This window comes from Dendrobates tinctorius, unplaced genomic scaffold (genome assembly GCF_039654945.1).
Source record: "Dendrobates tinctorius isolate UK_male_01 unplaced genomic scaffold, ASM3965494v1 ptg000074l, whole genome shotgun sequence".
NCBI lineage: Eukaryota > Metazoa > Chordata > Amphibia > Anura > Dendrobatidae > Dendrobates > Dendrobates tinctorius.
In genome coordinates, this window is record NW_027361742.1 from 1,042,393 (window position 1) to 1,103,340 (window position 60,948).

General features: G+C 44.4%; 1 protein-coding gene across 1 annotated transcript; it reads left to right on the forward strand.

Moving 5' to 3' along the window:
* The first annotated feature begins 12,862 nt into the window (after nucleotides 1-12,862).
* On the forward strand, nucleotides 12,863-60,741 carry LOC141096364 (fibronectin type III domain-containing protein 7-like). The gene is made up of 7 exons (XM_073582919.1): nucleotides 12,863-13,104; nucleotides 16,045-16,305; nucleotides 26,210-26,470; nucleotides 26,593-26,853; nucleotides 43,480-43,740; nucleotides 60,375-60,632; nucleotides 60,680-60,741. Exons 1-7 carry the CDS (start codon nucleotides 12,912-12,914, stop codon nucleotides 60,739-60,741), a joined length of 1,557 nt encoding a protein of 518 aa, XP_073439020.1. The 5' UTR covers nucleotides 12,863-12,911.
* The last annotated feature ends 207 nt before the right edge of the window (nucleotides 60,742-60,948 follow it).

Here is a 60,948-nt window from a genome sequence, read left to right on the forward strand (position 1 = left end):
CCTCCTCTATAGGTTTAGGATGTTATCTTACCCCAAAATTATCAGATCAAAACGAGGTATCTAAATTATCAGACCCCAGACCAGACATCTTAATTATCATACCACAAGATGTTGTAATGGCTGCACAGATGGTAGCAGTGCTATAAAGAGAGAAACGTTCCTACAGGGTAATAGACCATACTGTGAGAGGAGATGGCAGAGAATGCCTATGTGCTAGGCTTTCAGCTTTTCGTAGATTAGGCAGTGCCATTACTCTGCTTCTAGGGCATATGAGGTACAGTAGAGGAAGAGCATGGCTTTTTTGGCTTTTATGTTGCCTACAATTTTCCTTCTCAACCACTGGTACTGGTGTCAATATTGTGTGCCAGTATTGGCGCATATTGCTCACCCGTAGAGTTGAGCGACTTTGGTCGGATCGGGTTTCATGAAACAAAAATTGAGTTGGATGAAACTGGTCCGACTAGGGCAAAAAAGTCGGAGTTTCGTCCAAAACCCGACCCCAATGCAAGTCAATGGGGAATAAAAGTCGGCATTGAGTGGATTAATGTCATCCGCTCAATGCCGACTTTTATTCCCCATTGACTTGCATTGGGGTCGGGTTTCGGACGAAACTCTGACTTTTTTTGCCCTAGTCGGACCAGTTTCATCCAACTCAATTTTTGTTTCATGAAACCCGATCCGACCAAAGTCGCTCAACTCTACTCCCCCGCACTAGAGACAGCGAGCCTAATAGAAGCCGGTATGACTGCATATGGCAACGGTTATGCCCTTAGTGTTAAGGATGCACGTTGTATGGATCTGTGATATGGAACCCATAGCTAGCTATGGGATTAAGATGTACTGTATATGCCAAGTCTGGTTTCAAACATTTGCTTTGTATGATTTCTCCCGGATACCTTCAAGATCTGCAGAGTTAGGGCTCCTCCCCATTTGCGAGAAAAAAAAAGGTCCGTTTTTTGGATGGAAAAAACGGAGCGATTCTATGCGATTGTCATGCAAGTGTAATGCGATTTCAGTGCGATTTTTTCCATATGACATGTGTATGACATCTGTATTCAATGTGATTTTAACATGAGGTTTCACATAGAGCAGTTCTCCCCATGTAAAAACTCATGTTAAAATAGCATTGTAAAAAACAAACTGTACACATCGTTTTAAAACAAAAGAATCTTCAAAACACACACACACATACACAGTGTATGTATATATATATATATATATATATATATATATATATATATTTGAGAGAGACATAGATAGCAGAATAGCCGTTAATTCATTTGTCGACTTTTGTAAAATAATTGCAAAAGCTGACAAGATAGGAGACATGGTTTACGTACAGTAAACCATTTTATTTAATTTAGTTTTTTATATGTACATATATGCACATAGAGTACATACACATATATATATATATATATATATATATATATGCACACATGCCAGTGACACACACACACATATATCTAATATATTTAATATAATATATATACATAATATATATAACATAATATATATAATATATATAGTTACAAACAATATATATAATATATATTAAATATATTATATATACATATCATACATATAATATAAATAATATAAATATAATAAAAACATTATATATATATATATATATACACACACATGTTAGTAACAAATACAATTATTCTAGTGTTGGTTCTAAATTATGGACATGTATTTATTTAATAAATGATTATTTCAAGGAACAAAATGGTGTGGGGTCCCCCTATTATTTATAGACAGCAACACTATACTATGGTAATTGTATTTGTCACTGATATATATATAGATATACTAGCTGAAGAGCCCGGCGCTGCCCGGGCATAGTAACTAACTGTGGTTAGTTATAGAAAATTATAATTATCCTCCATCCCATAATCCCGTGCCCATATACCCATCATACATATCCACGATCCCATAGGCCTGTGCCCATATACCCATCATACATATCCTCCATCCCATAGTCGAGTTCCCATATACCCATCGCACATCCTCCATCCCATAGTCCCATGCCCATATACCCATCACACATCCTCCATTCCATAGTCCCATGCCCATATACCTATCACACATCCTGCATCCCATAGTCCCGTGCCCATATACATATCCGCCATCCCATAGTCCTGTGCCCATATACCCGTCAAACATATGCTCCATCCCATAGTCCAGTGCCCATATACCCATCACACATCCTCCATCCCATAGTCCCGTGCCCATATACCCGTCATACATATCCTCTATTCCATAGTCCAGTGCCCATATACCCATCACACATCCTCCATCCCATAGTCCTGTGCCCATATACATATCCGCCATCCCATAGTCCCGTGCCCATATACCCATCATACATATCCTCCATCCCATAGTCCCGTGACCATATACATATCCTCCATCCCATAGTCCCGTGCCCATATACCCATCATACATCCTCTATCCCATAGTCCCATGCCCATATACCCATCACACATCCTCCATCCCATAGTCCCATGCCCATATACCCATCATACATATCCTCCATCCCATAGTCAAGTGCCCATATACCCATCACACATCCTCCATCCCATAGGCCAGTGCCCATATACCCATCACACATCCTCCATCCCATAGGCCAGTGCCCATATACCCATCATACATATCCTCCATCCCATAGTCCCGTGCCCATATACCCATCATACATATCCGCCATCCCATAGTCCTGTGCCCATATACCCGTCATACATATCCTCCATCCCATAGTCCAGTGCCCATATACCCATCACACATCCTCCATCCCATAGTCCCGTGCCCATATACCCGTCATACATATCGTCCATCCCATAGTCCCGTGCCCATATACCCGTCATACATATCCTCCATCCCATAGTCCAGTGCCCATATACCCATCACACATCCACCATCCCATAGACCCGTGCCCATATACCCGTCATACATATCCTCCATCCCATAGTCCAGTGCCCATATACCCATCACACATCCTCCATCCCATAGTCAACCATTATGACATCATAATGAGCGGCGGCAGGTCTTGCAACCTCTGATAACATCAGCGTCGCCATGGCAACCATTGTGACATCATAATGAGGGGCGGGGCTTGATACGCACACACTGCTTCCCCAGTATGCAAAAAGGGGCATTGTGACATCATAATGAGGGGCGGGGCTTGACGCGCACACACTTTTTCCCCAGTATGTAGATAGGGGCAAAATTGTTTGGTGAATTGGAACGTGCGCGGTTAAAATTTCGCCTCACAACATAGCTTAGGACGCTCTCGGGGTCCAGACGTGTGACAGTGCCAAATTTTGTGGCTGTAGCTGCGACAGTGCGGATGCCTATCCCGGACATACACACATACATACACACTTTGAGCTTTATATATTAGATATATATATTTTATATGTTTCTATATATATACTGTATATATATATATATATATATATATATATAAGAAATATATCATATGTGTGCATGTATTATATCTTTTGTATTAGAACATGTCAGTGTGATTTTTCTGTATAGCCGCATATGAATTACTGGCTTATCTATCTATCTATCTATCTATCTATCTATCTATCTATCTATCTATCTATGTCTATCTATCTACAGTATCTATCTATCTATCTATCTATCTATCTATCTATCTAATATAAATATATATATGTGTGTGTGTGTGTGTGTCACTGACATGTATATATCTTTTCTATCTGTTCTATTCTAACATGTCTGTGTGATTATACAGTAACCGGAGATGAATTGTCGGCTTTTTTCAAAGGACACCAGTGCGTATAATTCGGACAGCACTCGCATGGTGCGAGTGCTGTCAGATTTTTTATCGCACCCAGTGACTTGCATTGGCGATTTTCACCTGAAAATCGCAACAAATCGCAGCATGCTGCGATTTTTTTCTCAGTCCAATTTCAGCTGAGAAAAAAAAATCGCAAATGAAATGTCACCCATTGACTAACATTGGTCAGAGTGCAATCCGATTTTTAATCGGATTACACTCATCCGATTTTCGCACCAGTGAGTATGAGCCCTTAAAGGTAAAGTGTGACTAAATTCATGCTGCCCAAACCACAGGCAGCATCCAGCTACGTTTTTCTCTGAAACCCTCCAGCACTTCAGAGAGATCATAGATTGAAGAGCCGGCTGGGGATTTCAGGGAGAGATGTGATTAGTCCAGGGCAGCTCTTATACCACGTTGTAAGTATGAAATTGTGGCAAAAATGCTATGGTTATCCCATAAATAGAAAGCCTAAAAAGCACGAAATGGATGCATTGTGTGAACACAGAGACCTATAAGTAGAGAAAGATTCATATTTCACTGATAGGATATATTTCAAAGTTTATTACCTTCAATTGAAATATTGATTTATGAAAAAAAGTAGTTGCTATTTTACTGTCGCTATATCTTTCGTCGACTGTGATGAAGAGTAGCCAATTGTTTTTCAGACTAATGGAAATTCTAGAAGATGGACACACACTTATCTGCATTTCATCTTGTGTCCAGTAAAAGTGGCATGAAAGTCGACTCTTAAAAAATTTTTGTAATAATTGATGGCATAATGAACATACTTCTCCCAACAATATGTTTCTCTTCCTGGTTTACAGCGCCTTGCAAACCAACAGAAGTGTCTGCTAAAAGTATCTGTGCTGATGGAAACACCCAGATATTGTGGGCAAATAGCCGTGGAATAGGTGTAGATACATATGTGGCTGAAATGCAAAGCATCGACGGTCTGACGCAACTGATGTGCCAGTCTACAACCGAAACCTGTGTGATCGAGGGCACTAAATGTGGCGAGGTGTACCAAGCAACAGTAACAGCAGTCGCAAGCAATTGTCAGGCGCTGTCCAGTGCATTTTCAGTGGAACCAGGTACCAGCGACCATGTCAATGACAATCATTTAATATATTGGTACACTTTTTAGCTTGGGTACATTTAAACTAAACCTGATATTGCTAGAATGCAAAGGATGTGTGTATTCAAAAAAGCATTGTAGCTGCTCACCAAAAAGGTCCAAAACTACACGGAACTCCGTTCTGATCAAACGTATGTAACAAAGGAAAAAGATTCGTTCCAGCTCCTTAAGATGAAATAACGTTTTAAGAACATTTTAAAAACCTTAACTCTGATGAAGATCTCAGGAGTATGATTGAATTGTATCACTTTTTCCTCGTCATAATTCTTTCATTTTGTTGGAGTGCCATGGAATTAAAACCGTGGTAAAATACATTTTTTGAACTGTTATCTTAAGGAGCTGAAAGGATGTGTGTGCCTAGGTCTTTGAAAAGAAAATTACAGAAAATGACAAAATTTGCAACTTCAAACCACAAGGAATGCTTAGTTCAGAGAAAATGGCGGATGGTTGCAAATAAAGAATCAAATTAGATAATTCCATATTCTTTTTTACTTTATCCTGTCAAAGGACAATAGTGTGTGTAAAAGACGCTTGTCCCAATTCATCATTGCCCTTACAAGTTTTTTTTTGTCTAGGTTTGTGTGTTTTTGAGTCTTTCTTTTGTTTGCATTGTGGTGTAATGACCACTGTGTCCACGAGGGGGCGGTGTGTGGATGTCCCAAGAGTGTGAGTGGTTGAAGAGCCATTATGTATCTCAAGGTGGGTGACCTTGAGATAGAGACATATGTATGTTTATGAATGCTATTGTAAAGTATATATGTCTGTGTGAAGGACCTGTGGTGAGGTCATAGTCATGTGACCCGGTGGGCGTGGCTATGGACCATATAATGTGGCCAGGTTAGGTCACATGGAGCGAATGCTGGGACCTGATTGGTCCAGTTTGGAAGGTCCCGTGAGGAGAAGGATCTCCTCACTAACAGCAGCCTGTGGAGCGGCTGTGTGTGTAATGGCGGCCAGTATCTGAGAGTCCCTGAGGAGTGAGTGGACTTCTGCGGCCTGGAGAAACAGCCATATGGGAACCCTGACGTGGGTGAGATAACCCTGGGGCTAAATAGCCTGTATAATGGACACTCTCCTGTAATGCTGTGTATATTGCTGCTGGAGGTTTATGAAGGATGAATAAACCTCATAGACTATGATTTGTTGGAAAATCCTGTGCCGGATGTGTTTTTCGATCGCTGCAAGCGAGAACCCCTTACTTACATGACAGCGCTACCTCACATATGGTGGAGAAAGCAAAGGGCAATATTGTAGCCTTGTTGCTAGGGGCAACGGAAAAGGACTGCAGATTCGGTTGCTGGGGGCAACGCTGAGCCAGGAGGGCTGACGGTCTTAAAGCCATGTGATGTGCTGACAGGAGTCAGTGGCAAAGACTTATAGGATACCTCTGCGGTAGAGAGGTCCGAGAACCTGCGCGGCCAGCAGGTGCCGGTCGGGAAAAAAAAAAAAAAAAAAAAAAGTGTTTTACTGACCTGGGTCAGTGGTAAAGACTGTGTTCCTGGAGGGTTCAGTGAGCAAGGTCCTGGAGGGTCAGTGTTGGGAAGAGCCCTGGAGCACATGGTAGGACCTTGGACCTGGTGAGGCTTAAGTGTTGGGCAGTCTCAGGCCGAGACGGATGTCCTGAATAGCACCCGCTGAGCCCCTGGACCTGGTGAGGCCGGTGTGTTGGGAGACCCTGGGAGGAGGGTCGGCTCCCTGAATAGCACCCGGTGTGCCCTGTCTGGTGGACGGTCTCAGGCGGAGACGGTACGTCCTGAGTGGCACACGAACAGGACATGTGAGAGACTGTGCATGTGTTTTTTTTCTTTTTTTTTTCTTTTCCTCTGCAAAACCTGAAGGTGCTTGCTGTGGCTCAGTGGGGTCACGAAGGTCTCGCAGCACAAGGACCTGGTGTTTTCTTTAAGGGATCTGCCCTGGGAGCATTGGTAGCAGACGCTGTCTGTCTACACCATCCTGCTGCAGCTTTATTGCATGTGACTAAGCGGGTACAGTAGTTGTGGCTTTACACAACTATTAAGGGTGAGTACCCTGTATTATGTCATTATACCATTATACCTGCACTGGTAAGGCCCTATGGGTGCGCTTTTGTGGTTTTTTTTTTATCTTTGAGGGTGACAAGCGGCTTCCAGTAACCCGGCGGGGTTACGAAGGTGACAAGCGGCTTCCGGTGGATCGGCGGGTCCACGAAGATGGCGCAGCAGGAGCTGCAGTGACACCAGCCGCTGTGTGTGTGTGAACAGCAGCCGGAGGTGCCGGTGATCAGTGACAGCAGGAGCTGTGGTGGTGCCAGCAAAGACTTGTGTGGTATCGTTAAAAGACAAACTGTACTGTGTGAACTGTGGCCTAAGAGGTTCTGCAGGACGGACATGGGGAAATCCCAAAAGGGGGCGGTGACCCAAAAGGGGGCGGTGACCCAAATTGGAGTGGTAACCCAAAAGGGGCGGTGACACAAATTGGAGTGGTAACCCAAAAAGGGGTGGAGTCACAAAAGGGGGCGGTGACCCAAATTGGAGTGGTAACCCAAAAAGGGTGGGGTCCCAAAAGGGGGCGGTGACCCAAATTGGAGTGGCAACCCAAAGTGGGGTGGTGGTCCAGAAAGTGGCCTAGTGTGAAGAAGTGACAGCACTGGGTGACTCAGTAGGTATGTCTGGAGTACCGCAGTGTATGTGCAGGTCTTTTTCAGAATGTGGAATATCCTTTCTGGGTAGTAATGATGGGCCACAGATGTGTACAGTGATGCTGCACATGGAAGGAGCCTTTGGTCGGCTGGACTCAGAGAGTCAGGTGACTCTGACCGAGAAAAACGTCAGGGTTCGCTGTAAACACGGGGTCACGGTGAACTACGCAGTAGACACAGTAGTGTTTGAGGGGACCAAAGGTGGTGAGTGCCAAGGTAGAGGAATACCACGGGACTTAGTCTATGCCTGGGAGAGGGGCCGGGACTTTCTTTTGTTTGGTCTGACGATGGAGATGCTTCGACTGTGGGGCAAGCGGACACTGAGACAGTGACGGCTCCTGACATGGACAGGTCAGAGGTAGAACTGACCAGAGGAAGAAGTACATCTGCCCAACTGACGGACCTGACGTCTCGTGATAAGACAGATGGTGGGCTGGGAGATGAGACGACTGGACTAGACACATTGGTGCTGGACGGTAACTGGAGGGTTCACTCGACTGGGGTGACTGACCCAGTGGTACCCTTTAACGATATAATTAAAGAGGTAGTAGTGAGACACGTGATGGACAAAAGAGAGCAGGATCGTGAGATACAGCTGATAAAGGAGACTGTGACAGAACATGTCGAACGGGAAAGAGTCCTAAGGCAAGCAGCTGAGCACAGAGTGGATGAGCTGGAGAAGGAAGTCTCTGAGCTCAGAGGTCACCTGTCAGCATGTAAAACCATGAACAAGACCCTGTTGGAAGATATGGAGGTGCTCAGAGAGGCCCAAGAGAAGCATCAACAGGAGATTCTCAGGAGAGAGGATGAGCGTCGCTACCTGGCAGAGGAGAAAGATAAAGTTCTGCAAGAACTCAGTGGAGTAGTAAAAGGTCTTCTGCAGGAGAAGTGGAGGGGCGAAGACGTACAGCGGCCTTGCCTGACTGATAGCAAGGCAGAACTGACAAAGCCCATCTTGGAAAAGGGTCCTGAAGACTGTAAATTTCAGGAAGATGGTGAGCCAAGAGCTGCACAAGACAGTCATCCGGTCATGACAGATATCTTGAGGGAAGTGTCCGTGGGGAACCCAGAGCCATCTGTCCAGGATGAGAGCAAGTCCACGACCTTCAAGGTTGTAATTGATGTACCAGAAGACATGCAAGAAGCCTGTGCTGAGGAAGGTGTGCATGAGGCTTTCAAAGAGGCGGTCAAAGCGTGTAAGGTGCACTGGGCACCTGAGACTCGGCAGTTGGTGATAGTATCAGCTAGGGAAAACACATCAAACCGAGTAGCTGTCCCGAAAGAGATGCATTTGCAGTGTCTACGTGTCAAACAATTGGTTAGGCGGAGTAATATGAAGGCTGCTCGACGCCTAGAGATAGCAAGAGAGGCTATGGATCGGTTGGGTTTGAGGAAAGATGTGGTTCCGGTACCCAAAGCTCTGATTGGGAGAATCATTGGAAGGTCCGGGAAGGTGATGCAGGACCTTGTGAATGTCTCCGGTGTGGTGAGGGTGAGGATCCCTCCTGATGACGAAGACCAGGTGTCTGGTGAAGTGGGAAGGATTCCCATGATGGTGGTTGGCTCCATGGAAAGCCTGAGGAACTTTCAATTGCTCTTGGAGTATAGAGTGGGGTACCTGCAAGAGATTGAACAGTTGAAGCTGGACCGCCAGCGGATTAATAAAGAAGTGCGGAATACCAGGTGGTGGCCGCCTTCATACCAAGATGTAAGGACCCCAGGGGTACCACCAAGAAGTGACATGGCAGATGGCCGAAGAATGTCAGCGAGTGGCAATTCGACAGACCGTACGAGGTTGAAGGGCTGTAGTTCCTGTGAGACGTTGACTGAGTCAGACTCGTGCCAGACAGCAGGATCGACTAAGACTTATGACCGCACCAACCGAGAGAGACGGTCAATGAGAGAAAGATCAGGTGACAAGGGGCACTGTAACAGTGTGGTGACTAAACAGTGTCTGATGATGCAGACAGACCGTGACTGGAGGGTCAAAGACAATGACCGGTATTATGACCGCTGGGGGCGGGGGAGGCCTAATGTAGAGATGAGGCCGTATGACAAATGGAGACAGTTCTCTCGACCTGTGGGGCAAGGTGCAATACGTGCCCGGTCTCGAGACCCTGGTGTGATGTTGTGTGTTCAACCCCACAAGTTTGAACATAGGGGGGAGGTATGTGGTGTAATGACCACTGTGTCCACGAGGGGGCGCTGTGTGGATGTCCCAAGAGTGTGAGTGGTTGAAGAGCCATTATGTATCTCAAGGTGGGTGACCTTGAGATAGAGACATATGTATGTTTATGAATGCTATTGTAAAATATATATGTCTGTGTGAAGGACCTGTGGTGAGGTCATAGTCATGTGACCCGGTGGGCGTGGCTATGGACCATATAATGTGGCCAGGTTAGGTCACATGGAGCGAATGCTGGGACCTGATTGGTCCAGTTTGGAAGGTCCCATGAGGAGAAGGATCTCCTCACTAACAGCAGCCTGTGGAGCGGCTGTGTGTGTAATGGCGGCCAGTATCTGAGAGTCCCTGAGGAGTGAGTGGACTTCTGCGGCCTGGAGAAACAGCCATATGGGAACCCTGATGTGGGTGAGATAACCCTGGGGCTAAATAGCCTGTATAATGGACGCTCTCCTGTAATGCTGTGTATATTGCTGCTGGAGGTTTATGAAGGATGAATAAACCTCATAGACTATGATTTGTTGGAAAATCCTGTGCCGGATGTGTTTTTCGATCGCTGCAAGCGAGAACCCCTTACTTACATGACAGCGCTACCTCACAGCATTCAATGAATCATTCTTTTTGTGTCTTTTTTGAAGTCTATTTAATATGCACTCTCCTGCATTTTTTTTTTTTTTTTTATTGAGTTTAATGATTCCAGATGTTTTCGGCTGATTCACCAATTGCAACTTTTTAAAATGTCACAAAATTTGGAGCAACTTTAATCCAGTTGTGCCGTTATTTATGTTGTTTTATGCATGACATTCAAAAGTCGCATTTTTTTTCAACATTTTTTTTCAAAGAGATGTGATTTTTTTTGAGGAACAGGTCGTAAAATTATTTAATGACAGGAAAGAAGCCCTTTTTTTATTTTGCGCCAAATCCATGAACCGCGTGTGCCATTTTTATGAATTTGGCGCAATTAACCACCGCAAATACCTCAAGACAGAAAAAATAAAAGTTACATGAAAAAACCTGCAAATGATGAATCAAGGCCGTAATGTTTTATTTTCTCATTGAAACACCAATAGACAGTGTATTTATAGTTTAAGCTCCTGGGCAGGGGCGGACACAAAAGAGTATACAAACAGGACAGCACGGGATCACAGCTGATTCTTAATGCAACCTTGAAATAATAATGCTTATCCCAGGAGGATCCAAGGAACGAGATAAGCCCACTTGACGCTCAAACAATTACTAGAATGCACCTTCATCCCCCTTCGTTATACAGGTCATTATTAATAGAACATAAATAATCAGCTAGGAAAAGAGAAAAACTAACCAGCATGGACGATTTCTAAGTGAGAATTGTGTAAATAGTTGTTATTATATCTACAGATATGTTGTTTTTTCTTTAATTTCTATTTGTGGTTTTAAGTATAATTTCACAATCTCAGTAACTTTTTGGCTTTGTTCTCAGTACCGTGCACTCCCTCTAACTTGGAATCCCAGGTCGGTGCTGAGGTTGTGAACATTTCGTGGTCAGCCTCCATTGGAGCTGTGAATTACACCAGTGTCATAACAGGAGACGGAGAAGTCAAATATGAATGTCACACTCCATACACGAGCTGCTCGGTGACCGATCTGATGTGCGGCTCCCACTACAGTTTGGCAGTCACAGCCTATGGCCAGTACTGCAACAGTAACAGGAGTTACACTCAGACCTTTCAAACAGGTGACAAGTTTGATGTCCTCATCCAAAAAGTCAGATCAAAATGTTATATCGCGCTGCAAAGTGAAGAGTTTTGTCCATCAGTAATTACATTGTGCTTTATTATGTTATTGAGAGCTTTCTGTGTTCACTTTTACAGTATATTTTTCTACACTGTAGCAGGTAGTGCCTGCTATCTCCTACCCAGAAAATGTATGATGCTTTCCTTATGTGGCCAGTAAGAATTTATACTTCTTTCAGTACAATAAGGAATGAAAATTTAAATGAATTTTTAGTCACAACCTGAATTTTTGGAAACACTTTTAATAATATTAATTTAATTAATGCTACTATGAGCGGATAGCTTTGCACTACCCTGGTCCATAGTCCATGTTGGTGCTTTCTGGCTATGGAGAGGAGCTGCACAAATTTCTTGAGCTTCCGAGTTCCTTGACGTAACATTTGATTGCCAGCCCGGCGTGACTTCGTCTGTGATCGGCGTGTATCACGCAGGTGACATTTTGCTAGCCTGGCTAATCATACTCTGAGCCTTGTATCTCGGAGGGTAAGGAAATTCGCATAGCTCCTGTCCATTGCCAGAGAAGAATGACCAGAACCGTGGACAGGGATTGTGCAAAGTGATCCGCTCATCTTTAGTACTAATCTTAATAATCATTATTCTTTTTTAATCATTATTCTAAAAAAAGGCTTTCAGAATGTTATACAGTTTTCGCACCTCTGATACTAAAAATCCATATATTCTAATGTGTGTTTGATCTACAGCGCCATGTAGTCCACAGAACGTGACTGCTGAAGTGGATTGTGTAACAAATATTGTGGCTGTATCCTGGGATAAGAGTTTGGGAGCAGACAATTATACCGCTTTGTCCATTACCCCAGACGGTGGACTTTACGTGTGCCACTCCAATACAACATACTGTGACATTGTGGGATTATCGTGTGGCCAGAAGTCTGTGATAACTGTCTCAGCAGCCAATAACTACAGCGATAGTAAGGCGAGCTCAGCAATAGAACTGCTAACTGGTGAGTGTCTGTAGTCCGGTTCTGATGGTGGCATCTCAACAGTGTGTAAGATTGTCCGTAATGCTCTAACATCTAAATGAATGGTACAACAACACACAAACCTCAAAGCGAAACCTCAACATAAGCCTTTAAAAGTCAGTAGGATTCATCGGGATACTGAGATACATTTGATACTGGCTGCATTACATAGCTGAATATAGAGGATGGATTTTAATCTTTCACTATGACAGTAACAATATGAAGATGTAGACGCACAACTGTGTGTAGTGTATAGTGAGTTCAGATTTTGACAAATTGCTTTTGCTTTTTTTTCTAGCACCCTGCACCCCCACTAACTTGATACCTCTAGTTGGGGCTGAAGTTGTGGATATCTCCTGGATGGGCTCGATTGGAGCTGTGAATTACACAGCTCTCATAATAAAAGATGGTGGAGACAAATATGAATGTCACACTTCAAACATGAGCTGCTCGGTGGCAGATCTGATGTGCGGCTCTCAGTATAGTATGACTGTGACAGCGAATGGCGCCTACTGCAGCAGTAACAACAGTCACGCTCACAGCTTCCAAACAGGTGATGACGTTATACATAATAGTAGCTCATTGCAGGAGCGAACATAGGCAGATGGCGGCCCCTGTGCAAGAACAATATAAGGACTCCTTAAAGTCCAGTAGGTCATCATAATGCAAATTCCCCCCTGCTTTGAAGATGGAGGTAGGGCCCCCTCTCCTACTGGGTCCCTGTGCGGCTACACGGATTACACCAATGGTATTTCTGTACCTGACCTGGCTCAGTGGTTAGCACTGGAGCCTTGCAGCACTGGGGTCCTGAGTTAACATCCCTCCAAGGACAACATCTGCAAGGAGTTTGTATGTTCTCCCCGTGTTTGCATGGGTTTCCTCCAGGTTCTCTGGTTTCCTCCCACACTCCAAAGACCTGACAGAATAACAAATCTGCAGGTTGTTGGGCATCTAAGAAATAGCGACCACAATATTGTACAGTTTCACTTGTCTTTCGCTAGGGGGACATGTCAGGGAGTCACATTAACACTGAACTTTAGGAAGGCAAAGTTTGACCAGCTTAGAGATGCCCTTAATCTGGTTGACTGGGACAATGTCCTCAGAAATAAGAATAGAGAAAATAAATGGGAAATGTTTAAGAACATCCTAAATAGGCACTGTTAACGGTTTATACCTTGTGGGAATAAAAGGACAAGAAATAGGAAAAACCCAATGTGGCTAAACAAAGAAGTAAGAGGGGCAATTAACAGTAAAAAGAAAGCATTTAAACTACTAAAGCAGGATGGCACCGTTGAAGCTCTAAAAAACTATAAGGAAAAAAATTCTTTATCTAAAAAATAATTAAAGCTGCCAAAAAGGAAACAGAGAAGCACATTGCTAAGGAGAGTAAGACTAATCCCAAGCTGTTCTTCAACTATATCAATAGTAAAAGAATCAAAAGTGAAAGTGTAGGCCCATTAAAAAATTGTGAGGAAAGTATGGTTGTAGATGATGAGGAAAAAGCTAATATATTAAACACCTTCTTCTCCACGGTATTCACGGTGGAAAATGAGATGCTAGGTGAAATGCCGAGAGACAAAGAAAACCCTATATTAAGGGTCACCAATCTAACCCAAGAAGAGGTGCAAAACCGGCTAAATAAGATTAAAATAGATAAATCTCTTGGTCCGGATGGCATACACCCACGAGTACTAAGAGAACTAAGTAATGTAATAGACAAACCATTATTTCTTATATTTAGAGACTCTATAGCGACGGGGTCTGTTCCACAGGACTGGCGGATAGCAAATGTGGTACCAATATTCAAAAAGGGCTCTAAAAGTGAACCTGGAAATTATAGGCCAGTAAGTCTAATCTCTATTGTTGGTAAAATATTTGAAGGGTTTCCGAGGGATGTTATTCTGGATTATCTCAATGAGAATAACTGTTTAACGCCATATCAGCATGGGTTTATGAGGAATTGCTCCTGTCAAACCAATCTAATCAGTTTTTATGAAAAGGTAAGCTATAGACTGGACCAAGGTGAGTCATTGGATGTGGTATATCTTGATTTTTCCAAAGCGTTTGATACCATGCCACACAAGAGGTTGGTACGCAAAATGAGAATGCTGGCTCTGGGGGAAAATGTGTGTAAATGGGTAAGTAACTGGCTTAGTGATAGAAAGCAGAGGGTGGTTATAAATGGTATATTCTCTAACTGGGTCGCTGTGACCAGTGGGATACCCCAGGGGTCGGTGTTGGGACCTATTCTCTTCAACATATTTATTAACGATCTGGTAGAAGGTTTGCACAGTAAAATATCGATATTTCCAGATGATACAAAACTATGTAAAGCAGTCAATACGAGAGAAGATAGTATTCTGCTACAGATGGATCTGGATAAGTTGGGAACTTGGGCTGAAAGGGGGCAGATGCAGTTTAACAATGATAAATGTAAGGTTATACACATGGGAAGAAGGAATCAATATCACCATTACACACTGAACGGTAAACCACTGGGTAAATCTGACATGGAGAAGGACTTGGGGATCCTAGTTAATGATAAACTTACCTGGAGCAGCCAGTGCCAGGCAGCGGCTGCCAAGGCAGACAGGATCATGGGGTGCATTAAAAGAGGTCTGGATACACATGATGAGTGTATTATACTGCCTCTGTACAAATCTCTGGTTAAACCGCACATGGAGTACTGTGTACAGTTTTGGGCACCGGTGCTCAGGAAGGATATAATGGAACAAGAGCGGGTACAAAGGAGGGCAACAAAATTAATAAAGGGGATGGGGGAACGACAATACCCAGAGAGATTAGCAAAATTAGGATTATTTAGTCTAGAAAAAAGATGACTGAGGGGCGATCTAATAACTATGTATATAAGGGGACAATACAAATATCTCTCCGAGGATCTTTTTATACCAAGGAAGGTGACGGTCACAAGGGGGCATTCTCTGCGTCTGAAGAGAAAAGGTTTTTCCACCAACATAGAAGAGGATTCTTTACTGTTAGGGCAGTGAGAATCTGGAATTCCCTGCCTGAGGAGGTGGTGATGGCGATCTCAGTCGAAGGGTTCAAGAGAGGCCTGGATGTCTTCCTCGAGCGTAACAATATTGTATCTTACAGTTATTGTTAGGTTCTTTAGAAGGACGTAGATCTGGGGATTTATTCTTACAGAATTTTATAGGCTGAACTCGATGTCTTTTTTCGGCCTTACTAACTATGTTACTATGTTACAGATAGGGAATATAGACTGTGAGCTCCATTGGGAATAGTGATGATAATGTATGTGAAGCGCTGTGGAATTAATAGCGCTATAAAAGCAAGTAAAATAAGTTAAAAGTGTAGTTTTCCTCTTTTTATCCCTTTGGATACGTGATACAAGTCTATCGTTGGAAAACTCTATATTTGGTGTCACATGTCATTCAGATGCTAGTAGATAATTCTATAGAACATTTTACAGTAGAATTACCTTTTTCTAATAATTTGTATGTTTTGTCTTCAGCTCCTTGTAGCCCACAAAATGTGACTGCAAGCGTGAATTGTGTGACGAATGTGGCAATTATTGGATGGGAACCCAGCCCAGGAGGAGATAATTACACCGCTTTAGCAATAGCTCCCGATGGAGAAAATTATGTCTGCCATTCTACTACAACCTCCTGTGACATTGCTGGTTTAATGTGTGGACAGAAATACCTAGTAACCGTCTCAGCAGCCAGTAAGGATAGTAGCAGTAAAGCGAGCCAGCCCATAGATCTGCACACGGGTAAGGGCATTTACTCATACTAATTGGGTATGTAAGTGACCTACGCTTCTACATGAGAGGACCTACAGGCAGGGGTGGACACTGACAGCTTGGGGACCCTGTGCAAGAAATGTGTCTGGGCCCCCTTCCTTTTATGGCGACAAAGTTACACACATACAGTAATATATATATATATATATATATATATAGTGGGGAAAAAAAGTATTTAGTCAGTCAGCAATAGTGCAAGTTCCACCACTTAAAAAGATGAGAGGCGTCTGTAATTTACATCATAGGTAGACCTCAACTATGGGAGACAAACTGAGAAAAAAAAATCCAGAAAATCACATTGTCTGTTTTTTTTTCATTTTATTTGCATATTATGGTGGAAAATAAGAATTTGGTCAGAAAAAAGCAATCAAGATTTCTGGCTCTCACAGACCTGTAACTTCTTCTTTAAGAGTCTCCTCTTTCCTCCACTCATTACCTGTAGTAATGGCACCTGTTTAAACTTGTTATCAGTATAAAAAGACACCTGTGCACACCCTCAAACAGTCTGACTCCAAACTCCACTATGGTGAAGACCAAAGAGCTGTCAAAGGACACCAGAAACAAAATTGTAGCCCTGCACCAGGCTGGGAAGACTGAATCTGCAATAGCCAACCAGCTTGGAGTGAAGAAATCAACTGTGGGAGCAATAATTAGAAAATGGAAGACATACAAGACCACTGATAATCTCCCTCGATCTGGTGCTCCACGCAAAATCCCACCCCGTGGGGTCAGAATGATCACAAGAACGGTGAGCAAAAATCCCAGAACCACGCGGGGGGACCTAGTGAATGAACTGCAGAGAGCTGGGACCAATGTAACAAGGCCTACCATAAGTAACACACTACGCCACCATGGACTCAGATCCTGCAGTGCCAGACGTGTCCCACTGCTTAAGCCTGTACATGTCCGGGCCCGTCTGAAGTTTGCTAGAGAGCATTTGGATGATCCAGAGGAGTTTTGGGAGAATGTCCTATGGTCTGATGAAACCAAACTGGAACTGTTTGGTAGAAACACAACTTGTCGTGTTTGGAGGAAAAAGAATACTGAGTTGCATCCATCAAACACCATACCTACTGTAAAGCATGGTGGTGGAAACATCATGCTTTGGGGCTGTTTCTCTGCAAAGGGGCCAGGACGACTGATCCGGGTACATGAAAGAATGAATGGGGCCATGTATCGTGAGATTTTGAGTGCAAACCTCCTTCCATCAGCAAGGGCATTGAAGATGAAACGTGGCTGGGTCTTTCAACATGACAATGATCCAAAGCACACCGCCAGGGCAACGAAGGAGTGGCTTCGTAAGAAGCATTTCAAGGTCCTGGAGTGGCCTAGCCAGTCTCCAGATCTCAACCCTATAGAAAACCTTTGGAGGGAGTAGAAAGTCCGTGTTGCCAAGCGAAAAGCCAAAAACATCACTGCTCTAGAGGAGATCTGCATGGAGGAATGGGCCAACATACCAACAACAGTGTGTGGCAACCTTGTGAAGACTTACAGAAAACGTTTGACCTCTGTCATTGCCAACAAAGGATATATCACAAAGTATTGAGATGAAATTTTGTTTCTGACCAAATACTTATTTTTCCCTTCACCCATGACAGCACCACCTGAGAGAGGGATCCGCCCCGCCAGGACAGGAACCTACTGAGACATAAGGGGCGGCACCTCTCCCCCGCTTCAGTTGGGTTCCTGTCCTGGAAGGAATCCCACTGTGGCGGTGCCTGTCATGGGCGAAGAAAAAGATAAGACCCAGGCCCGTCCCGGCGCGGGAAGAACAGGTAGCTTACCTGTAGCGCCGGCCGTCGGGTCCTGGAAGCGCAGTCCCCGGGGTCCCTGGGGCTCCGGGTTCGTGCGGGCGTGGATGGGATTCCGGTGGCTCCGGGAAGCCCCCACCGCGCCACCCTCCCCTCGCGCACGCCGCATCTCGATCCCCATGGTAGGGGAGAGACGCTGGCGTCTTCCGGCCGCTGACGTCAGCGGCGCTTGGAATGCTGGGTGCGCCGGCTGACGTCAGCAGAAGGCGACGGTGTAATGGTGCTGGGTGCGACGCCGGCCGGCTTCTGAAGCGCTGAGCCGGCGGTCGCAGGGGGGAGGGGAGGAAAGACGCTCACCAGGCGGAGGCATGCAATTTAAAAGGAGGAAGACAGCTGTAGATCGGCGGTGCAAAATGGAGTCCGAGCAGGAACGTTCAGCGTCCCTGCCTCCCTCACAGCCCTCTGGCAGGAAGCATGGAAGCCATTCAAGCAGCAGTCACCCCAGCCGCAGGTCGGGGCACTCCTCAAGGTCCAAAGAGCGCGGGTCAGGTGCTCCGATGCAGCCTCCAAGTCCGGTACCCTTGATTACGGGTGGTGAGTGATCTTCGTGAATGTTAACAGTATATTAATAGGGGTTTTCTATTGTATGCTTCACCCTGTAGGAAAGGCCCAGAAAAGCGGGAAGCAAGAAGAAGAATAGGGATTGTGCTATATGTAAATCTCCCCTAGCAAGAGACTGGCAAAAAGATCTCTGTGCTTCGTGCATTCAGCGGACTATGGCGGAGGAAGCGCCTAGTTTCGCAGCCAATCTAATATCTGCCCTCAGGTCAGAAATGGAAGGCTCAATTAAGTCCTTATTGAAAAAAGGGAAAAAAAGCAGGAAGGATTTCCCTAGTTCCCCCTCAGATTCCGCGTCAGTATCATCTCAGGCGGAAAAATCATCCTCCTCAGACTCCTCAGATAGTGACACAGGGGGTAAGCCATGTTTCCCTGTAGAAGATACAGATGCCCTCCTAAAGGCCATTAGAACCACAATGGGCCTACAGGAAGAAAGGGCAGCTAAAACCCTAGAGGACGTCATGTTTGGGGGGCTTCAGGAGAGGAAAAAACGAACCTTTCCAGTAAACGCGAAAATCCAGGCGCTTATTGAGAAGGAGTGGAAAAAGCCTGAAAAATCGGGGGCCCTTCCATCCGCCTCTAAGAGACGATACCCCTTTGAATACAAGGATACGGAGGTATGGGACAAAGTCCCAAAAATAGATGCAGCGGTGTCCAAATCTTCCAAAAGGTCGGCCCTGCCCTTGGAAGATGCAGGGGTTCTTAGAGACCCGCTGGACAAAAAAGCGGACTCCTATTTGAGGCACGCATGGGAAGCGACAGCAGGAGGTCTAAAGCCGGCGATAGCGGGCACCTGCACGGCACGCTCCCTCATGATCTGGCTGCAGCAGTTAGAAGAGAAGCTGGCGTCAAGGGTCCCAAGAGAGAAGATCTTATCAGACATGTATCTCTTGCACGGGGCAGCGGCTTTTTTGGCAGATACCTCGGCGGACTCTATGCGATTGACAGCCAGAGCAGCGTCACTATCAAATGCTGCTAGACGCGCGTTATGGCTTAAGGGCTGTCCGGGTGACCTTCAGTCCAAGGCCAAATTGTGCTCTCTCCCCTGCGATGGTCGATTCCTGTTCGGCAAGAACTTGGACGATATTCTGGAGAAAGCAGGCGATAAGAAAAAAGGCTTCCCCAGATTCCCTATGGATCAGAGGAGACAGCCCTTTCGGAGGGGGAGATTCAATAGAGGGCGTCCTCCCGCTGACAGGAGAAGATGGGAGGATAAAAGAAAGAAAGAATCAGGGTTTATGTTTGGTGGAGGTGCCTCCACCTCAAAAAAGTCACCACAATGACGCCGGTATTCCAGTAGGAGGGAGATTGGCACTCTTTTTCCAGGCCTGGGAAAAGATCTCCTCCAATACCTGGATTCTGAGCATCCTAAAAGAAGGCCTGAAAATCCCCTTTATTCGTCAGCCAAAACCCGTGGTCGTCATCACACCTATCAGGAAGATGACCGAAGAACAACTGGCCTTAGAAACAGAAATCCTGAGCCTGATAGACAAGCGGGTACTGTCCGAGGTGCCACGCTTACAGGAAGGAAAGGGGTTTTATTCACCCCTTTTTCTAATAAAAAAACCAGATCAGTCGTTCAGGACAATCATAAATCTCAGATGCCTCAATCTTTGGATAAGGAACCCGACCTTCAAGATGGAATCAGTGACTACGGCAGTGAAGCTGCTACATCAAGATTGCTTCATGGCCGTAGTCGATTTAAAGGATGCGTATTATCACATCCCTATCCATCCAGATTACCAGAAATACCTGAGGGTAGCGCTTTATATTCAGGGCACACTAAGGCACTTTTAGTTCAGGGCTCTTCCGTTCGGCATATCCATAGCCCCGAGGGTCTTCACCAAGGTCATAGCGGAAGTGACAGCCTTTCTCCGGATTCACGATACGGTCATAATACCATACCTGGACGATTTTCTTATAGTGGGCAGTTCAGAGGACCACTGTACAGCACAGTTGACTCAGGTGATCAACACCTTGCAAGAATTAGGGTGGATAGTCAATTTCAAAAAATCAAAATTACAACCCCTAAAGAAACAGACCTTCCTAGGATTTATACTGGACTCAGAAAGGCGGGCCGAAACCAACCATGTATGACATTAAGAAAAGCAATGTCCCTACTAGGTACCCTAACATCCTGTATTCCGGCGGTCAGGTGGGCTCAGTTTCACACCCGGCAACTCCAGGGGGAGATACTAAGAGCACAAAGATCGCTAAGAGGGCGTTTGGAAGGGAAGCTGGAGCTTTCCTCAAAAACCAGAGACTCTCTCAACTGGTGGTTGAACGGGACAAATCTGACCTTAGGAATACCATGGGACAGACAGGCGACAGATATAATTTTAACAGATGCAAGCTCCTCGGGGTGGGGGGCACACCTAAGGGGCCTCATAGGTCAGGGTTCCTGGACACCTCAAGAAAGGAAGGCATCCTCCAACCTGAGAGAACTGTGGGCAGTGGGCAAGGCCCTAAGCCACTTCATTCCGCTACTCCAGGGTCGAGACGTACGCATCATGTCAGACAACAAGGTAGCAGTGGCATACATCAACCACCAAGGTGGGACAAAATCACACTCCTTAATGGAAGCAGCAACAGACATTCTGAGCAGTGCAGAGGAACACCTACACTCCGTGACAGCCCTACACATAAAAGGGGCAGAAAACATAGAGGCAGATTTCCTGAGTCGCAATACCCTGAGGCAAGGAGAATGGGCGCTAAACCGGTCCATTTTTCAAAAGATAATTCAGCTTTGGGGGGAACCGGTGATAGACCTCTTTTGCAAACAAGCACAACAGGCAAACAGAAAGGTTCTGCTCTCTAAACCCGAGGGAAAATCCATGGGCAGTGGACTCGTTGCACATCCAGTGGAACTTCAGACTGGCTTACGCGTTCCCCCCAGTAGCTCTGATCCCAACTGTGGTAAGAAAAATCAGAAACGATCAAGCCAGGGTGATTCTAATAGCTCCAGTCTGGCCAAAAAGGCCCTGGTTTGCTCTGCTACAGAAGATGTCCCTCTCCGATCCATGGGTTCTGCCAGAAATCCCGGACCTACTAGCTCAGGGTCCAATATTGCACGCTCAGGTCAAAGGATTCCATCTGACGGCGTGGAATTTGAAAGGTCGCTTTTAATGGATAGGCGGTTCTCCCCTGGGCTGGTGGCCACTCTGCTAAAAAGCAGGAAACCGGTGACTACTAACATCTACGGCAGAACATGGGATAAGTTCCTACAGTTCTTGGGTAAGCCGTTAGGAAAAGAACCCCCGATTAGGGCCATCCTAGAGTTCTTACAATCTGGGTTGCAGATGGGGTTAGCAGTAAACACACTTAAGGTTCAGGTGTCGGCACTAGGGGCGCTCTACAATTGCAAACTGGCATCAGATAGGTGGATAGCCAGATTTATTAAATCCTGCCATAGAGCTAAGCCTATTCCAATACCCAGAATAGCCCCCTGGGATTTAAACCTGGTGTTAGAAGCCCTTACAAAAGATCCGTATGAGCCATTACATCAGCTACCCCTAAAGTTCTTGACCCTAAAAACAATCCTGTTAGTAGCCCTCACATCAGCCCGCAGGATAAGCGACTTACAGGCTCTCTCAGTAAATCCTCCTTACACGCAAGTCTTTCAGGATAGGGTAGTTTTAAGAACAGACCCCAGTTATCTGCCCAAGGTAGTATCAGATTTCCATCGGGGTCAGGAAATTGTCCTTCCATCCTTTTGCGAAAATCCAAAAAATCTGGGGGAGGAAAAATTCCATAGTCTGGATGTTAAAAGGGCTCTCGTAGAATATATATCTGCCACTAGCCAGTGGAGGAGGTCACAGTCCCTATTCGTAGCTTTTCAGGGTGCCAGGAAAGGCTATGGGGTTTCAAAAGGGACTATTGCTAGATGGATTAGGGAAGCCATTAGTGTAGCCTATTCAGCTAGTGGTATCCCGATTCCTGACGGCATCAAGGCTCATTCCACCAGAGCCGTGGCGACCTCCTGGGCTGAAAAGGCAGAGGTATCAATTGAACAGATTTGTAAGGCCGCTACCTGGGCCTCACCTTCAACCTTCTTTAAGCACTATAGATTAAATCTATCCTCCTCTGCTGACTTAACCTTTGGTAGAAGGGTGCTGCAAGCGGTGGTCCCTCCCTAAGGTGTTTCGAAGTCTCCAAAAATCTCTCAGGTGGTGCTGTCATGGGTGAAGGGAAAACCACCATGGTTACTTACCGGTAGCCGGTTTTTCCGGAACCCATGACAGCACCCGTACATTCCCCCCCCTTTTTCACTGTATGGGTGTGCACAATTAGTAGGGTGTTTTGAGTGTTGTGGTGTTGGATTAAACATGTAACTAACCGGGAAGTCCTCTCAATGCTCTGTAACCCAACTGAAGCGGGGGAGAGGTGCTGCCCCTTATGTCTCAGTAGGTTCCTGTCCTGGCGGGGCGGATCCCTCTCTCAGGTGGTGCTGTCATGGGTTCCGGAAAAACCGGCTACCGGTAAGTAACCATGGTGGTTTCCACCATAATATGCAAATAAAATGAAAAAAAAACAGACAATGTGATTTTCTGGATTTTTTTTTTTTCTCAGTTTGTCTCCCATAGTTGAGGTCTACCTATGATGTAAATTACAGACGCCTCTCATCTTTTTAATTGGTGGAACTTGCACTATTGCTGACTGACTAAATACTTTTTTTCCCCACTGTATATATATATATTGCTCAAAAAAATAAAGGGAACACAAACAGCCTGTTGCAAATGGAATAGTGTTCCCATTATTTTTTTGAGCAGTAATATATAGGCACACACACATAAATGTATATATTATATAGTTTCCTTTATTATGTATATTGTCGTCCCTTATTATACAGTGCCCTCTCTTGTTATGTACAGTACTGTCCCTTACATATTGGATTATATAGAGTCCTGTTTTTTATTACATACCATCCTGTCTTGTTAGCTGTATAATGCAATGATGGCTGATAGAGCATGGGAAAGCTTCTTTTCTAATGGAGGAGATGATGGACTGGTAGTCTGGTCACCGGCTCCACCATCAGCAGTCATTTTATATCTAAAAAGAGAGGGGACTATGTAATAAAAAAGGGAGCTGTGAATAACAAAATTAACAAGAATACACTATGTAAGAGACAGCACTGTACATAACAGCAGAGGAAGCTATATAATAAGAGATGGCATAAAATATAACTAGAGAGGATGGTACGTAATAAGGGATGGTGTTATACATAATAAAAGAGGAAACTATGTAAGGCTATGTGCACACGCTGTGGATTCTGCTGCGGATCTGCAGCGTTTCTGGCCCTGCGGGTCCGCAGCAGTTTCTGCTGCGTTGTACAGTACCATTGTTTTCAATGGTGAAACCAAAAACGCTGTGCACATGCTGTGGATTTTTCCGCGCGGATTTGCTGCGGGTTACAATCCGCAGCACGTCAATTCTTTGTGCGGAATCCGCTGCGGTTCCACACGTTATCCATTATGAGGTGTAAAACCGCAGGCTAAACCGCAGGTAAACCGCAAGTCTTTTGACCTGCGGATTTACCTGCGTTTTTTTACAAATCCGCGGGGACAAATCCGCAGCTCTCAAAAGTACGTGTGCACATAGCCTCACTTACATAAGTTAGTACACTATATACTAAAGGATTGTGTTATACATAATAATTTAGTATACTATAAACTAAGGGACTGTGTTATATATAATAAGTGAGTACGCTATATACTAAGGGACTGTATTAGACACAATAAGCAATAATAATGTCTTCCTCCACCTCCCCCTGTTCCTAAGTCCATTAGAAGTCATCCAGTGGTGCTGTTGTCTGTGTGAGAGGAAGAGTAGGCAGGAAGCAGGATGGATCTTTGCAGCTCCGCTGCTATTTTCTCTTGTAGGCAGCGCAACTGCAGGGATCGCTCCCTGCCCGCCGCACATGAGGGCAATCTGGCCAGGGGTCCCCCGGGAGCCTCGGGCCCGGAGGAACAAGCCAGATTGCCCTCATTATTAGCCGCCCTGCAGGGGCCCCCCTCCACCTCTGGGCCCCGATGCAGCCGCACAGGCTACACATGCGGTTTGTCCGCCCATGCATACAGGTATGGCAGCCTCCAGGATAAGGAATACAGACTAAAGGGGGCTTTACACATAGCCACCCTGACCGGGTTGTATCGTGGTCAGGATCGCTGGTGCATCGCTAAATGTAAAGGGGCCTTGAGGCTGGAATCACAGCAGTGTATGGCATCAGATGTGATATGTAAATGACACTCGGCTCCAGCTCTGCTGCGAGCGTGATCCGAGTGTCAGTGCTCTGTGCTCCCATCCTCTCACATGAGACAATCACAACAGAGGTGCGGAGCAGGCAAAGAAAGTAATTTCTCCATCACCTCCATTGCCTGTCTCGGTGTATATTGGACTGCACTGGGGTGATGTCCGAGTGCAGTCCGATGTTTCACACGTACCCATAGAATTGTATGATAAACTTGTATGGGTGCGTGGGAGCCGAGTCTCCCTGCCAAATCGCCATGAGAAAATAATGGCAGATCTGCACTGCCCCATAGAGTATAACACTGGGCTGAGCGTAATAAGCAAAAACATCGGATACCGTACCCTCGTGTGACCCCGGCCTAAGGCTACATTCACATAATTAGTTTTTGATGCTGTAGAATTTCGGCACCTATTATTTAAGTTAGGTTATTTGTGTTTTTTCATTGCATTTTTGTGTGCATTTTTTAACTCTTTTTGGTATGTCATACTTCAAATAAAGCTGCTTTGTTTTTTATACTTGTCTTTGACAAAACTTTATTGATATACTAACAGTAGGTGTTGATTACATGTGTTTTTGATGCATTTCCACCGTGGAAATGCACTAAAAACATGCGATTTTTCTGTCTATGGGTCCATGAAAAAAATCATACTGCCCTTGGATGACATCTGAGCGCAGTCACATTTTCACGGACTGACATAATTAAAAAGGAGAAATGTTTTTATTTTTCTCTCTACCTCTGAGGAAATTGGATCCCACTATGATAAAACTCGACAGATTTTCTCAGATGGAGGGAAAAAGGTCTTATTACCCTAGACTTGATTTAGAGAAATCATAAAATGATAGGCCCAATTCACTATTGCATTTAGGCCTTTTTTTGGTTACCTTTTGTTGTTTGTCATCTGATTTCCATTTGCGCCTAATTCTTCATTTAATTTGGGACGTTTTTTACAGCCTATTGTATATATGCAAAATTTGTTGCAAATGTACTCCAGTCCGCCCATAGTGATTTTATGGACGCCAGAAATGTTTTGTTCAATTTTTGCAACATTTTGTGACTTTTTGCTCAAGAACAGTCCTAAAAAAAATTGGAAGAAAAAAAAGTTTCAAATGTTCTACTTTGTGTATGAATCGCGGGTGCAATTTTGAAGAATTTGGCATAAAAATGTGCAATGAATACAACAAGACAAAAACTGAGAAGTGACTTAAACCCAGCACCAACCTCCTGAAAATGATAACTTGGGTCCATTGTGTTTTTCAGCTCCTTGTGCCACAATCATGGAGACACCACAGCTCAACTGTTCCAACAACTCAGCTTCAATGTCTTGGAGTCAGACTCCTGGCGCCATCAGTTATGTCGCCAATGTGTCCAGTCCGGGAGCAGAAATGCTTTCCTGCCACACATCATCCATGGGCTGCATCATCAATCAGCTGCAGTGTGGTCAGATATATAATGCGACCGTTACCGCCATCAATCAGCAATGCACGGGTCCTGCAGCCATCCCAGTGACACTCACTACTGGTAAGTAGCTTGTGTTCATTCACCAGTGATAAGGTTTTGGCACATGTACACTGAATATTAAAAATTGTGAATATTCCGTATTTATGAAAATGATGACTCTTTCCTTTGCCGTGTAATTTCAGCTCCCTGTCAGCCTCACAATGTAGCTGCAGATATAAATTGCTCCAGCTCAGTGATCAGGTTGAGCTGGGATGAATCCCTTGGAGCTCAGAGTTATTATTCAGTGCTGAGGACACCAGAAAACCAGTATCTTCTATGCAACAATACTGAGCTGGGCTGTGAGATCCGTGATCTTCCATGTGGACAGGCCTATGATGTGACCGTGACAGCAGTCAATGACCGGTGCGAGAGTGCACCCAGTTCTCCATCTGCGTTGTACACAGGTATATTGGATGCTCTGACTTCAAATGTTGGTTGCAAATATTTCAAACAAATACTAATTTTAGTTAAGGATAATGACTAGCTATGGTTGTACTTTGGCTGGAGGAATTGTTAAAGCTGCAGCTCATCAGAATCCACTGATCGGCTGCGGCGATCATGTGAAATAAACAATGTCAAATGATTGCCGGTTGACACAGCGCTTGAGGCGGAGGAGTGGTGCCAGTACAGGAGACAAGTATGCTTTTTTCTTGCCATTCTGGGAGGTAAGTATGGTTTTTGCTTATTTTATTCATCCCCCTGGAGGCATTCAAAAGGGGTTGGCTAGTAGTGGACAAGCCCTTTAAATAGTATATATAAAGTGTCTTCTGATTGTATTGTAAGTGGCCTCATATAAAAAAAGGAAATACAGTATATAACCATATATTTGGGGGTGGGGGGGATAGATTTGGGAATGCCAATGTAATCTAGTGGAGGTGTAAGACGAGGAAAGCCTCAAATTCCTCCTCTTTTGTGTGGAATTCAGTGTATGTTACTTTAAGAAAAAGCTGTTGATGCCATATTGGTGTTGCTATGTATGTGTCAGGTTATGATTTGTGCCCATTTTGTGCACCCATTAGCCCAGAGTGGTGTGTGGCTGGCTGCCCATTAGCTAAGGGTGGTTTGTGGATGGCCACCCGTTAGCCCAGGGTGGTGTGTGGCTGACTGCCCATTAGCTCAGGGTGGTGTGTGGCTGGCTTGTTGTTCGCTCAGGGTGGTTTGTGGCTGGCCGCCCATTAGCCCAGGGTGATGTGTGGCTGGCTGCCCATTAGCTCGGGGTGGTTTGTGGCTGACCACCCGTTAGGCCAGGGTGGTGTGTGGCTGGATGCCCGTTAGCTCAGGGAGGTATTTGGCTGGCCGCCCGTTAGCCCAGGGTGGTGTGTGGCTGGCTGCCCGTTAGCTCAGGGTGGTGTGTGACTGGCTGCCTATTAGTCCAGGGTGGTGTGTGGCTGGCTACCCGATAGCTCAGTGTGGTGTGTGGCTGGCTGTCTGTTAGCTCAGCGTTTTGTGTGGCTGGCTGCCCATTAACTCAGGGTGGTGTGTGGCTGGCTGACTGGTAACCCAGGGTGGTGTGTGGCTTGCTGCCCGTTAGCTCAGGGTGGTGTGTGGCTGGCTGTCTATTAGTCCAGGGTGGTGTGTGGCTGGCTGTCCGATAGCTCAGTGTGTGTGTGGCTGGCTGCCCGTTAGCTCAGGGTTTTGTGTGGCTGGATGCCCGTTAGCTCAGGGTGGTGTGTGGCTGGCTGCTTGTTAGCTCAGGGTGGTGTGTGCCTGGCTGCCCATTAGCTCAGGGTGGTGTGTGGCTGGCCGCCTGTTAGCTCAGGGTGGTGTGTGGCTGGCTGCCCATTAGCTCAGGGTGGTGTGTGGCTGGCTGCCCGTTAGCTCAGGGTGGTGTGTCGCTGACTGCCCTTTAGCTCAAGGTGGTGTGTGGCTGGCTGCCCGTTAGCTCAGGGTGGTGTGTGGCTGGCTGCCCATTAGCTCAGAGTGGTGTGTGGCTGGCTGCCCGTTAGCTCAGGGTGGTGTGTGGCTGGCTGCCCGTTAGCTCAGGGTGGTGTGTGGCTGGCTGCCCGTTAGCTCAGGGTGGTGTGTCGCTGACTGCCCTTTAGCTCAAGGTGGTGTGTGGCTGGCTGCCCGTTAGCTCAGGGTGGTGTGTGGCTGGCTGCCCATTAGCTCAGAGTGGTGTGTGGCTGGCTGCCCGTTAGCTTAGGGTGGTGTGTGGCTGGCTGCCTGTTAGCCCAGGGTGGTGTGTGGCTGGCCGAACATTAGCACAGGGTGGTGTAGGTCTGATGGCAGCTAAAATCTGTGATATCCCCATTCACTCAGAGTCACTGGGCACCAAGAAGTACAATTTTATGGTGCCAAGTTGCAGGACAAGGTGACAGCATCAAATTATGCCCAGGCAGAGCCCGGTGCTGATGTATTCGCAAGTGTTGTGCAATGCTGGTACTAGCAGTTCTATAAGGCAAGGTGACATTAACCCATTAGCCATCCCTACAGGGCAATGGGACTAGAGAGGCTAGGTGCCAGAAAAGGCGCATCTTATAGATGTGCCTTTTCTGGGGAGGCCAGGGGCAGATTTTTTTAGCCGAGGGGCAAAAACAACGGTCCCTCTCTAGGCTATTAATATCTGCTCTCACTCACTGGCTTTCCCTCTCTGGTGGAGAAATTACCGCGGGAGTCCACACAATTTTTTTCAACGAATTAACCCCTTAATTTAACACCTACATGTCCCAAATTTTACATACATACCCTAATCTAATTATTAGTCAAAGACATATGAAAAACTAAATCAAATGAAATGGTTTTGCTGTATGTAAACCATGTGTCATTTCATGTTGGGTTTTGTAATGATTTTACAGAAGCCGACAATTGATTTAGCGGCTATTCTGCTATGTAGAACTCTATGAAATATAAATATATATATGTGTCTCAATGACGTGTGTGTGTGTGTGTGTGTGTATGTGTGTATATATATATATATATATATATATATATATATATATATATATATACTGTATATGTATTCTATGTGTCTATATCTATTCTTACTATTCTTTATTAAACATGTCAGTGTGATTTTACTGTATCGCAAAATGAATTGCCGGCTTTTGTTAAAGGACACTGGTGCGTATTTCTCGCAAGTCACACGTCTGTTCCGTGTGTAATCTGTATTTTTCTCGCCTCCATAGACTTGCAATGGCGTATTTTTGGAGGAATACGCTGACAATCGCAGCATGCTGCGATTTTCTCATCCCGTAAAATACGGCAGAGAAATAAACGGCTGATGGGAGCTGCCCCATAGAGAAACATTGGTCCAAGTGCAATGCGTTGTTTTTGCGCCTCTCACTCGTCCGTATTTTTCTCTAGTGTGACTCCAGCCTAAAAGATAACATTTTGGTTAGTCAGAGAGTGTGCAATGTTACCACATAGGGTGCTAGGGATGACTGTCCTGCTCCAAATGTCTGAATGGAGTAGGTCTCAGCACTATTATAATAGTATTGTGCCAGAGAGTTTTTGCCAGCATTAAGTTAGAGAGTCATAGCAGAGTGGCTGGTAAAGTGTCTACTGCTATCGCACATCAATCACCAAAGTGCGGCAGGCTGTGATAGGCAGTAGCTTCCCAAAGATTCACAGCAGCACAGCCTAAAATGGTCCATCAATCTGAGCACAATCCAAGTTCGTGTTGGCCCAGTTGGAGCATTTCATGGTCCCTGACCCCTTATGCTGTGATACAGCAGATAGTGCAGAGCTCAGACTGCTCAGCCTTGTATAACCCTGCCCACACCAGTGATTGGCAGCTTTCTGTATACGCTGTACAGAAAGAGTCTTTTCGGTAGTGGGGACGAGATTATACAGAGCAGTTGACTAGGAGGCACGAGACAGCTTGTCCTCTAGTGATAATCTCCTGCTGATGAAACAGTCAAACATAGCCGAGTAAGTGAAACATCACTAGAATCAGGCTTTCTTCCCCTTCATCATGATAACCTCAGGTTGCATAGCAAAAACCTGCATACAGATTCCTTTTAACCCTTTCACGACATCCGCCGTACATGTACTGCTCTGCTAGTTGCGGTCACTGTGCTTCCTTTTCCTCAGATCTGGTGTGCAGAGTTGTTGTAGGCCCCCCTCCTTTGATCTCCTGTGATCCAGTGTTGTGCTGTGTGGGTGCTGGCTGCTGTGTGCCCGATCTGTAATCACAGCAGCAGGTGCAGTTCCCAATTCACTGTTCCAGCTTCCCTTTAATAATAATAATAATAATCTTTATTTTTATATAGCGCTAACATATTCCGCAGCGCTTTACAGTTTGCACACATTTTCATCACTGTCCCCGATGGGGGCTCACAATCTAAATTCCCTATCAGTATGTCTTTGGAAGTGTGGGAGGAAACCGGAGTACCCGGAGGAAACCCACGCAAACACGGGAAGAACATACCCTTTATGGTAAGTACTTCTGAAACTGATGGGCACGTATTGTACAAGGAAAAAAGCAAGAAAAAGAAGCACAGAATGGAGCACACTCACAGCTGAATATCAATATGCAAAAATACTTTTATTGTTCATACAATGCCAAGAAAACCAAGTGCATAATAAAACAGTTAAAAAACACCAATGAAAACAATGTGGGCAAGTGGATGTGAGCATACATATACATGCAAAGCATACATGATATAGCAATCACAAATATTCAAATAGCATAAATTTGCAGCAATGCTCTTTTTCTCCCAATGGATAATGAATAACAATAAATGTATATTAACCCATTTCTGCCATCTGACGTACTATTCCGTCCATGGGACCCGGCCCCCTATGCCCATGGACCGGATAGTACATCATAGCGATCAGCGGCGCTCATGGGGGGAGCGCCGCTGATCGCGGCTGGGTATCAGCTGATTATCACAGCTGGCACCCGGCACTATGTATCAGGGGCGGTCACGGACCGCACCCGACACGTTAATCCCTGGCACACTGCGATCAAACACGATCGCTGTGTACCTGGGGTTTAGGGAAGCATCGGCAGGGAGGGGGCTCCCTCCGTGCTTCCCTGAGCCCCCCGGAGCAGCGCGATGTGCAGCGCTGCTCCGGGGGCCTCCTTCCCTGCAGGTCCCCGGATCCAAAATGGCGCCGGAGACCTTCGGGGGCCTGCAGGGAGCCGGCTTCCTCATGTCACGTGGACCCGTCCTGTGTGACGCGACCCGCAGGCCGGTAACTGTAAACAACAAGACAAGGGGGAGGGACAACAGTTACAACGGTGGGCCCTGCGATAGGGAAGACCTCCTGCACTCCCCTGAGTCAGTGTCCCTAACGCTCCTAACATTCCCTATGCCGGTTCCGCACCAGGCGCCGCTCAGGATACCTGTCGCCCTAGCACACTCTACACCTATCCCTTGCTAGGGAGCTGGGTGGCGCAGGCACTGGCTCCATCGCTGCACTAATACACATGAAGGGAAAACACAAACAGGGGAACACCACTTAGCTTTACTCTGTGCACTTGCTCCTGGCAACAGAGTCCACCACCAGAATGCAGCTCTCCTCCTGAAATGCTGCCACCAAGCTCTGTCAGAGCTACAAGGAAATCCCCTATGACTCCTTCCACACCAGGGCTAAGACAGTGCTGCAAGGAACGTTCTCCAGCTCCTGCCTCCACCAAGGATGGTTGAAATGAATACTATCACCAACGCTGATTGCAACACCTGTGACTCTTTTATAGCAGAGCACTGTGATCTGTCACAGCGATCAGTGATGTGACCGATCAGCGATCGGTCACATGACAGTTATGTCCCCCCTGGGACAGTATAATAAAGTTTAAAAAAAAAAGTGTAAAAATAATTTATAAAAAATCACTAAATAAATTAAAAAAAAATATTCCCTAATAAATTCATTTCTTAGAAATAAAAAAAAACAATAAAAATACACATATTTAGTATCGCCGTTTCCGTAACGACCCGCCCTATAAAACTGTCCCATTAGTTAACCCCTTTAGCGAACCCCTTAAAAAATAAAAATAAAAAACAAAGCGAAAATAATGCTTTATCATCATACCGCAGAACAAAAAGTGCAATAACGTGCAATCAAAAAGACGGATATAAATAACCATGGTACCGCTGAAAACGTCATCTTGTCCCGCAAAAAACGAGCTGCCATACAGCATCATCAGTGAAAAAATAAAAAAAGTTATAGCTCGCAGAATAAAGCGATGCAAAAAAAATTATTTTTTACATAAAATTGTTTTTATTGCATAAAAGCGCCAAAACAATGACATAAATGAGGTATCGCTGTAATCGTACTGACCCGAAGAATAAAACTGCCTTATCAATTTTACCGCACGTGGAACGGTGTAAACGCACCCCCCAAAAGAAATTCTTGAAATGCTGGTTTTTGTTCATTCTGCGTCCCAAAAATTGGAATAAAAAGCGATCAAAAAATGTCACGTGCCTGAAAATGGTACCAATAAAAACGTCAACTCGTCCCGTAAAAAATAAGACCTCACATAACTCGGTGGGTCAAAATATGGAAAAATTATAGCTCTGAAAATGTGGTTATGCAAAAACTATTTTTACAATAAAAAGCGTCTTTTAGTGCAGTGGTCCCCAACCTTTTTTGCACCGGGGACCGGTTTCAAGCAAGACCATTCTTCCATGGCCCGGCAGGGCGGGGATGGAGGTGTGGCAGGGGCGGGGCTTTGGTCATAAGGGGGCGGGGCTATGGACACGGTTGTAGTGTAGCAGTGCATACTTATAATTAAATAACATTTATAATGTGACTCAACTCACCATAGGTTTTGAATAAGTGCTCCATCACCCCTTTCTCCCCATCATTGCCTTCACCCCATCACTCCCTTCTCCCCATCATTGCCTTCACCCCATCACTGCTGTCTCCCCATCATTGCCTTCACCCCATCACTCCCCTCTCTCCATCATTGCCTTCACCCCATCACTCCCTTCTCCCCATCATTGCCTTCACCCCATCACTCCCTTCTCCCCATCATTGCCTTCACCCCATCACTGCCATCTCTCCATCATTGCCTTCACCCCATCATTCCCCTCTCCCCATCATTGCCTTCACCCCATCACTCCCTTCTCCCCATCATTGCCTTCACCCCATCACTCCCCTCTCCCCATCATTGCCTTCACCCCATCACTCCCCTCATGGCCTTCTCCTCATGTCCCCATCTCCTCCAGGGCCAGGCTACACACACACACACACACACATACAGACACACACAGACATACATGTACACACACATTATATACACACACACACAGACACACACAGACATACATGTACACACAGACACCACCTCTCTCCTCTCACCTGCCCGCCTCCCGCGCTTCCTTGCTCTCACACAGCAGCGGCCGCGCTCCTCTCTGTGTCAGAGACAGGAAGCGCGGGCAGCGGGCAGGAAGCTGGACGGGTCCTTGCAGCTCCGCTCCTGCTATTCCCTCTTGCAGGCAGCAGAGCTGCTTGATCGCTCCCTGGTCGCCGCTACACACGCCGCCCCAGCCCCCGCTACGCCACTGACCAACCCTGGCTCCCCTTGTGTCCGCGGACCGGCAAGGGCACTGCAGCGGCCCGGTGCTGGGCCGCGGACCGGCGGTTGGGGACCCCTGTTTTAGTGTATGACAGCTGCCAAACATAAAAACCCGCTAAAAAGAGTAATCAAACCACCTGTTATCAACCCCTTAACTAGGGTAAAATAATAAAATTAAAAAAATGTATTTATTTCCATTTTCCCATTAGGATTAGGGCTAGGGGGGATTCCACTGTTTGGGCACATCAGGTGCTCTCCAAACGCAACATGGCGTCTGATCTCAATTCCAGCCAATTCTGCGTTGAAAAAGTCAAACGGTGCTCCTTCCCTTCCAAGCTCTGCCATGCGCCCATACAGTGTTTTACCCCCACATATGGGGTATCAGCCTACTCGGGACAAATTGCAAAACAACTTTTGGGGTCCAATTTCTCCTGTTACCCTTAGGAAAATAAAAAATTGGGGGCAAAAATATCATTTTTGTGGAAAAAAATGATTTTTTTATTTTCACGCCCGGGCGGTATAAACTTCTTTGAAGATCTAGATAAGTTCCGTGGGGGTTCTAGTTTCCAAAATGGGGTCACTTGTGGGGGGTTTCCATTGTTTAGGTACATCAGGGGCTCTCCAAAGGCAACATGTCACCCACAGACCATTCCATCAAAGTCTGCATTCCAAAACGTCACTACTTCCCTTCGGAGCCCCGACGTATGCCCATACAGTAGTTTTCACCCACACATGGGGTATCAGCGTACTCAGGACAAATTGGACAACAACTATTGGGGTCCAATTTCTCCTGTTACCCTTGGGAAAATAAAAAATTGGGGACTAAAATATCATGTTTGTGGAAAAAATATGACTTTTTTATTTTCACGCCCGGGCGTTATAAACTTCTGTGAAGCCCTTGGGGGTTCAAAGTGCTCACCACACATCTAGAAAAGTTCCTTAGGGGGTCTAGTTTCCAAAATGGTGTCATTTGTGGGGGGTTTCCACTGTTTAGGCACATCAGGGGCTTTGCAAACGCGACATGTTGTCCGATCCCAATTCCAGCCAAAAACGTCAAATGGCGCTGCTTCCCTTCCGAGCTCTGCCATGCGCCCAAATAGTAGTTTACCCCAACATATATGGTATCAGCGTACTCAGGACAAACTGCACAATGACTTTTGGGGTCCTGTTACCCTTGGAAAAATAAAAATTGAGGGGGTAAAGATCATTTTTGTGGAAAAAATATGATTTTTTTAATTGTACGGCTGTACGTTATAAACTTCTGTGAAGCCCTTGGGGGTTCAAAGTTCTCACCACACATCTAGATAAATTCTTTGGGGGGTATAGTTTCCAAAATGGTGTCATTTGTCAGGGGTTTCCACTGTTTTGGCACATCAGGGGCTTTCCAAACACGACATGGTGTCCGATCTCAATTCCAGCCAAAAAAGTCAGATGGCGCTGCTTCCCTTCTGAGCTTTGCTATGCACCCAAATAGTGGTTTACACCCACATATGGGGTATCAACGTACTCAGGACAAATTGCACAGTAACTTTTAGGGTCTTGTTACCCTTGGGAAAGTAAAAATTGGGGGTGAAAAGATCATTTTTGTGGAAAAAATATGATTTTTTAATTGTACAGCTGTACGTTATAAACTTCTGCGAAGCCCTTGTGGGTTCAAAGTTCTCACCACATATCTAGATAAGTTCCTTGGGGGTCTAGTTTCCAAAATGGTGTCACTTGTGTGGGGTTTCCACTGTTTATGCAGATCAGGGGCTCTCCAAACGTGACATGGTGTCCGATCTGAATTCCAGCCAATTTTGCATTGAAAAAGTCAAACGGCGCTCCTTCCCTTCTGAGCTCTGCCATGCGCCGAAACAGTGGTTCCCTCCCACATATCAGGTATCAGCGTACTCAGGAGAAATTGCACAATAACTTTTGCAGTCCAATTTCTCCTGTTACCCTTGGTGAAATAAAAAAATTGGACCTGAAGTAATTTTTTTGTGAAAAAAAGTTAAATGTTCATTTTTTGTAAACATTCCACAAATTCCTGTGAAGCACCTGAAGGGTTAATAAACTTCTTGAATGTGGTTTTGAGCACCTTGAGGGGTGCAGTTTTTAGAATGGTGTCACTTTTGGGTATTTTCTATCACATAGACCCCTCAAAGTGACTTCAAATGTGATGTGGTCCGTAAAAATAAAATGGTGTTGTAAAAATGAGAAATCGCTGGTCAACTTTTAACCCTTATAACTTCCTAACCAAAAAAAATTTGGTTCCAAAATTGTGCTGATGTAAAGTAGACATGTGGGAAATGTTACTTATTAAGTTTTTTGTGTGCCATATCTCTGTGATTTAAGGGCATAAAAATTCAAAGTTGGAAAATTGCGAAATTTTCAAAATTTTCGCCAAATTTCCATTTTTTTCACAAATAAACGCAAGTTATTTGAATTAAATTTTACCACTATCATGAAGTATAACATGTCACGAGAAAACAATGTCAGAATCAGTGGGATCCATGTAAGCATTTCAGAGTTATTACCTAATAAAGGGACAGTGGTCAGAATTGTAAAAATTGGCCCGGTCATGAACGCGCGGGTAAAGGGGTTAAATTTCTATATGTGATTTATAAGATGTCTCTTACCTCTTAAGAATATGAAAAAAGGACTAAGAACTAGCTAATGAATAGCTTGCACTATAAATAATGAATTTATATCAATTTTGCATGCATCCTCAAAGAGGGTTTGTGCCTCATGCAGATGAACAGGTGAAAAGAGCAATACTAGTTCACATAATGGTAAAATACCCAGGGAAAGCCATACAGATCTCAGATACCATCCCATGCATATGGGGAAAAAAAGGGAAAGAGAACAGATTAAGTCACATAATAATTACCAAGGGAGACCACTCAGTCCACAAATGCCCAACGTGTGTCGCTGCTGCCTGCAGCTTCAGTTTAGTCAAACTCTGAGGAAGGAGAGAACACAAAAAAGGGCAGAGTATGCTTGCTCCAAGAGGGGAATATGAAAGGATATAATTTACCATTTATTATAAACTGGATGTGTGATCGATGCTATCGCATCGGGAGGGCAGTAACATCACGATGGGGGCAGCTTTGTGGTGCTGCCCTGGGGGTGGCAGCCCACCCACCTCCGTGCAGTCACAACTGGCAGGAAGACGGTGTTTTGCGACCAGTGCTGGAGATGGTGTGTGGTGCCACCAGAGGGTGGCCACACCCATTCTCCAGCACAGGCATCAAGCCGCGGTCTTTCCTGCCGGCTGTGACTGCACAGAGGTGGGTGGGCAGGCAGCTGCGGGATCCGGCACTTGTAGTCAGGGGGTGGGTCCTGGTGGGGGTCCGGCGGCATCCCTCTCATTACTCCCCCTCATTACACCATCTCATTACACCCCCTCATTATACCCCCTTAATTAAACCCCTCTCGTTATATCCCCTCGTTACACTCCTTTCACAGCCTCGTGATCGCAGCGGCTGCCTGGATCCGAGCGGCGGCTGGGATCCAAGCAACGGTTGGGATCCCAGCGGTGGTCAGGATCACAGCCGCGTTCGGGATCCCAGCGGCAGCTGGGATCCCAGCGGCATTCAGGATCGCTGTGGCGTTCCTGGATCCGAGCGGCACCACTTGCCGGACAATTTAAGGCAATTATATATATAGATGGGGAAGGGAGGAAAATAGAGTCAGCTCACTGCTTTAAGATGAACCTTGTCTGCATGGGTATCACCACACGGAGCCACCATAGTACAGGCCCAAGATGCAGTGCAGAAAAGAAAGATGTTCTTCTGCGATGAGCAATGAGATGGGTATAAAACTTCACATTTATTTACTAAAGCGCTGATTTATACACTACAAAAATATTCTTGGCTCCCTTCCTACCTTCCTACAAATGGCTGAGCTGTGATGTTGTTGTAAGGGGTCACAGAAACTGTTGAACCCCCTAAACCTGTCCCGGATCTGAATGTTTTACTTTGTAAATAATATTGTGTACTTAGTGCTGCTATATGTATATTGGTGTAGTAATTTGGTTAGCCACTAGAGGGGGGCATTTTAGCCTACTTCGATTTAAGATAGGAAACAGTTAACTCAGGGGGCCAACTGTGGGTAAGCCAGCGAGTTCCCGGCATTTTAGGCAGTAGGGCCAGGGAGCCTGGACAGTGCAGCAGGGCCTTAGAGTCCGGGCAACAAAGTGGGCCATGAAACGTTCAAGCTAGGAGCCCAGTCATTCATGGCTCAGGAATCAAAGGTCATAGCAGCAGAGGAATTCAGGGCAGCACCAAGATGTGGCAGCTTACTACATGGGCAGATGCCCTTATGTCTGGAGTGAAATGGACAGGGAAACTCCTAAAGGTAGTTAAGCTGAACAGAAGGAACGCTGCAGTACCGGACAAAACGGCGCTACCCCGGAGCATTCTACAAGAAGTGAGGGAAAGCACAGAAATAGACAAGGATGTGTACCATTATGTTCCCAGTGATGTTGCTGTAACTGAGCTGGACGTACTGAGAATGGATTCAAGTAAAATTGCTTGTTACAAGTTGAAACTGGACTCGGTCTGTCTTTGTATGAAATCGTCAGGAGTGAACTCACAGCAGAACAGAGAGGACCCTGATGGTACAGAAGGCGTTAAAGAAGGTACGCTGTGAAGGGGACATTGTATGCATGTGGCGGGAGACCAGGGCGTGATTGAGCAATCTATGTCAGCCAAGACTACGGCCCTGTCTCCCCTCACATGGTCAGTGTATATCCGACCATACCGCATGAGGTTGCACTTACTAGTCTTACATATTTCCTAAACAAATATAGTACATATTCACAAAAGAAATAAAAAAATGTATTTAATTCTAGCAGTCACTTTCTTATTGACTCATAATTACTTCACTTTTGATAAATAATTTATTTTGCAAAAATGTGGAATAAGCATGGGAGGAAAGTTCTCATCCTCTATAGCAAATTTAGTGGTGGCTGTCTGTGAAGAAATATTTATTTACAGTGACTGTGAAACAAATCCATTTCATCATGTGATCAAATTTTTTGGTCGTTATACAGACTATCTAATAATTATTTGGAAGGGTACAGGGTTAGAAGCGGATAACTTTATCTCTTACATGAATAATATTACTTTCAATCTTAAATTTATCCACTTTTTGGACTCTAAAAAAATAAATAATTTAGATATAACATTAACAGGTCATTCAGGTGAAGGTACTATTACAATATCTCATTATAGGAAGCCTACTGATAACACCATACTAGAAGCTCATTCATACCATCCATCCCATGTAATAAAAATATTGCTGTTGAAGAGCTTATGAGAACAAAAAGGAATTATTGAGAAAATGGTAGCTATAGTGTGGAGTCAAAAAATGTACTTACTAGATTAAAAAATAGAGGATACTTTGGCTTTTGAACAGAGCAAATGCAATAGTGGATGATATAGACAGAGAACATTTACTAGTAGACTGCAATACACACTGAAATAAAAGGAAAGTCCAGATATTTATTACTTTTTCAATGCAGTCATTCAATACAGTCATTGTAAAAATCCCGATTCTCAATCAGGACAGTAGAATCTCTGAAAGTTTTAAAAAATACTATCCCCAGATATGTTGCTAAGAAAGTGTTCTCGTTAGATACTATTCTCTCACCAAGTTTGTTTCAGGAAAATAAAAAACAAAAGATGTCCACATGGCTTTCCTTAAAGGGAATCTGTCACCACTTTTTCCGCATATCATGTAAAAATATCATTCAATTCAGTGTCACCTATGCATTGTAACAGTACTTTTGATATCCCTTGACTCCCCACCTTTGATCAATAAATACCGTTTATATTCCATTACATTCTATGGCCCGGAATGCATGAGGCAACACACAATTTGCATCGCAATACTTCCGGGCCATAGAACGTAATGGCATATGCCGGCGCATGCGCAATACTGATTTTATGCATTGCCCACTGTTGGGCAAAGCATACTGTGCACGCGCGAAATTTCATTTGATTGCGCACGCGCAGTAACAGTATGCGAACGCAGGAATTACAAGAAAGAAATGCGTAACGCAAGACAGGAGAGGGAGAGACGGACAATAAACCCCGCCCATCGGACCGGACCGAGCAGATTTACATACACCGCAGGAGGAATATAAGCGGTATTTATTGATCAAAGGTGGGGAGTCAAGGGGTATCAAAAGTACTGTTATAATGCATAGTTGACACTGAACTGAATGATATTTGAAAAAAGTTGTGACAGATTCCCTTTAAAAGTTTTTCTTTTTAATGTGGAAATACACAGTGCATATCTGCAATCATGCATATAAGTGCACAAAGTTTCTTTCTTACAAAAAAAAGGACATTTTCCTGCAATACAGCAGGAGTTATATATATAATTGGTTGTATAACATGTAAAAAAAAAATATGTAGGATACATAACTGGCCCACTGAAAAAACACATCAGAAGATATTTATCAGATGGGGCCAATCCCGCCAAAGCAGTAAATGTCTCTGCTGTTTCTGAGCATTTTCCACAAGTACATAAACGGGACGTAACGTTCTTAGCCTTTGTAGGTATTTAAAAGGTTTATAAACCCATAAGAGGGGGTGATCTAAAAAGGAAAATATTGAATAGAGTCATACTGGATATTCAAATTTCACACAAGATCTCCAATGAGAATGAACAGCAGACAGGATTTAATTGTGCATTATAGCTAGCTTGTTTTATGAAAGAATTTTGTGGTTTTTATATTATGTTTGTATTGTCTAGAACAGAGTTAATTTTTTAGTTCCCAGGTGTTGGTTAATTAATCCACAGGAAAAGGTATATAAAATCAACCAGATTCACTTTAGAATAGACCCTGACTAAGGAGTAAAGCCGAAACACGTTGGTTTTCTCCTTGTGGATTTACTGTGGATCTCCAAAGATGTTGGAGTTTAAAAATATACCTATCTCAGTGATCATCATTGGAGAATATCTTTCTTTTCTGCACTACACATGAAACCTGCCCTGAGAAACCTTGCCTTTGCATTAAGGATTGCTTCAAAGTGTACCACACGAGCATGAATTTATAAAATTTAGTTTTACCCTGTTGACACAACACGCTTTTATAGTCTGATATACTTCATACAACTTACACATACCACCACATTATTAATTTGTGCATCAGCAAACCCAAAAGCATTATTGCTATTACTATAACTATGCCTTTACATAATTCATTGAGGGGTGTAGTTGCCAAACATGGGGTCACTTGTAGGGGCTTTCACTGTTTAGGCACATCAGGGGCTCTCCAAATGCAACATGGCACCCAGAAACCATTCCATCCTTTTAGACCTCGAGTCCAAACAGTAGTTTCCTACCTAATATTGGGTATCGGCAAACTCAGTAGAAATTGCACAACAAATTTTTGGGTCCATATTCTCTTGCTACCCTTGTGAAAATTAAAACATTGGGCACTAAAGAAACTTTGTGGGAAAAATAACATTTTTACAGTTCAATATTGCAAAATTTTGTGAAGCACCTGTGGGTTTAAGGTGTTCACCACACAGCTAGATAAATTACTTGAGGGATGTATATTCCAAAATAGGGTCACTTGTAAGTAGTTTTGACTGTTTAGGCACATCAGGGGCTCTTCAAACGCGACATGGCACCCGTGCATCATTCCATCGAAGCCTGCTCTCAGAAATGTCACATCTTCCTTTTGGAGCTCAGCAGTGTGTGAAAACAGTAGTTTCCCACCACTTGGCATTTTCTATTTAATCCAGACAATTTTGCATTCCAAAAGTACTCCTTCCCTTCTGAACCTTGCTGTGCACCCAAAACTGCAGTTTTCCACCACATATGATGGGTATTGGCGTACTCAGCAGAAATTTCATAACAAATTGTACTGTCCATTTTCTTCTGTTACACTTGTGAAAATAAACAATTGGGGCTAAAACACCATTTTGTGGGGAAAATGTGATTTTTATTTTCACAGCTCAACATTGTAAAATTCCGTGAAGCACCTGGGTGTTCATGGTGCTAATCACACAGCCAGATAAATTCATTGAGCGGTCTAATTTCCAAAATGAGGTCACTTGGAGCCTTCCCACTGTTTAGGTAAATAGGGAGCTCCCCAAACGTGATATGGCATCTGCTATCAATTCTAGCCAGTTTTGAGATCCAAAGGTCAATCGGTGCTCCTTCCCTTCCAAGGCATGCCATGCACCCCAAGCTGTAGTTTTCCACAACATATGGGATTCAGCGTACTCAGGAGAAATTGCACAAAGACGTTTGGGGTCCATTTTATCCTGTTACCCTTGTGAATATGCAAAATTTGGGACTAAAGCAATATTTTTGTGATGAAAAAGTAAAATTTTTAATTTTTTCCTTCAATATTGCTTTAATTAATGTGACGCAACTGAAGGGTTAATAAACTTGAATGTGGTTTTGAGCAGTTTAAGGGGTGCAGCTTTTATAATGGTGTCACTTTTGGGTATTATCTGTTATATACACCTCTGAAAGTCACTTCAAATGTGATGTGGTCCCTAAAAAAATGATTTTGTAAATCTTGGTAAAAAAATTGTGTACATTCCTCCCGAGCCAATGCCTTTTAACCAAAAAAGAATTTTCACGATAGAACGGCGAGTGCCATCCATTCTTATCTTTTCTACATAATCTGATTTCATGTGTTTCATTGGATTGAGCACCCGTTCTGATGGTATTATGGCGTTCGTTCCAGGTGCGTGATTTGGATTGCAGTAACGGAACTACTTTGGGGTTAAGGAGCAGTGCCGAACCCTCTCTTTCACTTGAAAAAAAATTATAAAGTGCTGATAAAATTTGAACCCTTCTAACTTCCTAACAAAAAAAAATTACCATATGTTTAAAAAATGATGCTTATGTAAAGTAGAGATATGGTGAATGTTATTAACTATTTTGTGTGCCATAACCTCCTGGTTTAAGGGCATAAAAATAACATTTTGAAAATTTCAAAAGTTTTCAGCAAATTTCCAATATTTTCACAAATAAACACAAAGAATATCATCCTAAATAAATCACTAAAATGATGTACAATATGTCATGAAAAACAATCTCAAAATCACTGGAATCCATTGAAGCGTTCCAGAGTTATTACCACATAAAGTGACTGGTGAGAATTGAAAAATTGGCCCGTCAGGACGGAGAAAACTGGCTTCAGGTCAAAGTAGTTAAGAACTGCTCAATACACTGTTGTGCCACTGCAGTAAGAAAAATGATCATTCTCCAGGCATGCCCTACCTTACAGATATATTATCTATAATATATACTAATACTAATTGGAGTAGAAGAAGGTCCCTGTTTATAATGGTGGCAATAATTCCGTCATTGGGACAATATCGTGAACCATTAGAACTCTTCCTTGGAATTTGCGCTTAATACCTGCTTGTAACAGGGAATTGCAAATATTGCTCTTCTAAGGCACATTAGATTTACTGGCTTCTAAAATCAAGGGGAAGGGTGTGAAAAGTTTAGGAAAGTGATGATTCTAATGAAGTATTTTATGTCCAATATACTGTATATGAAATTGTTGAATAGAAACCTGTAATATAGAATTTCTGTCTTTCAGTTCCCTGTGTTCCAAGTCAAGTTCAAGCTGATATGAATTGTGAGTCCAATGTAGTAACTGTGTCCTGGGCTAAGACGGTGGGAGCAGTGAATTACACTACAGTTACCATTGGACCTCAGGGAGAGCAGCACCATTGCCAGTCCAGCAACACGTCCTGCAGCTTCACACAACTCTCCTGTGGTCTAAGGTTGGAGGCCTCCGTAGCGGCAGTGGGAAACACTTGTACAAGTGATTTCAGTTTATCTGTACCTTTTTATACAGGTTTGTACTCAGAATGAAGATTTATATTATAATTCCATTTCCAAATTGTAATATTATTGTTATTCTACAAATGTCCTTCTTCTGTCTGAATTGTGTGCATGAACAGCAAAGGACTGCTATATCCACAGATGCACTTGTGTTTTCACATCATATCAGACCTGGTTTCCTAAAATGAACAAAAATCCTGATCCATGTGTGTGATGAACTGTGCTCCCAGAGTTTGTATGGCTTGATGATTGGAAGCTATAAGCACTGTGTTACCCATATGGTGCTATTCTGACTCCTCCTGATGACTGCGAGTCCCAAGTGTTCTAACTATCAGCTTCTTAGATAATTGTATAACTCATACTCACAAAACCAGACATCCTCAGATAGTTTTAACTCCACTGGCAATGCAACTGTACAAAGACCAGGAGAAACGATGCTGATTTCTTCCAAAATCTTGTATTAGTTTACAATGGACAATAGTTAAAATGGGGGAATTTGTACAGGGGAGTACACATGCGTCATGAGTAATGGCTGCTGTAGGCTAAACTGAAGAAGAAGGGAGGAGGAACCTAATACAGAGCTCAACTACAGGAGGGACATAGGGACAATTTTCACACAGTCTAATTCTACCTAGCAACAACAGGGAATTTTGCTGATTGGAGGAAGAACAAAACAAAGAGAAATATGCATTACAGGTTGTTCCCATTCGTGGGACACAACACTCCCCGTCTGAAATTGTCAGATTTCATAAGTTCTTGTGCGAGATAAGGAGAATCTGTCTCCCGACATCGTGAAACCTGCAATGAGAGAAAAGAAAAAACAATGCAACACAATGCAGAAATCAAGTCCATACTTGTAGTAAAAACGTAGAGCTTGAATAAAAAATAAAAAATGAGTCCAATAGAAACCCATCTTCAGATTGGGGAAGCCGCAACATGCCAACTCTTCCACCAACCCAACAGTCGAAGTTCCAGTCCATAAGGGGAAGTTAAAGTTCAGTTGGGTTCTGATCCTGTGTCCTAGCACAGCAGTAGCATGCGAAGGTATGCTCCCCGCCGTGGCAAAGTCCAGTGGCTAAGATACATTCATGTGACTCCTGTTCGAAGGACCCAGCAAACTGAAGCACTTGGAGAGGTTCCTGCAGCTGTAGTCTTCGTAGATGCATCGTAAGAAACGTAGACTTGTCTCTTGATGATGGTTGAAAGAATCTTTAAAGAACTACGATGCAGGACTTGGGGTTGCTGTAAGGCCTTTAGGGACTTCTTCCCCATCTCCCACCTTTGCTGTCTCTGAGATGGTAATATAGTGTTCCTGTTGATGCCCCGAGTAGCGAGCTGTCTCAGTGATGCCCTGCCTTGAACTGCAATGGGTGTTTTGAACCCCAGAGGACCATGGATGCTGTTTTGAACAGGCGAGGCTCCTCGTTCGATAGGAAGTTCAACACAGGGTGATGCTTTGGAAGTGAACGTGCCTTGTTCGACATCCGGCAGTATGCTGAAGCTGCATTGCGTGGGGCAAACGCTAGCACCATTGGTAAGAGGAAGGCTGTTGAGAGAGGACTCTCATTCTGAGCACTGAAGTCTAGCATGGATTCGGCTTGACCAGGTTTGTGATGGAGATAGGCGTCAAAGGTTGAGAACTCAGCAGATACTTGCTGTGAATCCTTTGGCAACTCAGTCTTTGTGGGAAGGGAAGGTGAGGGAGCTACCCAGCTGTTATAGTTGACATTGGTGGGTTTGATGCTCGTGACCCTGATGATCACCTTGTCTTCCTCTGTTGGTGAGTTGTCCTTTGTTGTAGGACCGAGTGTTGTTCTCTCAAGGTTGTAGTCTCGAAGATAACGCAGACTTGAATTGTCAGATGGTTGTTGCTGACATTTAGTGTCATTTGATTTCTCCTTCGTCCAGTAATGGCCTGGGTCTGGCAGGGGGGACAAGCCATGGTGATCTGACGTGATAAGCGTTTTGTAAGAGGAGATGTTGCTAGGATCCTGTGTCTGGTCGCTACAGACATTGCTGATAACCCAGCCTAGCTCGAGGTGCTGAGCATACGGTTCATTGAGTAGTCCGTGGATTTGTTGACGCATCTTGTGCAGTCGTATAATGTCTCTGCCGAGAAGAATTAGGATGTCTGCCTTGTCGTCCAGGGGTGGCATCTCTTTGGCTATCATTCTGAGGTGAGGATGCTGAAGAGCGACTTCTGGCGTTGGGATTTCCTCCCTGTTGAATGGAATTTGGTTACACTCAACAAGTGTGGGTAGTGGTATCTCCATGGTGTCCTTCTCAAGAGAAGATATTATGAGGCCACCGGCCCTTCTTCCAGAGGTTTTTATAACGCCGCTGCAGGTGCCAAAAGTGTAAGGATAGATGTCTCCTTTTAAGTCGAACAAGTCGAAGAGTTCTGACCTGGCCAGTGATTTGTTGCTCTGGTCGTCCAGACTAACGTACACCTTGACTGCCTTCTCTAGATGACCCTTGGGATACACCCTTGCTAGGCAAATCTTCGCACAGGACTTGTCTCGAAGACCTTCTCCGCAGACTTCGGTGCATGAGGAAGATACCGCAACTTGGCTTGTCGTTTGGTCTGAACTCTCCCCGCCATGGCTTGTGGTGGGAGAAGGTGTAGATGCAGAGTCGTACTGTGATGGATGGAGCGCTTGTACATGGTCTTCGCTGTCGCACTCGACACTTGATGGCGATGACACAGTCCTTCTCAAGATGTTCAGTAGAGGCGCAGCACCTGAAGCATACTCCAAACTTCTTCAAGAGCTCCTTTCATTCTTGAAGGGGTTTCTTCCTGAAGCTGATGCACTTCTTTAGGGGATGTGGCAGTTTGTGAATTGGACACTGGCGGTTCGGATTTTCAACCTTCTCACCTTCACTGCCTTTGTCTGGCGCTGATGCCGGTGTAGGCAGAACTTCTGTCTTTTTTGCAGACACCGGACCACTGCGATTGCTGTCATGAGAGCACGAACTCTTGTACTTAGGGAATGGTGCAAAGCCGCTAGGTTCTTCATAGCAGAAGCTGGGGTCAGTTTTGCACTCTGCAATTTCCTTGATGAAGTCACAGAAGAAGGAAAATGGAGGAAAAGAGACTTGATTGGCTTTTTTGTACTTTGACCCAATAGTGGCCCACTTCTCTTGTATATTGTATGGCAGCTTAGAAACTATCGCGTTAACGCCCCGAGCGGTATCCAGATAGCTGAGACCAGGTAGGTGCGTGTCTGCCTTGGCTAACTGGAGCTCTAGGAGTAGGTCACTGAGCTCTAGGAATTTTAAACTCTCCTTGCCAGATATTTTGGGGAAATCCTGCAGGCGCTTAAACAGTGCATTCTCTATGGCTTCAGGACTGCCGAAGCTACGTTCCAGTCTTTCCCATGCAGCCATGAGTCCAGCTGCTGAATTACTGATGTGGACGGATCTGAGCCTCTTGACCCGCTCCGTGGATTGGGGTCAAAGCCACCTGATTAGCAGATCCAGCTCTTCAGCAGCAGTGATGCCAAGGTCACTAATTGTGGCTTTAAAGGTATATTTCCAACTTCTGTACTTCTCAGGCTGGTCGTCGAATCTTGTGAGACCGGTGTTGGTGAGTTCTCGGCATATCATGAGCCTCGCAAAATCGGCCATGTCTGTTCTTTCTGACTTTGGAGAAACATTTGCTGGCTGAGTGATGCTGTTAGCGTGGGTATTAGCTTCTTGGTTCAAGAACATGGGAAGATATGGAGTGGCGTAGGCGTTTAGACCAGCAACCTGTTTGTGACATATGGTCTCTGTTGTATGCGGGACTGGAACCACATAGTTATCAGGGGCATAGTGCCTTGACGGCATGTTAGGTTGCATGTAGATGTTGGCGTATGGCATTTGGTGAAGTGTAGGATCAGGCAGCGTATTGACACATGAAGGAGGTTCAGGTTTGAATGTTTGTGGTCCATTGGACTGACCTTGAAAGCTGGAAGCTGCAGGCGGATCAATGTCCTGATGCTCTAGAGAGAGGTCGGTGCTGACGGGAAGGTTGTTGATGTTCAGGGTTTCGTTGGTTTGGCTCAGCACGTAATTTCTCGTTCGCTTAAGTGGGTCTTCTGTGTCAAGTTTGTATGAATTGAGGCTGCCTCCTTGGCTCCCACCTAGAGCCTACTCAAAGACCTTTAGCTTTGCCACGGCTGTTGCATGTTCGTATTCCTTCTGCAGGACTTCTATTTCCGCCTTCTCGCGTGCAGATTCGGCTTCCATCTCTGCTTTCTTGCGTGCGGATTCAGCTTCCATCTCTGCTTTCTTGCGTGTGGATTCAGCTTCCATCTCTGCTTTCTTGCGTGCAGATACTGTTTCCTTCTCTGCTTTCTTTTGGGCGAAAATGGCTTGCACTTTCGTAGATTCTGCTTCGGCACGCGCTCTTATGAATTGATCACTGAGGGTTGAGTACCTTGATGAGCTTGACTTGATTGAGTGTTTTGAGCTCCTAGCAGACCTGGATCTGTGCGATGTCACTTCTGACATTTGTGGGATTTTTGCTTCTGTTTTGTTCACAATGTCGCGCACGGTGCCATCTCGTTCGGCATTGAGCTGTTGGAAGACCTCGCTTTCTTTTAGCGATTCTGGCGTATTTAATTTCCGTAGCGTTGAGATGTATTTTTTACAAGTGTCTTTATAAGCCTGGTATGCAGAGTACAATTGTTCAAGGGCTCCCTCTGCTGGTAACTCATGAGAGGCATACTGGGAGATGCTGTTAGTGTGACTCTGCAGTCTTTGCCATAAGATGGATATATTACAAGAAAGTTCATGTTTAATGATTTCAAGGTTCTCTATAGCTTTCAGTGACGGCTTAGCAGAGCGCCTGGGTCTGTTAGTGGCTGAGTCCTCATATACAGATATTGCAGACTTTCCTTCAGCCATTGTAACTCACAGGCAGATGAGATCTGGGTAATATGAGCTGCAAAAAGCTGGTTGTCAAGGAGACCAATACAAAGTTGCAACAAGCTGAGCTGGAGAGCACAGAATGATACAAGTCTATGTAAACTGCAGCTTCTCAATAGCTAATAGATGGATCCTTTCTCTGGATTACAGACTCTGAACTGTTCTTAGTAACAGGATAAATCCTTCACTGTGCAGTTTTCTGAAGTGAAGAGCACAGAGAATGTCTGTCTGCAGCCATGTAAGCTGCTGCTGTTGTGGCTTTACATTAGCCTTATGTTAAACAGTCCTCTTCTCGGATTACAGCTGTATACTGTTCCTGGTCACAGCAACCCCATTTTTACTATTCTGACTCCTCCTGATGATTGTGAGTCCCAAGTGTTCTATCAGCTTCTTAGATAATTGTATAACTCATACTCACAAAACCAGACGTCCTCAGATAGTTTTAACTCCACTGGCAAAGCCACTGTAGAAAGACGAGCAGAAACTATGCTGATTTCTTCCAAAATCTTGTATTAGTTTACAATGGACAGTAGGTAAAAAGGGGTAATTTGTACAGGGGAGTACACAGGCGTCTTGAGTAATGGCTGCTGTAGGCTAAACTGAAGAAGAAGGGAGGAGGAACCTAATACAGAGCTCAACTACAGGAGGGACAATTTTCACACAGTCTAATTCTACCTAGCAACAACAGGGAATTTTGCTGATTGGAGGAAGAACAAAACAAAGAGAAATATGCATTACAGGTTGTTCCCATTCGTGGGACACAACAGGTGCCCTTCTGGTGCACCTACAGCTACAGTGCTTCTAGGGGAGAATAGCATCTTAACACTACATATTGTGGAATATGGTTGAATTTTTTATTAGATTCATATGAAAAAAAACATTTTGTCTTGTCTCTGCATTAATGGGATTTTCCATTTTCAGAAAACTCATATCCACTGTACACTTTTTTTGGAGTCAAGGGTTTTCTGAAACTGGAAAATCCCTTTAATGGAATGTGCACAAAGCATCTTTTTCAGGTGGGTATGCTCCATAACCCGCCTGAAAAAGCAATTAATACATTTTAAAAAGAGTAAACATATGCAGAGCAATCTAAAAATAACTTACTGGTCACATGTTAAGTCTACTGTGCGCCTTTGAAGTGACGTGACCATTGTTCAGGGGTCTTCCCTTTGGAAGGTACTTGCTATTTTAAACATACGAGTAATAAAAAAATACCAGCGTACTATCAAGGAGTATATTAGATAAAAAAATGAAGTGTATATCTATATATACAGAATATAATGCAATTATATTTTTGGCTTTTTAGTTCCTGTTATCTTAATTTATATTTTTGTTTTACCACTTGTGTCAATCTATTCGTCCATTTAAATTACCATGAAATATATTCATATAATAAAATAACATAACATTTTTAAAAGAACCCTTTGTAAAAGTGTCTTTTTTATGTGACAAAGAGGTCTTTGAGCCCCCTTTAGGTGCAATTGATAACTCTGCACTCCCTATAACTACTCCCCTGAATATATTCATTAAACATATGTTTTGTAGGAATTTCCAAAAAACAAGGTGCTATTTGTTCAAGAAAATTGGGTATTTAAAGGGAACCTGTCACCCCCCCAGGGCGTTTTTCAGTTAAAGAGCCACCTTCAGCAGCACTAAGGCTGCACTCCTGAACGTGGCTCTTCTGTTTCTGACCCCTAGTAACTCTGAAATATCAACTTTTATAAATAGGTCCTCATACCTGTAACATGTCCCATAGGTATGGTGTGTCCCCCTGTTTCAGCCGCCTCCCATCCGTCCATCATGCCTATGTCTTGTGCCTGGGCGCCACCCAACATCCGTCCATCGTGCCCCTTGTCTTGAGCCTGGGCACCGCCTACCATCCGTCCATCATGCCACTTGTCTTGTACCTGGGAGCCGCCCACCATGCCCCTGTGCGCCGCCACCTCCTCCTGTTTTGAATGCCGGCGCCTGCGCTGTGACAAGAGTTCTCGGGTATGCGCAGTGCGCGCTGCCTGAGAACCGACATCAGGCTATTGTGCCTGTGTGTTGCTGAGGCCCCAGATCCCGCCCCGCAGTGTGTTATAACTTCACACTAGACCTTAACCAGCTTGGATTGTGTGCCTCTCCACTCTTCCTCTATACTCTGGGACCTTGATTTCCAAGGTCTAGTGTGAAGTATCCACAATCATTGATGGTTTTGGGAGCCATATCATCTGCTGGTGTAGGCCCACTGTTTATTATCAAGACCAAAGTCAGTGCAGCCATCTATCAGGAAATTTTATAGCACTTCATGCTTCCCTCTGCTAACAAGATTATTGGAGATGGAAATTTAATTCCCCAGCAGGACTTGGCACCTGTCCACACTGCCGAAAGTACTAATTCCTGGTTTACAAACAACAGTTTCACTGTGCTTGATTGGCCAGCAAACACGCCTGCCCACAACTCCATAGAGAATCTATGGGGCATTGTCTAGAGGAAGATGAGTGACACCAGACCCAACAATGCAGACGAGCTGAAGGCTGCTATCAAAGCAACCTGGGCTTCCATAACACCTCAGCAGTGCCACAGGCTGATCGCCTCCATTCCATGCCGCATTGATGCAGTAATTGATGCCAAAGGAGTCCCGACCAAGCATTTACTGAACATACATTTCAGTAGGCTATCATCTCCGTATTTAAAATCATTTTTCAAGCTGGTGTTATAAAGTATTATAATTTACTGAGATAATGACTTTTGGGTTTTCATTGACTGTTACCCATAATCATCAACATTAACAGAAATAAACACATAAAATAGATCACTCTGTAATGACTCTATATAATATATGAGTTTCACTTTTTGTATTCAGGAGCTGAAATAAATTAACTTTTTGATGATATTCTAATTTTGTGAGAGGCACCTGTATATTATTAAAGGATGAGGAAATACAATCTTTGCTAGGAGTGCTTTTTAAGTGTGTAACTAATTGTTCTATATTATTTTAGCCCCCTGTGCAGTAGGAAACATCCATGCGCTGAACCAATGTGGCAGCGACTATGCAGACGTCACCTGGGAGGCAGCCGCAGGAGGAGTCACATACACAGTTGCGCTCAGCACTGAGGACGGAGCGAGGAGTATATGCAACACTTCAGATGCTAGCTGTATAGTCTATGGCTTAAAATGTGGTCAGCAATATGCAATTATGGTGGAAACATTTGGGCCAAGTTGTAGCAGCAGAGTCAACGCCACCGACTATATCTTTACAGGTGATTTAATCTCTTATCACATAAAAAATGAAAATGTAGATTTCACTGATTGCCTGTGTGCTCTTATATTATTCTGTACCACAGCGTCCACTCCGAATCATGACCAAAAGTTTTGAGACTGACACAAATTTTGGTTTTTACATAAAGTAGTTTACTGCTTCATTGTTTTTAGATCTTTTTGGTCGTATGTTTCTGTGATTATTGATGTACAAATATCAGCATTTGATGAGTTTTTTTTTTCCTTTTATTGATAATTACATCAAGTGTATGTACGTCAATATTTCCAGTGCTGACCTCTATTTTCTAACACTATTCCCTGGCTTCTGGATATCGGCTTCTAGGCCAAATTCTGACTCATGACTGCCCACCCTTGTCTGATCAGTGGTTGGAGTTCATCATAATTTCTGTGTTTTGTTTCTCTCCTGCTTTTTGAGGATTGACCACAGGTTCTCAATGGGATTGAGGTCTGGGAAGTTTCCTGGTCATGGACCTAAAATGTCAATGTATTATTCACCAAGCCACTTGGTTACCACTTTTGCCTTGTGACATGGTGTCCATCTTGCCGAGAAAAACATTGTTCGGCTGGAGTCACACTAACCTGCGCAAAATACGGTCAGTATTTTACATGCGTAATACGGATCAATGACCACTAAATAGTGGTCCGTAGGTCATCCGTAAGCAAGGTGAGGTCGCGTATTTTGCGCATGTGTGTATCCGTATGTAATCCGTATTCAATCCGTATGGCGAGATTTTCTCGCAGCCTTGCAAAATGGACATTTAAGGGTTTTGAGGCCTGCAAACAATTTAAATCATTAGCCTGCACCCTATTTAGACACTCAGAAACAGGTGGCTGCCTACATTCTGTACATTTCTCACCTTGCTTTCACGAGGTGTGTTGGTGTTCTTTGTGCAGCATGGCCGAGGGTCTGACATTCAATACAACCGAGCAGGTTCTCTTTACCTGGCTTTTGTCACGGCGCTTTGGCCAACCATATCCTGTGATAGTGGATCCGCGGAGGAGGAGACGCATGTGGGTACATCCACTTTTGAGGCAATGACTCACAAGAGGTCATTTTCACCGCCTCTATTCGTCTCTGTGGGAGCATCCGGACAAATTTTACCAGTACTGTCGAATGAGCATTTCCACATTTGATCGCCTCTTGGAGACAGTGCGCCCTGGGATCACCTTTCAGGACACTAGGATGCGCAAAGCCATATCTGCAGAGGAGCGACTTCTACTCACAATACGGTGTGTACTCCACGACCACATTCTCTATGTTCATAATGTGTGTGTTAATTTATGTTTTTTGGCCTTCTTGGACAAAGTTTAATACCCTCATCTTACTCAAAATATGTTTCACCTGACACAGCAGAATGTTACATCTAATATGTACTGCATATCACTTAGTCATTGTGCCACCAAATATGTGTGTGTTGTTCTCTCTCATTCCCTACCAAGTTTGGTCGGCATGTAACTGATTTTTTTTTACTTTACCCATTCTAACCTGTACTATTTCTGCTGTTCTACAGCTTCCTGTCCACTGGCCTGTCTTATGCCGCCCTCCACCATGAGTTTCTCATTGGAAAGTCAACCATTTCAGGCATAGTGAGGTCTACATGTGCAGAAATCTGGACAAGACTCCATCAGGTGGTCCTACCCGAGCCCAGGATGGAAGACTGGTTAAGGATTTCAAGGGACTTTGAGGAGGACTGCCAGTTTCCAAATTGTATTGGGGCCCTGGATGGCAAACATATCAGGGTGCATAAGCCGCCGAACTCAGGCTCCCAATTCTTCAATTATAAGCAATACTTTTCTGTTGTATTGTTGGCTCTGGTAGACCCTCAATACAAGTTTATAATTGTTGACATTGGGGCCTATGGAAGGACGGGAGACTCTAGAGTCTTCAATACTTCCATAATGGGTCGGCGTCTACGCACCAACCAGTTGGATCTACCACCACCACGCCAGCTACCAGGCTCCCCTGAACAATCAGTCCCTTATGTCCTTGTGGCAGATGAGGCCTTTCAGTTATCACGTAATGTCATGAGGCCATATCCCCGGCGCAACCTTGACCACAGGCGCAGAATCTTTAACTTGCGCCTATCACGTGCTAGGCGACTGGTGGAGTGTTCCTTTGGGATTCTTTGTGCCAAATGGCGGGTACTCCAGTCTGCCATTCAGTTGAGTGAGCAAAATGTGAATGAAGTTGTCAAAGCCTGTGTTGTTCTGCATAACTTCACCAGGATACATGATTGCTCCTCCTCTGATGGTGTTGTGCGTAGGCCGGACAATGTGCGCAGGGTGAGACCACCTATCATCCCTCAACGTAGACCGGTCTCTGGCCTCAAAGTGCGTGATATATTCACAAATTACTTTATCTCACCTGAGGGGGCAACTTCTTGGCAAGAGAATGCTGTGTCTATGTTTTAATTTTTTTTTTTCAAAGTGTGTCTAAATATATATTACTCAAGCCTTTTTATGATTCTATGAGTGTTTCTTTGCATTGGTTGGTGTCTGTTAGTATGTTGTGAGGGATAGTGAGAAATCACACAGAGACGTTAACTAGAGTAGACAAATTTTTAGTTTTGCCTTTTTTTTGGGGGTTTTGCTTAAAGGCAAACATAATTTTGCCATAACACAAATTTGGCAATGGCCAAAATGACCCTTTGGGCCTTCTTTAACTTGGTGTAACATTAACATTACAGAAAAAAACTGCAACAAACATTATGCAATAACAACATTGCTGCATGCCTACATTAACCTTGATTAGGCAACAAAGGGTGAGCTCCATCACCTAAATAAAGTCAATAAGATAACACTCACATTTCCTCATAATGTTTTCCAATCATAGAAAGCTTCCACCATGACAGGCAAGGCTACCTCACATCTTTCACACAGATATTACCTGTCTGTAGAACAGACAATATTTAAGCATGCTATACTGGAAAGGATGAAAATACAAAACTCACTTGTTAAGACATAGAGAGAGCGTTATATTCTGTATGCTGGTCGCCTCAAATTGTTTTACTAGAGAATGCTAATAACAAAGTTGACTACTTAACTAAAGGCAAGCACGCCTTTCCTATGCATTAGCAAGTGATTAGTGTATTTTCATCCTTTCAGGTAACAGTATAGCGCATTTAAATATTCTCTTTTATACACACATGTAATATCTGTGTGAAAGGCGTGAGGTAGCGTTGCCTGTCATGATGGATTGTTTCATATGTTTGGAAAACATTGTTTAAAAATGTGAGTGTTAAATTATGTTCTAAATGTTGGTGAAGGAGAACACCTGTTTTTTTTTGACTAGATTAGAAGCACCAGTTACCTGTTACTGGACATCTCCAAACTTTTGATTCATAAATCCTCATATGTAGGGGAAGGGGAACGGGGAGGAACAGCCTGTGGGTGCTGCTGGAAATTGTGGCCAACATCGCCCTGTGTGGGGCCATACTGTTGCCCATGATGCTGTTGTTGTCCAGCCTCCTGGGCCTGTTGGTGATACTGGCCAGAGTAATAATGATGATGGTGAGGGGCTTCTTGTTGGCTCTGGTAGGCCCGTGGCTCATACCCACCAAGATAGCCAGATCGTCCCCAACCAGGTTGGGACCAGCCTCCAACACTGGGTGGGTACAAGTGGCCATATTGGTGGGGTTGGCTTGATGAAGACATTTGGGGCTGCGGAATAGAAGGATGGGTAGGGGGAGGAAGGTGTTGAGGTGTTGGCCCACGTATTAGGGGCTGTTCAGACCCTGCTTGAGCAAGCATCTGTGTGGATGGTCTCATGCGCATTAAATTTCTTGGTGAGAGCTGCCACCTCTCCAGAAATTCAAACACCTCATATGGGGTATTGGGGGGGGTGCTTGCATCAAGCAGGATCTGAATACACCCCCTAATACGGAGCCTGACCTCACGGGTAAGGGCACGGAGATAAAGGGTGAGGCTACGTGCATAGGCCTCCTCACCATCATCTGTAGTGACTCTGGACAAGTAATTCAGCACCCCAGTGTCCACATTGGTCCTGCTCTCTTGAATGGTGACCTGGCACCTTCTTTTTATTCGCCATGATGCTAGAGCAGCCTGTGGGGAGGGCCTGATCTGGGCAGTTGGGCTGCTGCTCAAGTTGCCCATCTCTTCCAGGATGGGTGAGGTTGCAGCTGCAGACCGTCCTGGTGGTGTGTTGTGTAGGGCAGCCATTGTGTGTTCTGGTGATGCCTCCTCTTCAGCCATCCTTCTTGTAGGGGGAGAAGATGGGCCAGCCACCTCATCCCCTACAGGATCTATAATGGGCTCTTCCTCTGAGGCCGTTCCTCGATCCGTAAGGTTGGATTGAGTTCTGTTATGAAATAGAACAGAGGCAAAAATACATCAATATTTTTGTCCCTGTAAAGTATTTGTGTAATGTTTTTGTGTCATGTGGTGTGAGGTATGTACTTACGGTCTCAGAGCCAGAATTGGGGCGAGGAAGTTCAGCCGGTCATAGTAGATATATTTGCGCTTGACATGGCCAGCATCCCCACTCCTGGACCGCTGCTGGCGTTCCCGGCGGTACTGGTCCCGGATGCTTCTCCACCGTTTCATCACATCTTCCACTGCAATGTGACAGGAAAGATTGTCAAAATCAGATATTTGAGAGGTCACATTTTCAAACAGTAGTCTAGGCATGGGGTGTGCGTTCTACCCATGGTGGCATATGTAATTGTGCCGATACCCAGGGTCTCATTAGCTCCCCTGAAACTAATTTTAGTGGCTAGGAGGATGAGGAGCTTGTGGCCTAACCCCTAATTATGGCTGTGTGAAGCCACGTGTCACATCCTAATGTAACGGCCTCATGAGGCTAATAAAAGTACATGCACAGGAAGGGGGCTGATTGTAGATTAATTTTATAGCGCGCGCTAACGTTAATTATATTTTTATGGTTGCACTTACGAATTTTATGCTGCTCATCACGTGGTCTGTCACCAAAGTCATGGTACATCTGGCGACAGATGCGCCTCCATGACGCCTCCTTTCTTGTGCGGTTCGCATTGTTTGCGTCGCGTGGGTCCCATATTTCTGGACGCTCCTGCACCAGCACAATTAGCATCTCTACATTAATATATGTGGACGCCATGCTGCTGCTGTACTCCGTGGAGGCGTACTTCCTGGATGTCTGGAGCGCTTTTTGAGCTTATTTGCATGTCTAGGCTTCCTGATGATAGATTGGCCCATTTCCTGTTCACCAGCCAAAAGACCTGCGTATTGCTCGCAGGTCACACGTGTGTTCCGTGTGTAATGCGTATTTTTTGCGCACCCATAGACTTGCATTGGCGTACTACGGGCATAGTACGCTGACAATCGCAGCATGCTGCGAGTGGCACGGAGCGTAGGATACGGAGGAGAAATATACGGCTGGTGCGAGTGACCCCATAGAGAATCATTGGTCCGTGTCTAATGCGTGCTTTTAGTGCCTCTCACTCTCCTGTATTCCTCGCCAGTGTGACTCCAGCCTTCTTCTCCAGATTGCTCCTGGATTGTTGGGCGAAGTTGGAGGTGGTTCGGATTCCATTCTTTATTCATGGCAGTGTTTTTAGGCAAAACTGTGCATGAGCCCCCTCTATAGATGAAAAGCTAACACACATGAATGGTCTCAGTATGCTTTATAATTGGCATGACACAGCACTCATGACATTGTCTCTCTGGACAATCTTTCCTCTACATGACCCAAACAATTTGAAGGGGCCGCCATCAGAGAAAATAACTTTACCCAGCCTTCTGCAGTTACTTTCTTTGATAGGCCTCTCCTATCACCGTATTTACATATACAGATAATGAGGAATTTGAACAACCACAGAGCTCTGGACATGAATATCCATGCGATCCTTAGGAGCCCTGCACTGAAAGCTGTGGACGCTATTATTTTGCAAGATATGTAACAGAAGCTTATCAGGAGCTGAGATGGAGGGAGGTGAGCAGATAATTGCTGCATAAAATAAATGGACTGGAGAGATGTGGCTGGGATATTAGAAGTAAACCTCTCACCTGGAATGTAAATATTGTGCACACTGAGCCAGGTTCTGGGAGGGCACTAGAAGCTGAGTGCCATGGAAACCAGCTGTATATTCTGAAAGATAAAGGCTCCCATTGCAGGAGAATGACAACAGATAGGAAAAGAAAACCAATTGCAATCTTGCTTTCAAACTAGTTAATGCAATTTAATAACCTGAGAGTACCCGTTTAAGAGAAATAATATATATATATATACTATTTATATATTTTATGACTGAACGTGGAGATCTGATACATGATGTTTGTACATAACTATTTTAGACCTAAACATTCGCATGCGGTAATTTCTTTAATTTACCTTTTCTTTCTAGCACCCTGCAAGCCACAGAATGTCACTGCAGACGTTGACTGCCAGACCAACCGAGCAGCTCTGTCCTGGAGTCAGACATCTGGGGCTGCACGTTACTTAGCATCGATCATAGGACCAGAAGTAGATGGTCCTACCTGTGAATCCACATCCACTACCTGCAACATTGATCATCTAAACTGCGGACTCATATATGACTTTATTGTCACAGCATTCAATACACAATGCCAAGGTGAAAGCAGCGTCATCACACAACTTGTCACAGGTACAAACAACATGTCTGTCTGCGGTGAGGTGAAGGCCAACCATGGTTAGGTGAATGAAGAATGACAATATATGGAGATGTATATGAGCAAGGATAAATCTAACTTTTTACATTGATACTATTTTTACAAATGTACATATTTGTCTTTTTAAGCTCCGTGTTCTCCTGGTCTCGTCATGACACAAATGCATTGTGATACTGGTTCGTTGTTCCTGTCTTGGAATGTAATGGTCAATATTGGAAATTTCACTTCTAACGTGATGGGATCTGATGGAATTAATAGAACATGCAAATCCACAGAAGCGAATTGTACTTTCCCGAGCTTGCCCTGTGGACAAGAATACACTGCGTCTGTGTATGCTACAAACCAATACTGCGATGGGCCGATAAGTCAGAACATCAGCATCCACTCCGGTAAGGCAGCGGAGTGCAACGCAACCTTACAAACCCGTTTTTGTGCATATATATTTGCTGTAGTCAATGCTGGAATAATGAAAAAAATTCTAGACAATTCAGAAATACAAGACAATAGATGTTACTGCGTTGTTTGACTTTCTAAATGTAAGTCTCAATGACCAGTGTGAGCGCTTCGTAACATCCTTGATCTTTCATATATTCACCAAGCTTCTAGATGACTTCTAAAAGCCTCATATTTATGGCAAATATCTATTCATCACGTTTTGATGGACCCTCACAATCTGCTACATAGGCCTCCATTTTGTCATGATGCTGTTGTTCTTTGCAAAACCATTTGAATTAGATATGATATTTAGTTCCACAATCTATAATATGTAAATTTTAATTTATGCTACAAAATCTGCCTAAATTAAATGTCAGTAGCATTGCGTGGATTTCCAGTGCCCAGGGCAAGACAAGTATTGCACCGCCTCATCTAGTCACAGTAATAACAGCTGATAATAATGACACCATACTGTAATAATGCCCCCCAAGTTCCTCCTTTAGAAAGTATTAATGCCCCCTTATAAAATAATGAAGTCTAGTTGAGAGCCCTCTTTAAAAGTAATAATCCCACCTCTGTGCCCCTCGACACATATGCACAAAAAGAGGCCGATTCTTCAAGACTGGCGTAGTGCACACTCCAACATTGCTGGAGTACACGGTGTCAAATTCATTAAAAGCCACTTAATGTGTTCAGCTCGTCTTCTGTGTGGCATGCGCCTCCGAGCTCTGCAACAGAAATGCTACTCGAGTGCCCAACTAGAGTAGTATTTCTGGCGTACAAAATGTCAGCAATTTTCGGGAAGAATTTCACAGGAGGCATGATGACACCTCAGCTTCACCCATTTAGGTAGAGCTGATTCAAACTGGCATGAAAACTCCAGAAGTTTCAACATTTTTGTGCAACTCCCTGTTGTGCGAAAATGTTGCAACTTTTCAAAGCTTTAACGCCAGTTTTCTGCTGTAAAAGTTTTGATGAATTGTCTCCAAAGTTTATACACACCTAATCCAAGCAATTGTGTTCTCCTCCCCTCTGCACACGGAGAGGGCCGTCACGAGGGATGCAATGCTATCACATCATTGCGCTGCCTGCAATGGGACGCTGACATCTTGTAGGATGTAGGTGTAAAGCTCCCTGCTCTAGGATCTAAGTGTATTGCTGACATATTTATACTGATACAGCTCAAAGTGGCACTTTTCTGGAAGTCATGGGGCATGTGCACTATCATAGATTTTTGACACTGGCAATATTGTTCTCCCAGAGCGACCTTGTGTCCCCCAACCATATTACGCCACTGCTACTTGTACCATATTTACTTTTAGTTTTCTTTGTGAACACTTTACTGGTCACTGCTCTTATCATTAACAGGACTTATTCCTTTACTCACATGATGTCAATTCTAACCTACAGCCCCTTGTGCTCCTGTGGATGTCCATCCGTCCCTAAACTGTACAGATAATTCTGCTCTGGTTTCTTGGGGTGTTTCACCTGGAGCCTCCAATTATACCTTGTCAATGAACAGCTCATATGGAAACAGACAGTGCAGCAGCAATGACACGAGGTGTCGGGTACATGATCTGGAATGTGGGGAGAGCTACGCTGTAGCCGTCAATGCACACAATGAGGTTTGCAGCAGTGAAGGAAGCCGTGACACTCAGCTTCTAACAGGTGAGATTACATTGTTACTTTAGATTGGGTTTTAATTCCTTATGCAGAAAAATGTTTCTGTTTACTGAAGAAAACTTATACCGCTCTTAAGTGTAACAACGCAGTGTAAATGTGTGCAAATACTATATAAGTGTTTGATAGGAGCTTCACATATTGAGTATTTCTACAGACACAACGCCAACTAAACAACCAAAAATGATGCAAGACAGAGCACACTGACTTCATCTGCATCATCATAGTCAGTGACCCCGTCAGAGCATACATCCGAATCCCATTTTGTGGGGTTTCGAACTTAACGCCTTAATGACCGCCGATA

What these genes read in the sequence shown, in the direction of transcription:
- LOC141096364 (XM_073582919.1), top strand. Translation starts at nt 12,912, where the DNA reads ATGGGCTCGATTGGAGCTGTGAATTACACAGCTCTCATAATAAAAGAT. An exon ending in CGCTCACAGCTTCCAAACAG is followed by an intron (nt 13,105 to 16,044) that starts GTGATGACGTTA and finishes TTTTGTCTTCAG; the next exon opens with CTCCTTGTAGCCCACAAAAT. An exon ending in TGACACTCAGCTTCTAACAG is followed by an intron (nt 60,633 to 60,679) that starts GTGAGATTACAT and finishes TTCCTTATGCAG; the next exon opens with AAAAATGTTTCTGTTTACTG.